This window comes from Macaca mulatta, chromosome 17, assembly GCF_049350105.2.
Source record: "Macaca mulatta isolate MMU2019108-1 chromosome 17, T2T-MMU8v2.0, whole genome shotgun sequence".
Taxonomy (NCBI): domain Eukaryota; kingdom Metazoa; phylum Chordata; class Mammalia; order Primates; family Cercopithecidae; genus Macaca; species Macaca mulatta.
This window is the reverse complement of record NC_133422.1, coordinates 100617727-100689815: the sequence shown is the minus strand read 5'-3', so window position 1 is coordinate 100689815 and position 72089 is coordinate 100617727. Positions and strand designations below refer to the sequence as shown.

The window sequence follows — 72089 nt, the reverse complement described above, 5'->3', positions numbered from 1 at the left end:
GCCACAGAATGTTTGTGGGATGAATACCATCAACCACACCCTGGAACAGGCTACATGAGCAATTATCACTGACAAAGAACCTGGAACTTGACATTGACAGGGCTTGGATTTCCCAAGCAGACGGTCTCCCTGCACCTCTGTACCAAATACCTTTTATCCATAGAGGAATGACTCATAAGAAATACTTTTCAGAAGAGAAAGAAGGAGTATAGAAATTACTATCCTCTCACTTTCCATGATTATTTATTTATTTGCCACATGTCGAGAGCTTGATGGGATACACAATTACAAAAGAATTTTCCTGCTGATAAAGAACTCAGAGCCTGGTTGGGAGGAAAGATAGTACAACATATTTAAAATACTGAAACAAATCTTTTTAGAGAGCTGTTTTAAAGAGGCTATGACAACACTATGCTTGGGCATGGAAGGCTCCCAAGACTGCCTTAAAGAGCAGGTTGGAGATAAATAAAGTAAGACTGCAGGACTGAAGCAGAGTGGCAAAGTGTGGCCTGTGGGCCCAACCAGACCCACTGCCACTGCCTGTTTTTGTGTGACATGGAATCTAAATATGGTCTTATATATTTAAATGGTGGCGAGAGGGAGAGAAATATTTCATGACATATGAAAATCATATGAAATTTGAAGTTCGGCATCCATAAATAAAGTTTTATTGGAACACAGCCATGTGTATTCGTTTATGTCCAACAACAGGGTAGTGTAACAGAACCTTTATCGTTCAATTGCCAAAAATATTTGCTATTTGTCCCTTTACGTAGAAGTTTTCTGACCCCTGAGCTAGAGAAAACAGCATGTGCAAAGGCCCAACTGCAAGCTGTTTTGTTTGATTGGAGTGAGATGTGTGTGAGCCTGTGTGTGTGTGTGTGTGCCGTGCATGTGCAAAGCAGGGTGGGATATGTAAGGATATAAATTTTCTTTTAAAAGGCATGATGCAATCTTGAATAGATTTTTGTTATTTGTTTGTTTGTTTGTTTTGAGACAGAGACTATTGCCGAGGCTGGAGTGCAATGGCACGATCTTGGCTCATTGCAACCTCTGCCTCTCATGTTCAAGCGATTCTCCTGCCTCAATCTCCCAAGTAGCTGGGATTACAGGCATGAGCCACCACATCTGGCTAATTAATTTTGTATTTAATAGAGATGGGGTTTCACCGTGTTGGTCAGGCTGGTCTTCAACTCCTGACCTTAGGTGATTTGCCTGCCTCCCCCTCCCAAAATGCTGGGATTACAGGTGTGAGCCACTGTGCCTGGCCTCATAGATTTTGGATGCCATGCCAAATGCCTCTACCTCTGTTCTGTAGGCTGTGGGGAGCTAACTTACAGATTTAAGCAGAGGAGTAACCCTCTTAGACCTAGGTGTTACCCACTAGCCTTTTGGTAATTTGTGTATGTGTGGCCTGGTGGGAAGAAATTGTGAGACTTCAGCCAACTTGATCATTAATCCTGTTACTGCCATTAAATTATTCCACTGTTTATAACTCCACCCAGACTGCACCCAACTATGGCACTTACTCTTTCCTCTGTTTTTCTCCAGAAATACTTTGAAAACTGATACCTTATTCATGAGGATTAACTTGCTCTTGTTAAGACAATATACCTACGTATGTGTATATATACATGTTTTCTTTCTACATGTATATATCTATCATCTATATCTATCTGTAGAGAGTCTTTTAGGGTTTTCATGGGGAAAATGCTTCATTTAAGTTATAATACAGTTGTGATTCACCATCTTTTGTTTGTGTTTGTTTATTTTTAGAGCAATTTTCCAAGAGTACCTCCAACCTATTATTCTGGAACAATTTCCCTCAGAGCTTTTTTTGACTTCAAAGAAGTCTACTTGTAGATGGATGGCAGGAGAAATAAGCCCCAGATGTGGATGTTATCAGCACCCACATGTTCCCATTTCTGGAAATGTTCACATTTTAAAATTGCAGAGTTAGCAGGCTCTGGTCACCTTTTTGGGGCACTCTTTGAGGGGTATCATTCAACTATTAATTTTATACTTCAAAGAGATTTCAGTTTATGAATGCAGCTGCAGAACGCTGAAAATATTATCCCCACCACTGTGGTCTCCTCCAGTTTTGTCTTTAAAATAACAAAGTCAACCTGTGGTTAGAAATAGTAAAGGCAGTAGCATTTCTAGATACAGAAGGCCATCTATATACCATGTTTCTTCTAAGAACAGGCTTCCCCTTGCTTTTAAGTTGTATTTTTAAGACTTGACTTTGCTCTCGTTCAGTGAACTGTTCATGTCGATGAGGAAAAATAGGTATCAGCGTCTTTGACAGATATAAAATATGGAGGAAAACATATTACCGTTTTCCCTTCATATTCGTTATGAGTTACACTGGTTTGGAGGAAATAGAAGGTCAAGCTTTCAAATATTCTTTTTGTTGCTTTTGCTAATAATTTTTTCTCTACGTCCTTTATCTTTTGCTTACTTCAAAATGACAGTTATTAATGAAATAGCTATAATTTAAGAGGCATTGAATACCATTTTTAAAAAAGTTATATGTATTATTAAAGTTGTATGAAAACATTAAATGCTATATAAATGATGATATTCTATTTTGTTCATTAGCATCAAATAATGAATTGTAGTCACTGTTCACATTAATTAATGGATATTTTCTAGAATAGGTCTCTGAGGGGCTCAAGGACCTTAGACATTTTGTTACCATTGCCTCCAAAATGTCAGGCTTCCAATATGTGCCCTCGTGTTGTAGTTATGTTAGTTTCCTTTCCCCTGGGTCTGAAAAAGCAGTGTGGTCACCTGACCTTGAATAATAACAAAACATTGGGAACATATAGATGGGATAATGGTAAAAATACATGGCTTTTTTTTTTTTTTTTTTTTTTTTTTGAGACATGGTCTCCTTTTGTCACCCAGGCTGGAGTGCAGGGACATGATCATAATCAATCCACCTGCCTCAGCCTCTTGAGTAGCTGGATCTACAGGTGTGTGCCACCATGCCTGACTAACTTTTGTATTTTTTTTTTCTTTTGTGGAGACATAGTTTCTCCATGTCACCTAGGCTCATGGTATTTTAATAATTTTAAAGTTCATATTTATAGTAATTATCAATTAGGAATAAAACAGAAATGATGAAATACAAAAGGGTAGTATTGATAAATTTAATAGTTAAGATCCTTTCTGTAAATTAAACAAAATCTAATTCAGATTGGCTTAAGCAAAAAGGGGATCCACTGGCTCATTTGACTGTGAGCTGCGTGGTCTGGGTGCAGGGGCTCAGAAGACATCATCAGCTTTCAGCCTTTGTTTCTACTTCCCAGGCCTTGATTTCACTTCTGTGGTCACAACATGGCAGCATCTAGATTCTAAAGCAGGTCACATATTTTATCTTTCTCACTGGAAAGAGAACAAGGGTCTCCTTCCTGGTACTCCCTCTCAAAACTCCCACAGCATGCAGTGCTCCTGTCATGGAAGGTGGCATGCTGGAGCTGGGGCTTGGGGCTGGGCTGCATGCTCCATAGTGAGCCAGGCAGACAGCCACTGGGGGGAAGTGGCCTGGGGGTGGTGCACTGGGGGAGTCCTAGAGAGGAATCTGGGTGCAGCTGCTAGAAGACAGCTCTGGATATACAGACTAGGCACGTACTTAGAAGATTTTTGACAACCTCTGATTCAAGGCTCACCTTGAAGGGAGTGACAAGGTTTAGGACATTCTATTCCCAAACAGGGCACCTTGTCCATATGAGGAAACAGCACAAACAGGAAGCCCACCTTCTCCTTGCCCTTTGTTACTGAAGCATTGCCCATAAGACCCTTATTCCGTAGGAGTCCTCTCCCGTCTACACCTGGAGGAAAGGAGATGGAGATGCCAAGGAGACTGATATGGTTTGGGTCTGTGTCCTCACCAAAATCTCACGTTGAATTGTAATCCCCAGTGCTGGAGGTGGGGGCTGGTGGGAGGTGATTACATCATGGGGGTCATTTCTAATGGTTCAGCACCATCCCCCTTGGTTGCAATATTGAGTTCTAATGAGATCTAGTCATTTAAAAGCATGTAGCACCTGCCTCTTCTCTCTCTTCCTCGTGCCCTGGCCATGTAAGATGTACATGCTTCCCCTTCACCTGCCGCCATGATTTTAAGTTTCCTGAGGCCTCTGCAGTAACAGAAGCCAGTATGCTTCCTGTATGGCCCGGAGAACAGTGAGCCAATTAAACCTCTTTTCTTTACACATTTACCAGTCTCAGGTTTCTTTGTTTGTTATTTTTTAATAACAGTGCCAGAATGGACTGATACAAAGACTCTAAACAAATAGTTTATTACAGTTAGCTCATATCCCCCTCTGTCTAATTCTACTTCTGCATGACTCTGTCGTCTTATTCCAACCTAAGCAAAAACATACACAGGTTGCCCTGTTTCTTTCGAGTCTTCATTTCTAAAGGCTGCCACATCTGTAAAATTTAGATTAAATCAATGTGTTATGCTTTTCCCTATTAATCTGTATTTTATTATAAAGGCCTCAGCCATGAACCTTGAGATGGGTGAGAAAAATACTATTTCTCTCCTACAGTAGCAAAGAGTGATGTTGGTGCGCTCAAATCATTCTTCTTAAGGAAAGTTAGTACTTACCATTTGCCTCCTCAATCCAAAGAGAGGGCATGGGGGATTCCCCCAGCTCTCTGCTTACTGAGCAGGACTCCAAAGGAGCCACTTACGTCTTAGGAGACATTGTGGAGTGGTGTTGAAGCCCTGCCAGTCACAGAGTGAAGAGCTGGGCCTGAGACTGTGCAGTCACACACTGCTCCACACCCAGACGGCCACACCTCGTTTAATAGTGTGTTGTCACCACCTAGAAATTCTTAATAGTGTTTGAACAAGAGGCCCTGTATTTTTATTTTGCAGTGGGCCTTACAAGTCATGCAGCCTGTCCCATTGAAGGCCATAGCTACATTGGGAGCTAGAAGAACAGAGGTGAGCCCTGGGGAAGGCACCAGCTGGAGGGTCACTGTCACAGTGACCCCATCTGGAAGCACACACTTACTGATAGCAGAAAGAGCTTGGAGGGGTGTCAGTGATACAGAACCTGAGTGGTATGTTAAGTGGCAGCCAGAGAAAGAATTTTGACATCATTAAAGGAACATAATGGGACACCTGCATTGAGGTAGTATCTCCAGATAACTCATAAATGCATCCCAAGACAAAAAGAGTTATCCTGGAAGAACCCCAAAGTTCAGAGAGTAAAGTCCAGAGAGCATAGAAGTTTTCTATCCACTCCCCTCTCCTTCTTCCCCAAGCCCACTCCAACCTGGGAAGAGCCAGAAGGCCGCCCAGTGGGGATAGGGTAAAGTGAGAAAAGGAGAAGTCTTTGAAAGGAAGAAGCTTTCGCTTACAAGAGGCAAATGGAAAGTTTCCCTTTCACCCTGAGGAGGTTTGCTAGAAAATCAACTCACCAAGGGCAGATTAATGGGAGAAGAACCACAGAAATTTATTTGATCATAGTTTTGGGTGACAGGAGCATTCAGAATGAAGAAGCTACCTCCCATTGGGGTGCAGAAGCTTATAAACCATCTTGAAGTTACAGAATGAATGGGGGCTTGGATCTTGGCCAAACAGATTGTAGGAGAGGGGAGAAGAGGAATTCTGTTGAGGGGCAATATGTAATCCCTTGGGAGAATTTGATGGGTTTGAAGAACCTACGATGGTCTGAATCAAAGTCTGTTGGGCCCACAGAGTGAACAATGGTTTGTGACACAAGTCTGTTCAAGTTCAAGAGACTTCAGTCTTCTTACCTGTGAAATTAGTTCAGTTAATGAAAACTTACGGAGAGGACCAGGGGTAATTTTTTCTTCTTTGGCAGGTCTGGACTTTAGGCAGATAAGGGAGCTTCAGAGAATGACTACATCCTATGCTTTGGGAGAGATGGTTGGGGATGAGGGAAGGTCAGAGAGACCTTGAGGCTTCTTTGTCAGTTCAGCATGTATGAAGCACCATACTTTGGCAGTATTGGTTTCCCAGCCCCAATACACTGTAGGTCTCCACAAAGCAGGCCCAAGGGATGGGAGGGAGAGGGAGGGAAACAAGAACTCCAAGCGAAATTCAGGATTTCGACAGTTGCGTTGGTTGGACAATAAAATTGCTGAACCTGGGCTACTAAAAATGACGGGAGGACTTCGCTTATCTAAGCAGAAACGCCATGTGACCTGTTGGAGCAGCCACCTAAGGATCAAAGTCTGCAGAGACAGGTTTCAAATGGACAGTTACAAGAGAGGGGAGCCTCATTGTTTCCTCCTTGTCACCAATGGAATCTCACCCTCTCAACTTAACACACAAGACTGCAGAAGATCTTTTCTTGTAAATCATAGCAGTAATTTTACACAGAAGGTATCTTTCTTGAACTTGTTTTTGAAACAATAAGGATATTGAAAACTTTCTGAAAGTTTTGTTAACTTTATGAAATAAATTGCATGTTAGTTAATATCAGGAAAAATATTTTATGAAGATGTCACTTCTGAAAAACCCCATGCATGGTGATCAGTGGTGTTGGATAGTGAAGGGAAAACCCACCAGGCTTGGGACTAAAACTAGAGCAATATCTCCATTTGGCCATAATTGAATCTCAGTTGTGGTAGCTTAGCCTATATCAAGGTCATACTGATGTTGTTAAAGAGAGGAAGTTAAATGCACTAACCAGAAAGTCTCAGAGTACACTCAAAGTAGGTTAAGGTTGTGTCAGAAACTAATAATAAGGAAATTCACAGTTTAAGCTGATCTCCCATCCATGGACTCAAAGGACCATATAAAGGAAGTGGTTTAAAAGACATCCTGTGGTGTCTAGGTATTGGAAGTCAGCCTTAACTATAAATTTCCTTGTTTTCATTAGCTTGGGTTACAACAAGCTGAGCATTTTCTGAATGACCTCTTAGGTAAGGGAACTGCCTTTTTTTTTTCGTGTAAGTTCCATAGTAAAAGAACTTCTGTAATCAGTAATCACACATTTTATTCCTATTTTATATACTTTCACAGTGAAAGACAAACTTATTCATGATCTCATAATTACCTATCTTGTCCTGTATAACAATCCGTTCTTTGTATCACAAAACATTCTTCTAGGGATTTAGTCAAACCGGGTAAGCAGGTTTTCCTGTAGAAAAACCCAATTCAAACAGTAGCTCACAAATGGAATCTCAAGTATTTATTTTCACATATGAGTAGGTAAACATCAAATACATAACCAGCAACATTTTTTTTGAACATTCAAAGGTAGCATTAAATTCGTGTCAGAGAATAAGACAAAATACCTCAGGTATTTAGTGATCAGTCAAAACAGGGAAACACAGTGATGTAAATCTCATGACAGAACCCAATGACCGGAGACTGCAGTCCATTTTGACGGCAACCTTGTGGTTTACCTGTGGTCAATAGGGCTGGAGGCTTTGGCTCCATCATATTAAAAAGCAATCCAACTGACTCTTTCAAAGATTAGTGTGTGAATATTATTGAATTCATTTATTGACTAAATTACATGCTTCCTTTAATGACTTCAGTCAGTATGACATTTCTTTCCATTTTGCCTTCATTGGCGTTAATGAAACTGAGAAAGAAATGCACCCTGTATTATAATACTATAATTTATTTATTTTTATTTTTATTTTTTTTACTATTAAAGTGGGAAAAAAAAGGACATTTTATTAGTTAGATAAAAGGTAAAAGTTTAAGGTAATTCTGCAGCTCCTTTAACCATAAAATAACATTAGATCAACGTCATTAAATGCTAGTATAACTCTTATCGCAAAGCCTCTTCCAAGTAAACAATCCCTCCAGGATATCGGTTTTCTGTAGCAATGTGCTTAGAAAAAAACCCTTAGTTTCTATGCCAAGAATAAAATTCTAGCTCTCAAATATTTGCATAGGTAAACATTTCCAAATTCATATTCTATACACATGCTAAACCTCTTGGTGTTTATACATGCTTTTGTGATTAGTCTTCAAACTTTTTGTTGGCCAGATATGTAAAACCCAGAACTAGAAGTTGGATATTAGAAGAAAGAATGAAAATAGCAATAAGGAAAATTTTGTTCATTATTAGCACTTAAAATTATGCTTAGCTCTAAGAAGGAGTTATAAAATACTGAAGACCCCAGGTAGAAGTATTTGTAATTTAAATTTTACCTGTTTTTAGGTTTGTACCTCAAATTTGTCAGGATATCTTAATTTGGGAATAGGGGAGTCACTGGCTAAGACATAAGGTAAAAGGTGCACCATCTTTTCCTTTTCTCTCCAGTTGAGGCAAACTCAACTAGAATTTTTGATGTGACATGAAGTCTAAGACATCACAGGCCAATCAGTGGATGTGCCTGTGATGGGTTAAAAATGAAGGCACGTAGACATACTTAATTATATATATTTCACCCTAAGATGTTCAAATTCTAAATATTGGGGAAATATAAGAACTTTCTAAAAAGGTGCAATTTAGCTGTAGCAAATAAAAGGATTGTTTCTAAGGTCCATATTACTTCGGTGCCCGTGAATTTCACTACACAAATAATTTATAGGAAACTTACCTTAATAATTACCTTGAAAAGAAGTCATGAATATCAGTTGTTTCAAAGATTGAATCAATTGCTTTCCATGATCCTAGAGAGTTGCAATTATCATACATTTTCTACTTCTTTCTCAAATGTTAGTTTTTGGTTCTCTGTACTTATAGCCCATTAACTTAGTCACCCAAGATACAAACTAGCTTTAGTACTTCTCTCTGACCCTTGGGGGATCTTCAGAGGAATCGGACAAGTATGAGAGAGAAGCCAGGCAGCTTTGTGTTGATGCTGTCACTGATTTTTCCACTGTGCATTCTTCAAAAATCTCCCTTTTGATAGAAAAAACAGTTATTTCATTCTCTGTCATTCTTTAACATATAGTGGGAGACATGGCTGATTCATTTTTTTTTAATCAAATATTGATTGAACACTTACTCTGTGCCAGGTATTTTGTTAATTCCACGAACCCAAATAAAGAGAATACGCTCACCCTGAAAGAGCTTATAGTATATTTATATCTTAGTCTGTTTGGGATGCTGTAACAAAACACCATAAATTGGGTGGCTTATAAACAATAGGAATTTATTTGTTATAGTTCTTGAGGCTGGGAACTCCAAAATCAAGGTGCCAGCAGATTTAGTGTCTGGCGAGGGCCTGCTTCCTGGTTTATAGAAAGTGCATTCTAGGCGAGTCCTTAGGGCCTGGTGTAAGGGACAAGGAGCTTTCTGAGGACTCTGTCCTCATGACCTAATCACCGCTTAATACCATCACCTTTAGGGTTAGAATTCCAACCTATAAATTTCGGGGAGACACAGGTATTCAGAGAGTAGAAATTTATAAATGTTAATATGTGTCACATTCATGCGTTATTATGCATACTTTTAGATATGACCTTCACCAGGTAACTTACTATCTTTATAAAGAAGACTCTTAATATTTTGATTTGCTTTCACACTTAACATAATAGATATTGCCAGATAAGTAAGTTAACTCATGGTATGTTGTTTAGTTCCAAGATCTGGGCTTCGGTGCAGAAGATAAAGATATAACTCTTATCAATTGGGGAAGTAATGATGTTCTAGAGAAAAAGAATAGTAGAAAAAGAGAGAAGTACAGAAACCCTGAACAATCAAAGAGGTGTGTGAAAGGGGATGCAACTGTATTTTAAGGGAATTGAAACTTATTTGTCACTGGCAAGAAAATAAATTGGCACCCCCATTTTTTAATATATCTCTTAAAAGTCAATCAGCACCTATTGACACCTGTCAACCCTTTTAAGTTTTCTTCTAATAGGAGTTAGCTCAGTCACAAACTCAGTGGGCATCTATTGATTTAGTGTCTTTGAAAATGAAAGTTTAAATTGGTGTGTTGGGGAATCGGTGTTGAGAGACATGTGAGATGGTTGCTTCTATATCTAAAATAAAGCCCTGCACTTCAGGAGATTCATGTTGGCCTCCTTTAAAGGAAAGAGCATTCTTTGGCACAACTCCATGTAAAGTTGGTTCACTATTCCAATGACTTTACTTATTTATTTATTTTAATTGTGGGTTTGGTGTAGATTTAGGTCATTGATGTTTTGTTTTATTTTATTATTTTATTTTTAGACAGAGTCTTACTCTATTGCCCAGGCTGGAGTGAAATGGTACTATCTCAGCGCACTGAAACCTCTACCTCCCGAGTTCAAGTGATTCTCATGCCTCAGCCTCCGAAGCAGCTGGAAGTATAGACTCGTGCCATCATACCAGACTAATTTTTTTATTTTTAGTAGAAATGAAGTTTCGCCTTGTTGACCAGGCCAGTCTTGAACTCCTGGCCTCAACTCACCCACCTCAGCCTCCCAAAGTGCTGGGATTATAGGTGTGAGCCACAACGCCCGGCCAATATTCCAGTGACTTCAATAGGAGCCTGTTAGGATCTATAAGGTATAAGTCCGCTGTTTTAGGAGAACAGCAGTTGTCTCAGGAATCAAACACCAGCCCCAATTTTCTAATTTAGCTATTCAGAAAATGTTGTGGTTTAAATGTATGTGTCCCTCCAAAATTCAAAACTTGGAACTTAACCCCTAAGGTGATGATACTGAGAGGTGAGACGCTTGAAAGGTGGTTAAGCAATGAAAGTCCTACTCTGATGAGTGGGATTATAAAAGCCTTATGAAAGAGTTTGAGGGAGTGAGTTTTTCCCTTTTAGGTCTTTCCACCAACTGAGGACACAGCATTCATCTCAATTGAATGATACAACAACCAGGCATCGCATCCAGAGATGCCAGAGAGCCAGCCCTGAACAGAAATGGAATTGCTGGAGCCTTGATCCTGGACTTCCTAGGCTCCAGGACTGTTAGAAATAAATTTGTATTATTTATACATTACCTAGCCTAAAGTAATTTGCTATAGCAAAAGAGATGGACTAAGACGGAAAATAATGACAATAATAGGCTCTGTGTGGTGGCTTGCACCTGTAATCCCAGCACTTTGGGAGGTTAAGGCGGGTGGATCACCTGAGGTCGGAGGAGTTCAAGACTGGCCTGACCAACATGGCAAAACCCTGTCTCTACTAAAAATACAAAAATTAGCTAGGCATGGTGGTGGGTGTCTGTAATTCCAGCTACTTGGGAGGCTGAGGCAGGAGAATCACTTGAACCTGGGAGGCAGAGTGAGCCAAGATCGTGCTATTGCACTCCAGTCTAGGAGACAGAGTGAGACTCCATCCTAAATAATAATAATAATAATAATAGAAATAATATATCTCATTATTATTGAGATCTTATAATATGTTGGGTATTAGAAGAGAGCCTTTACAAACATTATTTGAATATTCAAACAGTCATGAATGGTGGGTAAAATCATTCTTATTTTAAAAATTAGGAGCCTGCATTTTGGAAAGATCAAGGAATCTGGGACTCTACAGATTGAAAGTGCCAAAATTGGTGTTACAATCAAAATGTGTCTCTAAAACCTATGTCTTCACCATCATTCCATGTTGCCAATGAGGAGACGGACTTTATACTATAAACTACGTAGCTGTACATTTTTAGACATCGAGTTTGTTCCCCTATTTCTGATATTTTCTTATGTATTGAGTAAACTTCAATAGCAATAATGAACTATTTAATAGCTTTAGATGGGCTTCTCTGTATTGATAGCAGAAAGACCCGCAGTATCTTGAGTCACAGGGTGATCATGCTTTATTGCAATGTTATTCATGGTAGTACTTAGAGATTTTGCTAGTTGACTCATATCTAGGAAATGTGGGGGCAAGCTAAGGGTAGATCAATTTGTTTCTCATGGAATTGTCAAGACAAAAGGTCATCTGAGGGAGCAGAGGTGAAACTCCTGAGCAAAGGCTTAGGTCTGTTTATTTGCTGCTCTAATACGTTTGCCAAATACTTTGTCCTGAGTGTATGATTTCTTGATGATAACTTGTGAACTGCTGTAAAATGCTTTCAGAGCCACAGATAAAAAGAATTGTGTCAGGACTGAACTGATAATGCAGTTTCTATGTTTGAAGTTATAAACACTTTTATTTTTTATATTATTGTCCTTCCCTGATATTTTAGGGACTAAATTTTGTCACAGTTGCCTTTGAATGATGTTTACTATGAATTGATGTATTAGTTATCAAGTTTTTATAGCCACATAAAAATTCCCATTTACTCAAGAGAGGGACTGTATATAAATCAGAAGTGAATACAATAATGGTCTTAGTGGCTATAATTTATTAGTATTATGACTTTAATTAACTTGTTCATAATAATGAATATGTGACTTACTCATGGTTCTGCCTGACAGATATATTAGTCAGTGCTTGCTCACCTTGAGCATGTTCGATAAACATCAACAATCCCAATTCAGTGAACTCCAGTATTCCCATATTCATGAAAAAATAAACTTACATGCAAAACAACTTTCAGTTAAGTTTTTCCATGATGTGTAAGACAATCATATTAGAGATTGCTATATGGTTTGTAGTGTGACTTCCTCCTCCCAACTTTTATTGTGCTGATTTAAAATACAATAAAATTGATTCATTTTAAGCATGCATATACATGCAGAGTTTGATACATTTTGGCGATTGATACAGTCAGTTAATCATCACCACAACAAACACATGGAACATTTCCATTATCCTAAAAAGTTTCTCCTGCCCTCGCCTCAGGGAACCACTGATATGCTTTCTGTCACCACTAATCTCTGTTTTTTAGAATTTCATGTAAATGAAATTAGATGATATATAGCCTGTATTATTCAGGGTTCTTAGAGAATTAAGACAAAATGAGAGTGAAGACATGTATGTGTGTGTGTATACATATATATACACACATATGTGCATATGTATATATATGTGCATATGTATATTTTAAGGAATGGAGTTATTTGATGGTGCCTGGCAAGTCCAAAATCCTCAGGGTAGATCAACAGGCTGGACATTCTGGCAGGAGTTCATGGTACAGTGTACTTTTGAAACCAAAGGCACGTGGAAGCAGAATTCCTGCTTTTTTGGAGGACCTCATTCTTTTCTCTTAAGGCCTTCAAATGGTTGGCTGACCCTTCCCACATTATGGGTGGTAATCTTCTTCATTCTAAGTCTACTGATTTAAATGTGAATCATATCTAAAAAGAATTTTTCACAGAAACATTTAGATGGGTGTTTGACCAAACAACCATGCACCGTAGCCTAGTCAAGTTGACACATGAAATTACCTAGCACACAACCTTTCTGTGTTCAATTTCATTCACTTTAGTGTAATGTTTAGGATCTTCATTTATGCTATTGCATGTATTATTAGCCCTTTATCCCTTTATATTGTTGAGTTGCATTCCATAGTGTGACTATCCCACGCTGATCTATCCACTTAACCAGTTGATGAGTGTTCGGGTTTGTCTAGTTTTTGTCTCATATGGGAAATGCTTCTATGAACTATGACACTCAGATGACTTCTAATATGACTTTTTGACTCACATTAAAGTATTATCAATTTTACTCTATATACTGCTACATACAAATGGCTAATGTTTATATGGGGCGACTTCAAAAAGTTTGTGGAAAATGTGTATTATGAAAAAACTGCATGGATTTCAATTTTTTTGCACCAAAATAAACTTGTTCTAAGTTAATTAACAGCAGAAACAATAGCCAACATCACAGACATCTCAATTGTTTTCGCTTACGCAATTCTGAATGAAAATTAAAGTTGAACAAACTTTCCATTTGACGGGTGCCAAAACCATTATGCCTAGATCAACTGCAGACAAGAGCAGAGCTTTCAGTGGAAATTTTAAACAAGCGGGATCAAGGTCCTGATGCATTTCTTTAAAGAACTGTAACAGAAGATGAAACATGGCTTTACCAGTACAATCCTGAAGACAAAGAGCAATAAAAGGAATGGCTACTGAGAGGTGGTGGAAGTGGGCCCATCAAAGCAAGATCAAACTGGTCAAGAGCAAAGGTCATGGCAACATTTTTTTGGGACGCTCAAAGCATTTTGCTTGTCGACTTTCTGGAAGGCCAAAGAAAGATGACAACTTCTTATTATGAGAGTGTTTTGAGAAGGTCAGCCAAAGCTTTAGCAGAAAAATGCCTGAGAAAGCCTCACCAAAGAGTCTTTTTCCATCGAGACAATGCTCCTGCTCATTCCTCTCACCCACCAAGGGCCATTTTGCAGGAGTTTCCATGGGAAATCATTAGGCATTCATTTTACAGTCCTGATTTGGCTCCTTCTGACTTCTTTTTGTTTCTTAATCTTAAAAAAAATCTGTGAAGGACAACCAGTTTTCTTCAGGTAATAATGTAACTAAAACTGCATTGACATGGTTAAATTCCCAAAATCCTCAGTTCTTTAGGGATGGACTAAATGGCTGGTGTCAGCACTTACACAAGTGTCTTGAACTTGATGGAGCATATGTTGAGTTTATATTTTATATTTTAATCTTTTAATTTCATTTTTCATGAACTTTTTGAAGCCCCTTTGAGTGGCCCTTCAGAGTTTACAGAGTGTATTTGATTTTTCCCTCATTAAATTTCCACCATTAAATTATTCTGATAATAGATATGCAAAACAGTGCTTTACCAAAGTTTTAATATATACTACCTCATTTCTTATTACAACAATTCCAAAATTTAAGTATTTTAGTTCCATTTTGCAGATGAAAAAGTTGAAATTTAAGAATATGTAGGGACTTGCCAAAGGCAACTACAGTAGAAAGTTAAGGAATGAAATTCAGACCGGGATGTTCTGACTCCAAGCCCAAGTGACCCTGTTCACCAGTGACAATCAAGGGCACACCCAGAAAATGGTAAGATTGGAATAAAACGTTGGAAAGAGTCATGGTTAATGCCCAATCAATCTAAAAATATTTTCTAATTGAGAAAAAACAGTCTTTACCAATCAGGCCACATTTTAGTATTAAAAAAATTCAATAAGTGATTTCTTGGAAAGGAATTAAAATGAAACGGTTGCCTTCCCCATATAATGTTGGAATAATTAGCCTTCTCCCTCAAGAACACTCTGTGTTTTCTTAAAATGATACACAGATTGTCCCCGACTTAACATGGTTTGACTTACGATGGTTCGACTTAATGATTTTCCGACTTTATGATGGGGCCAAAGCGATACGCATTTAGTATGTCTTCAATTGCAATGGGGTCGTGTTCTGACAAACCCATTATATACTGAATATATTGTACGTTGAAACCAATATACAATGTTTTAGCTTACAATGTATTTATCAGATATGACCCTATTGTAAGTTGAGGGGCATCTATAAATAAATCATGAAGAAATTGCTGGTGTATAGTGTTACTTCATGTAGGGCAGTTAATGCCTTCAGTTATCCCTGCAGTTCTGTCAGATGATCTGCCTAAGAAAGTTCCTGACCCTTGACATTACTGCAGTCTGTTCATTATAAACAGTTTCTTGCTGGTACTGGAGGAGTTTCTGAATGTTGCTATTGCTTGGTGATATTGCTGAATGTTGACACTCACTGATATGTTGTTATTTGCTGATACTGGAGGAGTTCCTGAATGTTGATATTGCTGGGTGAAGATCTGGGGCAGATGACTTTTAATGTCTCAACATAATTTAATATTTGCATGATTTCATTTCATGGCTTGAAAATTCAGACTATTCAATCAAGAAATGCTTATTGAGCATCTACTGCATAGTATGTTATCATCAGAAACACTCATCTCTTATGTACCTATATGTTTTGTAAACTAATTTTTGATGGCATTTAATATTTAACAGAATTGCAAGATAATATGTGAGAAGATATAAATGATGAAATATTTGTTCTATTTTGACAGATGTTGCATGTACTATGTTCTAGGCATCAATCTTCTTTAAGGTAGGTGCTCATATCTCCATTTTACAAATAGGGAAAAGTGAGGCTCACTACAATGAAAAACTTTGTGCCAGATGACACAGCTCATACATGGCTGAGTTGTTATTAGATTTTATGTCTGACTCCAAAATTAGTCCTATAATGTAGGATTCAGGCAACTTTTTCTGTAAAGTGCCTGATAGTAAATATTCTGGGCTTTATTGTCTGTAAGTCAAAATAAAGGCTATTGTATAGGTACTGATGTATCATAGTGTCTCTGTCACAGTTACTCAGCTTTGTGCTTGTAGCATGAAAGCAGTCATAGACGGCATGGAAAGGAGTGGGGCAGCCATGCTTCAGTAAAATTTCGTTTATAAAAACAGGGAGATGTGGCCTGTGGACTACAGTTTGCCTCCCCCTACTCTAAACTATACTGCTCCCTTTAATGGGGAAGGGAGGTGTCTTTTAGCATTTTAAAGTTATTGGATAAGTGGAAGATTTTAACATGGTCCATTTGGAAAGTTTAATGCAACTTTAATAAAATGACATTGAATAAAATTTTGTGTTAGTGCCTCCTGTTTGTGGAGTGTGAGAAGATGGGCAAATCGTCATCTTAGATAATGTGGGCAGGCCTAAGATCACAGAATGCTGAGTTAGCTGAACACAAGGAAGAAAAATTAAAACATGGAAATAAAAGTTAGGTCATGTAATAACTTTTAATTTTCTGAAAAAGACACTATTCCGGTCTCTGTCCATATGAATGTCCAGTTTGTGTTTTTATTCTGTGAGCACTTCATCATACCAATTGTATTACCTTCCTATTGCTGCTGTTGTACATTATCACACACTTAGTGGCTTAAAAAATGCAAACTTATTGTATTACAGTTCTTGTATTAGTCTGTTCTCATGTTGCTAATAAAGACATATCTGAGACTGGGTAATTTATAAAGGAAAGAAGTTTAATTGATTCACAGTTCTACATGGCTGAGGAGGCCTCACAATCATGGTGGAAGGTGAATGAGGAGCAAAGTCACATCTTACACGGCAGCAGGCAAGCCAAAGACCATGTGCAGGGGAACTCCCCTTTATAAAACCATCAGATCTCCTGAGACTTACTCACTATCATGAGAACAGCATGGAAAAGACCCACCCTCACGATTCAGTTACCTCCCACTGGGTCCCTCCCATGACACGTGGGAATTATGGGAGCTACAATTCAAGATGTGGCTGGGGACACAGCCAAACCATATCAGTTCCGGAAGTCAGAAGTCTCCGTGGACTAAGAACAAGGTGTCAGCAGGGCTGTGCTTTCTCTGGAGGCTCCAGGAAGACACTGTTTCCTTGCCTTTTCTGGCATCACAGGCCGCCCGCATCCCTTAGCTCATGGCCCCTTCCTCTCATCACCCCAACCGCTGCTTCCATTGTCACAGCTCCCCTGACTTTGATCTCTTGCCTTCTTTTTAAAGAACCTTTGTGATGACATTGGGTTCACCTGGGTAATAGAGGCTATTCTTCCTTTCTCAAAATTCTTCCCTTAATTCCATCTGCAAAGTCTCTTCTGCCTGTAAGAACATATCCAAGGGTTCTGTGGCTTAGGCTGCCTTTGGGGGAGCATTATTCTGTCTACGCCAACCATGATGAGTGGTAGGGTGGGGAGAGACCATCTGAACGGGCCTGTTCCTGCAGAGGAATATTGGACTGTCTGGTTTGGGGAGCCTTCTCAATAAGCAATCCTGTCAACTTTGACCTGTAATTTACCCCAGAAATAAGTGTTAGCATCCCCCTGCTGAGCATATATGAAGTGACAGTCACACTGTCTTCATTTGAGTTTGTAAGTTTACCAGTATGCTGCCTGGCTTGCTCCTTGTGTCTTTTAGCCAAGTAATTTGTAGCATTCAAAACGTACTATTGTTAAGGAAATGATTTAAAGATGATTCACATGTTGATGGTATTTAGCACCTACTGAAAGGGTTTGTGAAATTTTCTTGCTTGCAGAGTTGCATGGAAATATGCAAAGGCTCCCTTATAAATAGATTTATATAAAAATGCCCAATGTTATTACGGCTGTAGAACCAAACATTGCAAGTGGTATTTATTTGCCAATTGGATGGTTGATGAACACTGCAGTGCTGGTTTATAGATTAGTTCTTTCAGAATTTTGTGAAGAACACCAGTGAAGGATATTCTTGCTGTGAAAACAACCAGCTGATGATGCTACCCTGGTTTACACCAGAGGACTTTGAAGCAAACAGAATAATATTCTTTGCACAGGCCCATTTAGATGAACTGAAAACAAATAGTGAGCTGGACTCTAATTCCAAAGGCTTCCCAGGAGAAATTCCAGGGACTCTGTGCGAAATAACTATCCACACAGTGCTCTGTTGAGCTTCAAAAAGAGTTGGCATGTGTAAGCATCTCACCACCACACTGAGGGATTCACAAAGTAATGAACACTGTATTCTATATGATAACGTAGAGATTGCTTCTCTGAAACGCGTTGGCTGGACTGAGATTAGTATGGAGTTGAAGTTAGATCTCATGGTTGGATCTGAGAGCCAGATTGGTCTCCTCAATACATTGCAATAATATCTTGTGGCTATGTCTTTGGCTGTAGAAGATGTGAGTAGTGGAATCATATTTTTGAAAGCATCAAACTTTGGCTATTTCCGTGTGTCGTTAATCACTGGCAGTATACCTGGGTTGATGAGTAACACTCTTAACTGTAAAATTGCTTCATAGAAGGGTATTCCCCAACGTAAACACCAGGAAGCAGGATTGAAGTTAGACTGAAAAGTTGGCTGATGGTAAGACTATGAAATGCTGAAACTAGTTATTGAAGAAGATGGTGAAGTCTTCTCTGCAGGTCTTCAATCATGGCTTAGGTGTTGTCTTGCCTGAAGACAAATTATATTTTTAATGTGTTGAATTTGCATATTATAATTTTGGTACCATCTTTAAGAAAGTTCTTAAGATACTCTTTGGGGCAAAATAGATCTATGCGGACCTAGTGATAGTAATACAACTGTATTCCTTCTCTCTGAATAGCCAGTCATAATTCAGAGGTGAGATGCTTCACCTCTGTCCTTGGTTTGAGGGGCCGTAAGAAAAAAATCAAGTCTGTTCTAGACCTTTTCAAGGGCTCTGGTTAACAGGTATTACATTTATAGCTGAGGAGCAAGGAAATTCAGAAATTCCTCCAGGTTTGGACTCTGTTCTGGGATCCATTCTTACCTGACATTAAACTGAGGAGTCCTTGGGCGCTCAAGACAGAAGCATTATTGGTCCTGCTGAGATCCGAGCTCTGGCTTATAGAAAAGTTGTAGTCTACCAAAGAACAACGGAATCCCAAGCTTTTCAACCCATATTGGAAAGTATATGCAAGATAATCTAGGAATGTCAGTCCTGCAGCAAGGAACTTGTTATTGAGCCTTAAACATACTGACTTACGGAATGTTATCCCAGAAGGAGGGAACAGTTTCTCCTGAGGGAAGGGGTCCTAAATGGGTGATTGTCTCTCAGAAAAGAAAAGAGTGCCTGTGTTTGTGGGTGCATTGACCTCTTTCTTCAGTGATTGCTGCCTCTTTGGGCCTTCCTTTTGCTCGTTTCAGCAGAATAGGCAGCTGTTTGTTTCTGAGGGCTTCACTGTCAGTGGAGACCATAATGTGTTTCTCATAGCCACGTGCTGTTTCATGTTCTCATTGATGTTTGAACAGAGCCAAAGAAGGCATGCTTACATTTGTGGGTTGCACAAAGCAGGGAGGTGCTAATCCAGTGGATGGCTAAATCTGAAGGTGGAAAAGATGTATAAATAGGTACAGTGATAGATCAAAATCAGAAATACAAAATTTAATGCCATTAAGTGTAATGTCTTATAATTTAGCTTCTACAAATCAATTACATAATATGAGGCTCTCATTATCGTGTTCCCTGTGAGGTCAACACTATAAGCATGGAATAAGAAGAGGGGTTGCCTTGTCAAAGGATGACTACAATTAGTAGATACTCAATAAATATTTACATAAAAATTAAATACAACACTGATACGGTTTGGTTGTGTCCCCACCCAAAATTTCATCTTTAATTGTAATGTCTATAATCCCCATCATCTCCACATGCCAAGGGAGAGACCAGGTGGAGGTAACTGAATCGTGGGGGTGATTCCTCATGCTCTTCTCATGATAGTGAGTGAGTTCTCATGAAATCTGATGGTCTTCTAAGTGTTTGGTAGTTCCTCCTGCGTTCCTTCTCCTCCTGCTGCCTTGTGAAGAAGATGCATTGTTTCTCTTTGCCTTTCACCATGATTGCAAGTTTCCCGAGGCCTACCCAGCCATGTTGAACCGTGAGTCAATTAAACCTTTTTCCTTTATAAATTACCGAGTGTTGGGCAGTTCTTTATAGAACGATGAAAACGGACTAATACAAACATCTAAATAATAGGTTTCTTAACACTTCTTTAACAGTATTTCTTTATGCTCCTCAATAATATGCATTTGCATTTCATAAGAGAGTTTCTCAGAGTCCCTCTCTGTACCTATTGTGCTTTTGTGTATTTTCCGACTTTACAGACATGTGATTCATGCGTGGAGTTAGCTCCTTTTCTTTTTTTTATTTCTGTGGTCATTAAATAATATAATACCCGGCTCAACCCCACAGCTCTACTCCACAACTGTATCTCCTGAGGAAATTTTGTTCCTTGAGAAAAAATTTCTGGATGTAATTCCATTCTAATATGATTATTCCCAATTTTCTTCAGCATACACAAAATTATATGTTCATTTTAAACATGGCTGACATTAATCATTGCATTTAGTTTCTGGATTGTTCTACAATGTTTTACATTTGTTGATCTGTAGCTTTATAATCTGTTTATACTCTTGCTTGATTTTGTGAGGAATAAAATACAGAATAGTGGTATTTTGAGGAATATAACATGTTATTAATGTTATTTATTTATATTCCTCAGATTTTATTAATTCATATGTTATTAATAAATTGAGTTCAGTGAAATATTACAATATTGGGAGGAGGAGGGAAAAGAAAAGAATGATTCCAAACTGAATCATATGTTTAACAAGATATTCTGAAACTTGATAACATGACCTTGTTTCTAGACCATTAGACTTAAGTGCTAGCCACTTTGGCAAATATCACATTTGCCACAAATGTGATAATAATAAAGGCATGTGTTGGCCTGTACAAATAATGTATTGTGATCATTGTAGCTCTTTGTAGACTGTCACTGGTGCACTAATAGGTAAACAAAGTACGTTATCCAAGAGCTCTGCCCTGAAGGCTTAGAATCTGTATCATTTAGTCAACAAAATTTAGACATAAATAAATATTGACACTCTGAAGGGATTGCCTAGCTGCTTTCTAGGTTATTGCTGGGAATCCACAGAGAATATGTGAAGTTAACCTTTAAAGATAAATCACTTAAAGTATGAGGCAAAAAAAAATCATTACTGTATACACATATGCTTACCGAAAAGGCAAACAAGGAAGTGGAGGAAAAATGAGAAGTGGTTTAGAAAAACAGAAAAGAAAAAGAACCTTTAGGTTGATTATGGAGGTCACGGGAGTGTAGTTTAACCCAGGAGTTAAATACTGCAGCCTGGAATGGATCTGAATGACTAGGTCTGTGTTGAGGACATACTAGATGGGAGGAATTGGGCTAGTCACTCTGGATATAGAGTTAAATGGAACAATGTTTCCCCAGGAGAGCACAATAAGCAATGACTTACTACGCATCCCTTACAGGTAAGCATGGAGGACTCATTGGAATGCAGAATGGAACTACCCATCCCAACCTCACAGCCTCATAGGAGGCTTGCCAGAGAAGGAGGGATGTGGTAGCTGGATCCTGAAAGGTCATAGGAAGTAGTCAAACAATGGGAGTGGGTTGGGCTTATGTAAGGGAGAAGGTGCTTTCCAGGCAAGGGACCAGTGTGTGAAATAGCCCATGGATAGATGTGGAACTACAAGTTAGGTGTGAATTGTGTGTTTGGCAGAATCACGGTCACAAAAAATCTTGCGGCTATATTAAGTTACATATTAGGCAAAAGCAGATTTATGTCGCAGATGGAATGGTTGCTAAGCAGTTGACTTGAAAATTGTGAGATTTTCCTGGATTATTCAGGTGAGCTCAATAAGATCACAGGAGACCTTAAGAGTGGAATAGGGAGGCAGAAGAGGAGGTCAGGGGGATGTGATGTGAGGACTCAACCTGTTGATTCTGGCTTTGGAGATGGAGGAAGGGGCCAGGAACCAAGGAATGCAGGCAGTGTCTAGTAGCTGGAAAAGGCAAAGAAACATTAGATTGGTGCAAAAGTAATTGCAGTTTTTGCAATTACTTTAAATGGCAAAAACTGCAATTACTTTTGCACCAACCTAAGCGATTCGCCCCTGGAGCCTCCAGAGTGGCACATGTCCCTGCCAACACCTGGATTTTAACCTAGGGAGACTGTGTTGGGCATGTGACCTTCAAAACCCGAAGACAAATGTATGATGTTTTAAACCACTCTGTTTGTGGTAATTTGTCACAGCAACAACAGATAATTAATACACATGAAGAACTTATTGAAAGTGCAGGGGGAGAGTAGCAGTGAGACTGGAGAGGCAGGTGAGGAGAACACTTTATCCCCCACCCTGTGGTGTGCGTTTTATCCTGATGGTCATGGGGAACTCTGCATGGGTTTAGGTAGGGGAGTGATAAGCTTTTGTGTTTCAGAAGTGTCACTCAGGAAATAGGAAGGATTCGAGGCTACATGGAGTTCGGAGAGTGTCAGGAGGGAATGCACTGACTTGGGAATTTTAATTAATCTGAATCAGCGCAATTCTCTGAGTGTTTATGTGTTGAGGAGGAAGAAAGGGCAGCATCAAGAATGTGAGCTAGGTTCTTGACTGGAGAGTTGGCACATGGTGGAAAATTCACTGATATAAGACACACAGTAGTAGGTAGAAATGAGTTTTGCAAAATGCTGGTAGAAAGTTGATGTTTTTTTTTTTTTTTCTGACGGCCACTTAATTCTCTGAGAAGTAGGAGGTAAAGTCATCTATTGAAAAATAGTGGGTTAGAGGTGTGAAGTGGAAATTCTAAGGAAGAAAATTAAGTTTTCATCATCTTCCGTGAGTAGGAGTTAGAATTTCTGCTCACTGTGAAAACAGAGGAATTAACAGGCAGCTGTGAAGGCTGCAATGAATGTTGGGCCTCTTGAGCACTTTATTTCTTATGACTGGAATAGCTCCCTTATTCTTAAACTCTTTGTCTTTGTCTTAGCTTTGAGATGATCCATTAAAAAATTTTCTCTGAGGATATATCAGCTGGTAATAAAGTGCCTAAATCTGGGCTCTTTGAAGCCCTGTATCATGACCCCAAAGACCTTTTGAGACAATGGCTAGCATGTTGGGTCATCACTTACACTTTTGAATGCGTTTCTTCCTCTCCATAGCTTTTTGGAGAATCATATAATCTCAGTTGGAAAATAACACTTGTTACCTGGGCAAAGACCTTGACCTCATGCCCACGTCCTTCCAGGCTCTTCCTGGTTGCCCAGGTCAAGTTGTCCATTTCATTTTGAAAATTTCTGGTGTTGGAAAATACGTCTTCTGATGACAGGTCATTCTGTTTTCAGATGTCTCCAATCCCTAGATATTTCTTTCTTATATTGAACTAAAACCTACCTCCCTATAATTTTACAAGGTTATTCGATTTCTAGAGAATTCATAGAGAATTTAATCCCTCTTAAATCTGACAACCTTTTCAGTATTTGAAGGCAGCTTGTATGTACCTCTCTAAGTCTCTTCTAGGCTAAGCAGTCTCAATTTTTTACCATCACCAGTTTTTCAACTGTTCTTCGCATGTCAAGTCTCCTTCCTTTCACTATCTTGGCTGGATTTCTCTAAAACATCATATGCTGCCATATTTTTTTGTTTGTTTGTTTAAGTATGGGGACTCGGGTTGGAAAAAAGCCCTCCAGGTATTGTTTGAGCAGCAAAAAGTAGAACAGAATATCATCTCCATTTTCTGTAATCAGTGAGAATTGCTAGCAATTACCCTCCTAGGATACCCTTTTTCCTATAAGCTCCTCTCACCAACCTCAGCTTAGCCTTCCCATCTCTTACCTTGGTCTTGTTATCTTGATAGATTCCTTCATTCAATACAAATGCATTGGGTAGGTTCTATCTGTTAGGTCATCTGATGCGTATTGGACCTAAAGAAGGGAATAAGTTTGCCTCTGCCATCAAGGAGAGCAAAGTCTGGTTAGAATAAAATATAAGCAAACAATATTGAGGGGATAGATTGATCAGAAGGAGTATCTGTTGTATTGGAGGAAGGAAATATATGAAGGTTAATAGAAATAAAATGTATTACATTGATGAATTCATTCATTCAACCAATGAATATTGAATTCATGGCCAATTGCTCTTGCGAGCACTGAAGTTACAATAGTGAACAAAAATATGGGCATTGTCTAGTGGAGCTTTGATTCCATAATGAGAGATCGGAAAAAACCAACAAAACCAAACCCAGATAGCAAGTCAACATGGAATAGCCTTTATTTGGAACAGGGGTCTGCAAACTATGGCTTATTGGCAAAATCTGGTCTGTCACCTTTTCATGTAAATAGATTTGTGGGAACACAGCCACACTTATTTGTTTATATATCGCCTATGGCCGTTTACACGCTACAGTGACAGCCTTGAATAATTACATGCAGAAGCCATGTGGCCTGCAAAGGTGAAAACATTTGCTTTCTGGCCCTTTAAGGAAAAGTTTGCTAGCCCCGATCTAGAAGAGTAAAGCAGGCAAGGGAGGGGTGATGAGCCCTGCGGAGGGGCAGGAGGACGGATTCCTCTTTATAGAGGTTGGTCAGAAAAAGTTGTGATGATGGGGTAACATTTGAGTAGAGACCTGAGGAATTGCAGAAGCAGCCCTGTGGACACCTTGGGGAAGAGCACTCTAGGCAGGAAGAGAAAAGCAAAGGCAAAGCGCCCAGGGAGGGATTCGGCTTGGTGTGCTCCAGAAGGTGCCTGGAGAGTGGGTGCCCAGGCAATGAGTGCCCTGGAGTGAGTCATAGCAGAGGAGGCCCATCACACAGGGCATTGCCAGGCCCAGAGGAGAGCCCTGGCCTTGGCAGGGTGAGGTGAGGAGCCACAGGCAGGCTTTCAGCAGGGACACCATCCCAATCACTGCTGGAGGGGAAGGAGGAAGAAGGGCAGATGAGAATCTGTTGCAAAAGTGGGGCTCTGGCTAGGATGTCATCATGGAGAACACAACGAGAAGTGGCAACACCCTGGGTTCCACCTGAAAACAGAGTCAACATGATTTCCTGATGACCTGGGTGAGATGAGAGAGGGAAGTCAGGTGTAATTCCCCTTTAAAATGGTTTTTATGAGAAAATAATTTCAAACTTAAATAGCTGCCAAAATAGTTCAACGAACGTCAGTTATACCCTTTCCTAGATTCACCTGAGGACACTTTACCCCAGTTGCTTCATCATTTCTCTCTCTCTAGAGCTCTACATACACATACACACACACACAGAGAGAGCTATACATATATATGTGTGTTTATGCAGTATACACACACCAAGATGAACATACATGCATATAATTCTGAATCATTAAAGGATAAATTACATTTATTATGGCTTTTTACTCCTAAATATATCATATTTCCGAAGAATAGGGATATTCTCATAAATAATCAAAGAACAAATAACTGATTTCTCTCTCTCTATTTATGTATATATGTATGCTTTTTTTTTTTTTTTTTTTTTTTTTTTTTTTTTGGTTTGAGCAACTGGTAGGATGTACTTGCTAATCACTTGAGACGGGGGACATATTAAGAGAAAGAGTTACTTTGGGGTGTGAGGGGAAATTGGGAGTTTCATTTTTGACTTACGAAATTTGAGTTGCTTGTTAAGAGACTCCAGGAGATGTGTAAATAGGCACTTGGACAAGAGGTTTGGAATTGTGGAAAGAAAGCTGGTCTTCTGCACTCCAGCCTGGGCGACAGAGCAAGACTCCGTCTCAAAAAAAAAATAAATAAATAAATAAATAAAGCTGGTCTTATAGATGTATTTAAGGCACTGAGCCTCCTCAGGGGAGTGAATGTAGGCGAAGAGGAGACCTGAGGACTGGGGCCTGGTTCTCCTGACCATTTAGATATCAGGGAGATATGGATGAAAAGCAAGGAATGCTAAAAAGACGTTTGCTGTGAAAACGATCATGGAAATAACCCAGTAGCTGAAGGGAGTGTGAGAACACTGGAGTTTTTATTTGTTTTCGGGTTGATACCTTACCTGTGCATTCTTCTCCTGATAGAAAATGTCTAGTATGGAAATGATGATGCAGTAAGGAAAAGGCCTCCTAGGGTGATGTTTTTGAGTAAGTGAGAGGTATGGGATCTGGGACCCACATGGAAGACTTGGCCTTACATTGCTAGCAATGCTCATCCTTTGTTACAAAAATGAAGGCAAGTATGTGGGCACAGATGAAGTGGGTTGTAAATTTGGTTGAGAGTGAGTGGAAGTTCTTTTCTGCTTGCTTTATTTTCTCATTGAAATAGAAATCAAGGATGCACTGAAAGGATGGAGGAGTTGCAGTACTAGGCATTTGAGGACAGAGAGGGTGAGAATTGTCATTTAGGAGTTGGAATAAGAGATGGACCCAGGAAATGTTGAGGATACTGACAGCACTTGATCTTAGTGGTCGTTAATGAACACTCAGACCAGCCACCTTCCTTGTGTGTTTTCTCCACTTGCCTTCACTATCCTGGCAAAGAATGGCAATTTGGATTGACCTGGGGTTGAGATTTGGCCAAGTCAGAAGAAGGAGGACAGCGAGGGAAGGGTGTATGCAAAGAAGTGCCTGTCATGGAGGATCTGGAACCTGAGCTGAAGAAGGAGACAAGTGAGGGCTGCAGGGACTGACTGAGCAGTGGTGAGACTGGGGCACTGTGGTTCCAGGTGGGGGTAAAGGAATTTTGAAGACGGGCTGTCAGAGACAGGTGGAGAGGTAAAAGTGCTGCTTAAAGGTGGGTTCCTCAAATTGACCTGCCTGCGGAGGATCACATTCAGGTCACAAGCACAGTTTCAGTGTTCCAAATGCTGTAGTGTGATGAGTGGTATTCGAGACATGCAGATGGCATGGACATGCATGGGAACAGAATATAACCCCGGCACAATGGGGCAAGGGAAAAGTGTTGGAGAAAGCTTCTCAATGTGGGCCACATCCCAGTGAAGGCTTGATGATAACCTTATAAGATGTGTTTGAACTTGAGGGTTTCATGGATCTTGCTATTGCCTCTGAAATACACAGAGATGAAATTATATGCTTTTTTCATTTTATCAAGTGCAAGTACTTTCATTATTTTTAAATTTTATTAAATAGCTCATTTATGTTTTGGATTTCTTCAGATCTTTTCTTCAGTTTTCTACTTGTCCTAAATTTCAAATTTTACATTTTATAATACATCTATCTTTATCCCCAAGTCTATTGGTATTTCAATGTTGTTTGTTTATTGCAGAAGAATTATCACAATGTGAGGGGTCTTTCGATCTTCTTCTATAAGATTCCTACATATTTGAATAAAATTAAACATAGCATTTAAGTTACTCTTTAGGGTGATATTACGATCACAAATGCTAGAAAGAAATTTTTTTTTTTTTTTTTGGTTGTTGAGACAGGGTCTCACTCTGTTGCCCAGGCTGGGGTTCAGTGGCATAATCATGGCACACTGCGAAGCCCCCATCTCCCAGGCTCAAGTGATCCTCCTGCCTCAGCCTTCTGAGTAGCTGGGACTTCAGGGGTGCACCAACATGCCTAGCTCATTCTTTATTTTTAGTAGTGATAGGGTCTCCCCATGGTGCCCAGACTGGGAGTTTGGTCTCAGACTCCTGAGTTCAAGTGATTCTTCTTCTTCAGCCTCCCAAAGTGCTGGGATTACAGGTGTGAGCCACCATGCCCGGTAATAAATTATTCTTTACCAAAGGAATAAATGTATGATTTTAAAAGTTTGAAAGTTTATATGCCTCAAATTTGAAACTATTAATGATGTTTGAAAACTACACACACTCTCAAAGTGTCGGAGCCTCATAGTGACTACTTTGATCTTCTCTGAGTAGTGGTTAACCAATGTCAAAATTAGACAGCTTTATATTACTGTGTTCCACTAGATCATAGAGAACTTTATTTCAAAAAACGTTCAGTTGAGTAACTGAAAAGAAAGTTGGGCGGGGGGTGGTGGGGACTTGGTTTAATTGGTTAATCCATTCTAAAGAACATAAACGAATGTTATCATTGATCATAGAGAATAAAAACCAGGGATAAGATTCAATAAATACACATTTACTACCAATTACCTGTGGGTTTTAATTTAATTTGGGTCTTTGCTTGAAGCCAAACTTTGTCCCAAACTAAATGTGGATACTTTATTCATGAAACTTTTAATTACGTGGCAGTTCTCTCAGAAGAGAATCAAACTCATGTTTCTTTGCCTCTCATCATAATTTTTGGATAAAGGAAGGCAGGATTCTTTTGAGAGATGAGGCTTTTGAAGGAAAGTGTATATGTAATTGGTTGTGTGGTTTGGATGAAGAGGAAAGAGATTTAAAATTGGTGGGCTTCATTTAAGATTTAAAATGAAGATTTAATCAAGCACAGATCTTGTAAAACGTAAGGGTCATGGCCAATGATTGGTTATAACGTAGTTCAGAGAATGTATGTCAAGTGTGACACATTATCTTTGGAGTTCTTTGCTGTAGCCAGATTTAATGTTAATGCTGGAAAAAATATCAATTGAAACATAATACATTCAGCTAAGGTGTTCTTTCCTTTGCATAAAGATGGAAATGACATACTGAAATATCCTAATTCTAATTGCCCATTTTTCCCACAAAATAAATAACATGCTCCCATAAAGCAATGTCCTTTATTATTATTAGTTTATATAATGAGTTATTGTCCTCTTTAGAGCAGAAACTCTGAGTCATCTTTTGCAGATCAACTAAGATACCATCATCATTTTATTTCCTTTCATGAGTCTATAATACATACATAAAGAATGACCTATTCATAGTTATTTCAAAGTGCCACTTTGAGATTTATGTTTTCAAGTAGCTGATTCTTAAGGCATAGAGCATTACCTCTTTATGTATTCAATAAACATTATTCAATAAACATGCGCTGAGCATTTGCATTTCCACATCCTGTGCTTGATATTAAGGATGATAAGGTAAGAGAAACAAGCCTACAGTTTGCAGTAGAGTTTCTCAACTGGGGGTGATTATCCTAGGGGGCATTGGGCAATGTCCCAAGATATTTGTGATGGTCATGACTTGGGTTGGGGGAAGTTTTTACTGGCATCCTACAAGGCACAAGAGAGGTCCATACAACAAATAATTATCCAGTCCTATTGTCAATAATTCCAATGTCAAGAAACCCTGGTCTAGAGGGAGAATGTCGCTCACAGTTATAATTCTATAAAATAAGTCCAAAAATAAAGCTCTGGCACACAGTGCTCTCTCACAGCTCACAGAAGGCAGCACCTAGGCTTGACGGTGGTGGATGGACGTGGGTTGTGTGTGGGAACCTCCCTGAATAAAGCGTCCTCTCCTTTGAGGCTTGAAGGCTGGGGAGGAATTAATCTGGTAGATGAAGAGAGGTGAGTTTTCTAGTGGAAGGAACCTCATATGCAAATTCACAGAAGCAAGCATCATCTTGGAATGATTGGCGTACAGCATAGTTAGGATAGCTGGGGTTTAGATCCATGCAAGAGTCATGAGAAAGAAGGCTTTGAATCAAGTTGAAGGATACGAGGGTGAAAAGCCTGGAGTAGGTGGAAAAGATATTGAACCATCTCCAGTACCAGGGGAGAGCCATTGAGGGGTGATAAATAGGACGGCAACGTGGGTGCATTGCGTGCTACGCCCTTCACACAGTTGTGTGGAGCATGGCTTGGAACTAGGACTGTCAGGACCAGTTAATTGACTGGAGCAAGTTAGACATGATGAGATGGTTGGGGATGTTTGAAGATACGTTGAAGGTAGAAATGACAGGTCTTTAACAAATTCACTGTGATGAGTGAGGAAGAAACAATGCTGATGTTTTTGGCTTAAGATGCTGAGTGGATACTGGTGCCTTCATGTGAAATAAGAAATTCATGCTGAGAAAGATGGTGAATTTAGGTTTGGGCTTGGCAGTACTACCTGTGGGTCATCTGGTCAGGAAGAAAAGACATTCTGGGGAAGGGAAGGACACTGGTTGACCTTGAGAATGCTCAGGGTAGTTGAATGTATGTAAAAGGAATGAGATTCCATGTCAGGAATCTTAGGAACACCAAAACTCAAGGAACAGACAGGCCAGGTGGGGCTATGCAGGAAACTGAGGACTTAAAGAAAAAAAAGGCAATAGAAAAAGTAGCTGGCCAGGTACAGTGGCACACACTTGTCATCCCTACACTTTGAGAGGCTAAGGTGGGAGGATCGCTTGAGCCCTGGAGTTTGAGACCAGCCTAGGAAACATAGTGAGAACCTGACTTTACAAAAAATAAAAATAATTGTCTGGGAGTGGTGTCACGTCCCTTGTCGTCCCAGGTACCTGGGAGGCTGATGTGGGAGGATTGCTTCAGCCCAGGAGGTTGAGTCTACAGTAAGCTGTGATCGCTCCACTGCACTCCGGCCCAAGTGACAGAGCAAGACCCTGTTTCAAAAAAGAAAAAGAAGAAAGAAAAAAGAGTCAGGGGTTCCGGTTAAGGCAGTTTCAGGAATGGTATTCTCATCAGTGTCAAAGAAAGATAGAAGGTAACTTGCTTAGAGCCCATTGGGTTGGGCTACATAGAGGTCACTCGGAATCCCTAAAAAAATGGGTGGTAGCAGGCCCTGTCAGAAGGCAGTGGGATAAGGAGACTCTTGGGAGGGTGAGGATGGGAGGCAGGGAGTGCAGTGAGCTCTTTAAGAAGCCTTCCCCGAAAATGGAGAGCGCTAGAGGGAAAAGGGTGATGCTTAAAGCTGGGATTAAAGTTGGCATGCTTATCTGTTGAGCACGCAAGGCCAGCAGTGTTTTATGACTTCCTCTGAGCATTTATGGTTGCTGATGTTGTTATTTTTGATATATTATAATTGTTACCAAGACTGTATGGAACCATCAACCTTTGATAGACATAATATCAAAAGCATGAAAGGATGTAGACTTGATTGAAAACATTCAACATTTCAGTTTCTTTAAAACAAAAGGGACATTCCTCTCTCGGGTGGGAAAGTGGTTCATGGTCGGAGACAAGCAGCTGAGCAATGTGTGGGTGCAGTTTGTTTTGCGTGGGGGAACACAGAGGGACAAAGAGGTCAGCTCTGAATTGCACTGCAGGCGGCAAAATGGAAAGGACGTCGTTTTAAAACCGGCAAATGAACAGAATGAAAAGCAGGAGCGCAGCCCAGAGAGCAACTTCCTGCCTTGGCATGCTGAAAACTTTTAATTATAAACGTTTGCTCGGCTGTGGGAATGCTGTCAGATAGGAGGTTCAGCGGAAGCATCTTCACCTTAAGTGAAAGAGAAGTGGTTGCATGGTGGGCTTTGCAATCGTGGGCTCAATGTGCACACGTTAAAGAGAATGTTGCGTGGTCCTCTGCAGTGTATTTTCTTGCCAACCATTCTATAAGGCTATGCTGTTCATTATGTTCATTAGATCCATTAATATTCTTCTACTGATTTTCCAGATTCTAGTTAATAATGCAGTGTTCTTCCTAACCCAGTAACTTTTCAGACTTAACAGCAGCCATTGAGAAGTTTGACACATAAAATGCAGCAGAAATGTTGAATGAAACTTAATACATTCATAAGAATATGGAATAAAAAAGAGGAGAAGCAATCAGACATGGTAACATGAATCCCCACATCATTTTTATTTGTATTTTTACTTGCATTATTTAATTAAAAGCCTTTAAAGGAAGCATCTATGGACTATTCAGACCTATAGTTATTAAAAGTGTCCAGAGAATCAGCATTCATTTGCTGAGTGAGATTTAAATACTCCAAAGAAGAGCGTTAAGTCCAGGTCCTGGGGATGGATTTGGAAGCAGACTCAAAGGATAATTCTTGCCCTGTTACTTATATTCTCTCTCTTAATTAGTTTATGGCTAAAATGGGCAAACCACTACCTGCTTTACAAGGATGACACAAAATGTAAATCAAAATGAATATTTGTGTATTTCTTCTGAAGCGAGGGATGAAGGTTGCTGATTTTGTAAAGTTTCACTGCAGAGACACACTGCACAGACTGTTTCTGCATATCCATAGGGTTCAGGAATGTTGTTGGTGATTCATCATCCTACTAAGTTGGACAATAATTATCTTTAAAAGTCTATGGTTACAGACTTAACAAATGACTATTTAGACATATTGAATGTAATTATTTGATTACATACAGTATCTTCTTAAAATTAGATTGAGCCATCTGAAATTGTCATTTGTATAGGTCCAAAAAGTCAAATATTGGCAATTTCAGATGGTTCAACCTAATACAAAAGCTACATTCATCTAAGAAACAAACTACATTTCAAATCATAACATGCAAACAGAAGTAGTGGGTTTATATGCATTCTCCTGCAAGCCATTGGTTTGAATAGCATGCTCTCAACATGGAGTTAGGTTTTTCCTGTTGCTTTAAAATGCTTGACAGAATTTGTTTTAAATTATTGTGCAATCCCTTCATAAACTGGGAAGTGATGGGGAATTTTTTCAGGTGGAGCTATAGGTAGATCTGGTGAACATATTTCAGAATATACCAGTTAGTTGAAACCCATGGTGATATTTATTTTTAAGTTGAAAATGGCTCTTAGAGTGATGCCGGTTTCAAAAAAAAAAAAAAAAAAAAACAGAAAAAAAACCCCACAAACAAACAAACAAAAAAACCCAGTGTTTGAAAAGCCTTATCTAAATAGACACTGTCTCTTTTGAGAAATACTATTATCGTTTATTCATTAAATAGAACAAATCAAGTTCCAAATGCCATATTGAAATTGCTGTGCATTTGTTGTTTTTTATTACAAGAATAAAAGAGTCTAGCTTTTCTTTCTCTTTTCCTTTGAGTGTTGTTTTATAAAGGAAGTCAGGCATTATTTTGTTTATAATTAAAGACTGTGTACTAAAGCACAATTTGAATAAGCAACTTTAATTAATCAAGGAAAAAAACCCAGCAACCTTCTACACCCATATTTCGGTTTCTAAGAGTGAGTAAAAAGGGTTTTCTTTTTTTCCCCTTTGAGGTTAGAAGCAGGTCAGGTCAGTAATTGGAGCTGGCTAGTCATCAGCTGGTTTGACCTGCTAGGCTAAAATTTTCTTTACTACAGGAAAGTGTAATCAGAAAACCAGATGTATCCTCATCCTGAGACTGGAGCATAATGAAAAGCAGGCAGTCCATTTATTTTCTCCAAGCCTTTCAGATTTTCGTTCAGCCATTTGGGGTTTGACTTTGCACTGGGCTGAGGAACTGCAGTGGGAGGCATTATTTAACTGGATCACAATCCAGAGATGTCCGAATTGAGACTCAAATGCTTGTATTGTCTTGGATCTCCTATTTCCTTCAAAAGTTGATTGCTATTATGTGTTTTTGCCTGAAAACAAAGAATGAACTACAGATTTCAAGTAAATAGCTAGGAGACCATTCATTACAGGCTTATCCTGATTATAAGAACATTCTCCTGAGTTCCTATATATCGTGTATCTGGGATTGAATGAGGAGTAGGAGAGCATATCCTTCTGAAGGTGGAGGAAGGGTTACATACAGTTTGAACAGGCATATTCCATATAACTCTTATTTTCGTAACACAAACTACCTTATTCTGTATTCAACCCTGTACATTTATTTGTCCTACTTTCATCCTAAAGCTTCTCAGATGCTTCCTAGCCCAGTTCCATTATTGAAATTCACACACATGTGCTAGTTTTCATTAAAAAAGAAGTCACCTATGAACATATGTGTGCATGTACCTTTGTAATAGAATTATTGATATTCCTTTGGGTATATACCCAGTAATGAGATTGCTGAATCAAATGGTATTTCTGGTTCTAGATCTTGGAGGAATCACCACGCCATCTTCCACAATGGTGGAACTAATTTGCATTCCCACCAACAGTATAAAAATGTTTCTATTTCTCCACAACCTTGTCTGCATCTGTTGTTTCTTGAGTTTTTAATAATTGCCATTCTGACTGGTGTGAGATGGTATCTCATTGTGGTTTTGATTTGCATTTCTCTAATGATCAGTGGTGTTGAGCTTTTTTTCATGTGTTTGTTGTTCGTGTGAATGTCTTCTTTTGAGAAGTGTCTGTTCATGTCCTTTGCCTACTTTTTAATGGGGGTGTTTGTGGTATATATACACGGTGGAATACTATGCAGCCATAAAAAGGGATGAGATCATGTCCTTTGCAGGGACATGGATGGAGCCAGAAGCCATTATCCTTAGCAAATTAATGTAGAAACATAAAACCAAACACTGTATGTTCTCACTTATAAGTGGTAGCTGAACAATGAGAACACATGGTCACAGGTAGGGGAGCAACGCACACTGGGGCCTGTCAGGGGTAGGGTAGGGGGAAGGAGAGCTTTAGGAAAAATAGCTAATGCATGCTGGGCTTAATACCCAGGTGATGTGTTGATAGGTGCAGCAAACCACCATAGCACACGTTTACCTATGTAACAAACCTCCACATCCTGCACATGTACAGGGACTTAAAATGCAAATAAAAATTTAAAAAAAGAAGTCAACTAAAATGTAGTGATTTTTAAACCCAACTTTTGTAGACATAATTGTGTAGATCATGATACTGCTGGAACACTTTTAAGACAAGCTTGAACTGGTTTTTGAACATTAGGTGGTCAAAAGCTCTCTCTAACAGTGACAAAGATATTTATTGGAAACATAGATGAATAAAGAAAAAAATTCAATTTACACGACTCTTAGTCTTCTGATAGATGTTTTTAAGGACCACAATGAAGAAGGAATCTTCCCCACAAACTGCAGAAAAGACTGTTTAGACTTCTGAAAGGCCATACCATGTAGAATAAAAGGGTCAATACTGTTCTTTTACCTCTTCTAAGTAGTTTTCAAGGAAGTTAGGTCAGGAAATGATTTGGAAGAATCAAAGTGCTTAAGTACTTTATATACATATGAGTCAAAACTGGAATTATGCCTAGGGTACAGAAAAGAAACATTGCATTCTTTAGCTTCTGATTTTAATTCAGTGAAGGTGTTGAAGGAAATAAGGAATGTCTGGTAGAATCTATTCTTTTATGTGGCTTGGATATAGTTTAAAAGAATCAGGAGAGGGAGATGAGATATAACAATCCATATTAGGGATCCTTAAAAATAGTTGTGGAAGACATGTATTTTCTGAATCATCTCAGTGACACATTGCAAACCCTTAGTTATTGGAATGCTTTAAATACAACAGATGAGTTTATTATTTGTACATACAGTAGATATGTGATCCTCAAAAGGTTGGTATAATTTATCTCACCTTTTCAAACGTCTTGTCCCAGGAATTGTTCCAGGACATACAAAAGAGAAAAAACTGAGGAGAGTTTAAAAACCTCCATTCTTATCTCCTATCTTGAGCCAAGATGGTAGGTGCTTTTCCCAGATGCAAGATTGTAGAGGGAGTTCTCTTCTCTGGCTGAAGTTATCTTCTTGGGATCATTTCAGATGTTAGTCACAAAATAAAATAATTTGTGCTGGATTTCATATAACAGTGTAGCACTTTATTCTATGAAGTTATTCTACTGTGAGAAAAAAATGGAAGTGCTTTGGATCCGTGTTCCCCGTGTGACGTTTGGAATGAACGAAAGGAGAGAAGAAATGAAAGAGCCTTGCTGATAGATTTTTGGTGATGTCCATTCTTCTTCCTTCCTCCTGAGTGAGTGAGTGCAGCGTCTCTCACAGATACCCACTCATCCAATCTGAGAGTGAGCGAGTGCAGCGTCTCTCACAGATACCCACTCTTCCAATCTGACGTTTCTCTTCTCAGCTTCACTTCCTCTTTTGTTCTCTTTGATTTTTCTGCTTTCTCTTTTGAAATTCTTGCACCCCCGCCCCAATTTTTCCAAGATTTAAAACCACTGACAGGTGGGAAGGAATGGGTAAGATTTCAGTAGCTGTGGTTGGGAATCCCTTATGAACTTAAGAACTGCACAAGTAAATAGGGCGTGTCCCAGAGAGACACTGAAGTTAGTATGCTTGGGCCTATCCTAAGGAATTAAAAAAGGAAGTCAACTCTTTGCTAGAATAAAGTTCTCTATAGTTTCTTTTTTAAAAATGTTTATAATATATTTTACTGAAACGGATATATCTAAAACATTGTTATCATTCTATACTTTCTTGCTTGAAACACTGATTTGACTGCTGGTCATTTTGGTTTTTTGTCTTGTCAAAAGTATGTTAAGAAAAGGAAAGAAATGAAAGGATAGGAAAATAGCAAAAATGGCTGTGAAAAAGGCAGAGACACTAGAATGAGCATGTTGAGTAGAATTCTCATTTCTTGTCAGTCTTTTCCAGCCTTACTCTCTGTGCTGAATCATATCTTTTTTTGACTTGGCTTTGGGAAAAATGGTCATCTGATGAAACTTTTCTTTAATGCACTGATCAGTTATGTTTCTCCTCACATAGGCATTCTTCCTCTCTCCCCTCTGGACGTAAACTCCACATATTTCCGATTTCTTTGTTTCTTTTTCACCCCCATCAACAAGGTGCCTGTTCTAGATTCCATTCTCTCAAGATTCTGCTTCCTGTGGTGACCACTAAAACCTGATGCAATGAATTCAGGGTAACATGGGCACAGAAAGTTAGATCCCTGATTCAAATCTAACCTACAGAAAACTGACAATGGAGTGCTTCTTATGTCTTTGTCAAATAGTAGTGAAGACTATCCTGTAACTTGTATGACTGTGATCGTCTTCATTTTTTTTTCCACCCCAAGACAAGAGTCTTGCTCTGTCACCCAGGCTAGAGAGCAGTGACAAAATCTCAGCTGACTGCAACCTCCACCTCCTGGGTTCAAGCAATTCTCTTGCCTCAGCCTCCTGAGTAACTGGCATTAAAGGCACACACCACCATGCCTGGCTAATTTTTGTACTTTTAGTGGAGATGGGGTTTCACCATATTGGTCAGGCTGGTCTCAAACTCCTGACCTCGGCCTCCCAAAATGCTGGCATTAGAGGCGTGAGTCCCCATGCCTGGCCTTGTCTTCAAATTTTACCCTGTAGACTACGAACTTGTGCTACCATGATTTTAATTCACCTTGTCCTTTTAACATTTTTATTTCTTCCTTTCTTAAATTTTTTTTTAACTACTTTCATCCCACTGACTAAAGCCCACTTTGTTGAAAGGACATAAAAAAAATGAGACTAAGTCATTTAAAAGGTTTTCTATTTTTTAATCTAAAACTGCATATTCTACTTAATGTAGAATTTAGATCTCTAAAATAAAACAAAATATGGCAGACATATATTCATGCATTTTAAGTGGAAGCTAAACTCTATTTCTTAGAGAAAAAAATATATAAATTATGCTGAGAGCAAATCTAGGCATGTCTTTCAAGATTTGCCTGTTTGAAAATGTTACAATGATCTTAAAACTGAATGTTTTATGTTAACTGCAAATACATTTTAAATCCAGTCACTCTGAGTCAGACTAAATGTTCTTCTCCTTAAGGATGTAAATTTCATTCTTGGGATTTTGTTAAGTAATTAATTTTGATATCAGTGTATATGCTTAGAATCAAACAATATCTTGGAAAAAAGCGTATTACAAATTTAAAGAATGACCAAGTAGAAATAAAAATGAGAAAAAAAAGAAGATTCAGTATTATAATGGTGTGTGACTGCATCCTTGTTAATTTCATGGAGGAGTAATTTTTATCAGTTTATGAAAAATAGACATTTTAATATCTCATACAGAAAAAAACAAATCTACAAAGCAAAGTTCTTTGCTTTAAGATGCATGTTTAGAAATTAAAATCATAAAATATTGAGCTAAGAGAATATTTAATCTGAGTGTAAAACGCTCCTTTAAAGCCAGTGCACAGAAGGGTGAAGACGAGGCACAGACTAGAACGTATTTGTATGACTTTTTTGGAGTGGAGGTGGTAGTTGCGTTTTCTAATTGGATACGTAGTCATTTTTACTTTATCTTACTTATTCTCCTTCCAGAATAGTACCAGGAAATTATGTTTTGGCTTCACTTCTGAATCAACAATGATGGTCGCCATCTGCAGAGGATGAGGGAGAAGGAACAGTTTAGCATGAGTATCAGCATTTCTGAGAGTAATTATGTGTTTTTAATTGACACAGTTTATATATATGTATATATATAATTTTGTTATATCGACCTATATAAAATTATATGTAATTAGTGTATATAATTTTAATTGATAAAGGTACAAATATATAGAGAGAGGTATTATATTACTGTGAAAAGAGAAGGTGTAAAAGCACCACAAACTAAATGATAAATGCTTTTGATATATACAAAATAAACATGGAAATGTTTACAAAGAGAATTAAATGTAAAAATGATATGAAAGAAATTAGAAAAAAAAAAGAAAGAATGAGGAAGGCATCATTGCATATTGATAGGTTAGGGAGTTTGAAGGTACTAGAACTTAAATTCTATTAAGCTTTCTCTATTTCTCTATGCTTTATTTCCCTGAGAAAGGGGATCTTAATATTTACCATATTTCCTTAGTTGATGTCTGATATTTAGCCACTTGTATTAATACCACTTTTGATTCAGATGACTTATTATTATTATTAACCATACTGCAATCCACGTGTGCAATATGTGGTGTCTTGCCTGTGTCTTCTCATTCTTGCTATCAATTCCTCCAGGTTCAGTTTCTTTGAAAACCACAGAAGGGAAAATGCAGTGGAGAACTTGTGAACAACTGGGTCAGGAAAAACTGCGGCTGCTTTTCAGGGCTCTGATCTAGGAACCCCAGATGCAAAGACATGCTGGCGTCCTCTTGCTCAGCCATTCACCAGGAAACAGGTGAGCCAGCTCACTTCATCAACCTCCGTGTGCAATGTAGCTCAACAAATAACTGATTGACAATCCTTTATAAATATTAACATGGTGCAAAAGTAATGGCAAAAACCACAATTACTTTTGTATTTGTGTACTAATACTATTGGCTGTGTTGTCACATGCGTGCATTTGGATTTACTGAGGCACTGTTTCAGAGGGTATTATCTGGACTTGTTATACATTTTGACTCACTAAGAGTAATATTCCTAATGTACTTGTTTTTTTTTTTTTGGCATAGAAACACTATGTTGAGTCTTATTTTAATGTTTCAAGGTTTCAAAATTTTTCAGTTTGCTAAGCAGGTATGTGTATAGAACTTCTCCTAGGGGGAAGAGGAAGACACGATTGAATGAGTTGAAGACAAGAGTTGAGCTATTACGTGTGTCGTGCCTTTGCAATATGGATAGAATCTATTACTTTTTTTTTTTTTAAACAAAACCCCAAAACTAATTCAGACAGATAAGTATGGTTCTTCAAATACCTTCCTTAATATTTAGAATTTCTTTAATGATTGATGTTACTCAAATATGCTACAACTCTTCTCTCGGAATTACTCTTGGAGTCATTTTAGGAACTAAAAACATAATCCATCTATTTCTTTTGGGCACAGCAATTATTTTGACCAAATAATATTATGCAGCTGGATTATTCACCCTTAGTCACCAAACTTGGCTCTGAATAGCCATTGCCTTTTCCCCCCCCCGCATCCAGAAATAAAGGCCACATACAAAGTCTGAAGATTGTTTACCAATGACACAATTCCAAAGAAAAGCTTAGAAAATGATTCACAAAAAGAATTTCAAACATGGAAGTGTTTGAGTGATGGCGGTGTCACAGGAATGATGTTGTCACGAAGCCACAGTGTGAAGGTGCATACAGTAGCCACATGCTGGGCATGCTGGATTATGTGTGTATGTGCAGGTGAATTCTTCAAACAGGGAGTGGAAAAGCAGAATTCAGGGACTTGTTGCACACTACTCTGTAGGCCGGTGCCCGGATACCTAGTGTGGCCAGATGTTAGACTCCAACCCTGAGATTCTGCAGCAGGGACCCCAGCACTGGTGGGCGTCACTTGAGCTGCTCCAGTCTCTCTACTGGGGTGATCAGGGTACTGGGGCCAAGGACTTGTGGTGGCAGAAACTGGTTTCAGCTGCAAGCTCACACCTTGACCCATACTTGAATGCCTAAGCACTAGTCCATAATGACTTCCGTGGGCTTCTTGAAGAGGCCAGTCTGAAAGGAGTTGGCCTTCAACAGTTTACTTCCCTATGAGCTGTATCCTAAATATTTCTTGGAACGAAACAGCATGGACCCATCTCTATCAGATCTACCACCCACTAAGAATGGGTACTAGATAGAGTGACAAAGTCCTGAATCCAACTATACGTGGTTTTGTGACTTTGAATAAATCACTAGACCTGCCTGAGTTACAGTTCCTTAATTTTTAATGTGCAAACTAATTCTAGACTTGTTTTACCTTTGCAGTGTTATTATATTCTCTCTATATGACTAAGTGCCTGGAGAGTCTTCATACTGTGGCCCATTATTTTGGAAATTTATGTGAGATTAAAAACAGAGACTTTTAACTTAAATGCAGCATCTAACACATCATTTACCTACACAATAACTGCCCAGAATGTGTAAAATCAACCTACATAAAAATTAGGACACTGTTGTTCATCGTGGTAGCAATTTAAATGTTATGAGGCTTTTTTGGTTTGGTTTTTATATAAATTCCTATCTCATAATCCCTTTAGATTATCAAATAGTTGAAGAAATATTTCATTCATAAAAGCTCATAGTAGGCTTAAATGAGTTACAGGCACATCTTATATATGTGTACTCTGGCCAGATAAGCTTTGTTTTTTCAAAGATTCAATTTTAATAAGCCTTTTATAGAACTTGCTATTTCTGCAGTGACTTTCTCCACACGTCATGTAGATTGGTATTTTTTTCTTCAAGTATGCCTGGATCGTACACCCTGACATACTCATAAACTAAATGCAGAAATGGCACTGTAGAAATAATTATTTCATGCACAACATCCTCAAGTTCTTTCCACTGTTTAACCTCAGACACATTGTTCTCATTTCCACTCTTCACAAGACATTTGTTCTTTTCACTGTTCTCTACTTTAAGTGGATGAGGTTCATCTGGTTTGTTGATGTTATGAAATATGGAATTCTCATATCAATGGTTCCAAAATTATATGGGAATACTTTACATCGTGTCTTTGCCATGATGCAGCGTTACCTGGCATCATATAGAATGAGTTAACATGATATTAAATTACTCCTTTTTATGTCATTCACATTTTTTATTTTCTGAGGACCTTTGTCTTACTTGCTCTCTACGAAGTGTGCAACTATGACACTGAGACAAGAAATCTCATTGTGTTTATTTGGAGTTTGATCTTTATATAAAATTATGTATATTGGTGTATTTACTTCAGGGTTTGAGAGAAGGGATGCTAGACAGTGGCATCGGAGGAAGTTCAATTATTTCGTGTTTGTTTGGCCCATCTAGTGAGATAAAACAGGTCAACAGATATAAAATAAACCTTCTGAAAATGATCTGAGCCTTTGCAAATAATGTCAGTTGACTTTTCCAGAATATTAATTTTGCTGCCCGAGATCATGAGGGTCAGGAATTCTTGAGCTAAGTGAAAACAAGCAGATGATTTCAGTTAAATTCTAATTTTAACCAACTATGACCTAGTATACATAGAGATGGCCACGCCTTCACCTTAGAGCCAAAGATTTATTGTAACTGCTCTCGTTTGGTTGTAACTGCTCTCGTTTGATTTTTCCTTATTCTTTTAAAGTCCTGATATTTACTAAAGTATTCAAAACTGGAATGGTGGTTCTCAGACTGATTGTACATTGAAGTCACACATCGAATCAGCGTAGAGAGAGGCTCTGTATGATTAAAACAAGACTACTGGGTCCCGCCCCAACCTTTCCGATTTTGTGTGCATGGGGTGGGGCCAAGGCTTTGCATTTCTAAGCAGTTCCCAGTTGATGCTGAGGCTGGTGGTCTAAGGAACACCCTCCAAGAAGCACTGGGGTGGACTACAGCAAGGAGAAAGAGGGAAAGTCATGGGCAGCATCATCACCCCCCAGTGCACGTGCCGTTGCCAATTTTCATGAAATTTAAAATAAGATTCACACCAGGAGCTAGATTTAAATCTAAATCAGAATTGAAGGATGCAGATCTTAAAAACTATAGGCTCTTGAGAATACTTCCTCTTCTTTTCATCTCTTCCTCATAATCCTTCATACTTAGGGCTGCTGCTCAGTGAATACTGCAGAACTATAGACCAGAGACTCAGAGCCGGAAAGGAGAAGTAAGCAAAACATTTGCGCGAGCCTGCTCCGGAGAGGATGAGGGACTCGAGTTTTGGAAAGAATCGGGGGCTAGGATCCGGCACACCAGGCTTTCAGCGTGGACTCCTACACTTAACAATTTTGAAACGTTAAGAGACACAGCAAGACACCCCCACTTCCTCTTAGGAAGGAAATAAGCTTGCCTATTGCAGGTTCAGCTGCAACATCAGCACCTAAAGCAGCAAGTGCAGATGTACAAAATGAGCCTCTGAAGGACCCACAGGACTTGTGAGACTGCAGTGCAGCTTACATTCATTTCCATATCTGGAGAGAAAAAAGGTTTCCATTAGGCACCCAGTGTCTACAATGGACATGAAGAAGAGTCTCACAGGCATGCATTGCTACCATCCCTCTAGAGAAGAGACGCACATTGGCCGAGGGACTCCTGAGCACCTGACTTCCTTGGTAAGAGCCTCTCAAGTGCAATGGCAATGGGCGGAGCTTAGCCAAATAATCTCCTAGTAGCAGAAGTTTTCCCTTCTGTGAGATGCACATCTCAGCACACCTTTGCCTGATGTCATTTAAATGCTCAGTACTCTCACTCCTTGGTGATTAGTCTGTGCTCACAAGAAGATTCTGATTGTAGGTTGGCTTCCCCTGGAAAGGTCTGCCAATTTAATGTGTTTTGGTTCCTGCGACAGTAAATTCTCATAGTTAATGAATAAGTTGGCTTAGTATATGGGGAGAAAGAGCTGCACACACTACTTTGAATATCAGGTCCTTATGCAGTCAATCTTTCGGGTATCTCAACAAAGAGGCTCCTGATGGTGATTTGATTTGTCCTATGGCTTAACCTTCGGGACAGAATGTCTTGGTCCTGCTAACTGAGGCTGTGTGACAGCTTTATTTCTCTGAAATTATTACACTGGCATTCTCGCTCTACACTTTAGTCTAATGAGTTTGGAAAATGCGCCTGGAAAATGTGCCTCTGTCCCTGAGCAGCAGCTTGTAAAGTGGGGCCAGCTCTGGGACCCTGGCAAATCCTTCAGCTCCGTAATGCTGCTGCACGGGGCCTTGGGGAGCTGGGCTGCCAGCCTGGGTCTTCCGTGGCAATAACCACGTGTCGCTGTGAGGTGGTGCCCAGCATTTAGTTTTCACCTATACTATTGTTATAGTACAAATTGCTCATCCTCCCTGGGAGGCTCAGATAATGGGTCTGATGTCCGTTCTGACATGAGGAATTTAATAAACTTCCTAATCTAATGCAAGTTTTTGTTAAAAATAATCTCAAGGGAGAAAATGCCCATATTTAATAGACTAAAGTTTTCTGCCAGCATGTGACTTACAGACTCTTGTTTGCCTGTGAGTTCACTGCAGTCATTTCTTCAGCATCCACCAAAGCACTGCCTTTGCCCTTCGTGGTCCCCAGATCTCCATTTCTTTGTCTCCCTCGCTTCTCCCCATCAGAGCAGGCTTTGTGAGAAGGTGACTCCTCCAGGCACGCAGGGCCTCTGCTCCCAGAATGACCTGGTCCTTACCTACCCCTCTACTGTCACTGTCTAGGGCTTAACTGAAGCCCCTAAATGGCCAATTTATTAGCTGATGACTCCAAAATCTATATCCTGATTCCAAAAGTCACTCCTAAACTCCAGGTGGAGTTGAGACAATTGTCTCCAAGCCATCGCTACCTTGATGGTAGCATTTCTCAGCTGAAAGATATTTTGCAACTCAGTTAAAGGAGACCTCACTTATTCAGCATTCAAACCAGAAACCTTGGGTTTCTCTCTCTCGTCCTTCCTTTCCGGTCAGGCATTTAGTCCCTTATTCAGACCATTCAGCCTCCTAAGGCACCATTTCTTCTGTGAATGTGTAACACTTCCACCTGGCCTATTCTTCTCTGTGGTCACTTACTCCTGCTGTTTCTGTCCATTCGTGTTCCCAACCTCACTCTGCTACATCCTTTCCTGTTTAAAATGCACCAGAAAGAAATCCATGCTTTCTATGGCAGACAGATGTCCACGTGGGTCCCTCGCTTGGAATTCTGGCCTAATCCCTTCACATGGGTCTTCCAGCTCAAGCATTACGAAACTAATGGTAAATATTCTGAAAGGTTCATGCTACCAGGACCCTGAGCCTTTTCAAATGCTGCTCCTAAAGTCTGGGATCTCTAGCTTCCTATCAAGTGCATGGCCCTGTTCTATATGTTACTCTAGACCAGGGTGCCCAATCTTTTGGCTCCCCTGGGCCACACTGCAAGAAGAAAAATTGTCGGCCGGGCGTGGTGGCTCAAGCCTGTAATCCTAGCACTGTGGGAGACCGAGACGGGCAGATCATGAGGTCAGGAGATCGAGACCATCCTGGCTAACATGGTGAAACCCCGTCTCTACTACAAAAATACAAAAAAAAAAAACTAGCCGGATGAGGTGGCGGGCACCTGTAGTCCCAGCTACTCAGGAGGCTGAGGCAGGAGAATGGCCTAAACCCATGAGCCGAGATCCGGCCCCTGCACTCCAGCCTGGGCGACAGAGCGAGACTCCATCTCAAAAAAAAAAAAAAAAGAAGAAGAAAAAGTGTCTTGGGCCACACATAAAATCCACTGACACTAACAATAGCCGGTGAACTAAAAAAAAAAAAAAAAAAAAAAAATTGCAAAAAATTCTCATAATGTTTTAAGAAAGTTTACGAATTTGTGTTGGACTGCATTCAAAGCCATCCTGGGCTGCATGTGACCTGCAGCCATGGGTTGGGCACACTTGCTCTAGACAGAGGCTAAATACGGCTCCCTGCAAAGCCTTCTCTGACCTTTGCAGGTGGTGTGCTTCCACCTCTGCGCTCATAGCTATGAACACAGGTTCGTAATTTTATTGGAGAACTTCTCTCATGGTACTGCTCTTGTGTCTTCTCCCCTAGGAAGAGATACCTTTGAAGGTGGAGAGTTAGCTGGATTTATTCCTCTTCTCAAGTGCCAACCCGTTGAAGGTGCTTGAGGAATGCTTATGGGCTGAAGGGAGAACCAGTGTTATGAACTGAATGTTTGTGCTCACCCCCCACAAAAGAATGTATATACTGAAGCCCTAATCACCAATGTGACTGGATTTGAGGTTAGGACCTCAGGAGGTGATTAAGGTTAGATGAAGTCATAGGGTGGGGAGCTAATGTGTTAGGATTAGTGCTCTTATAAAGAGAAACAACAGAGTGCTCTCTCACTCTCTCTTTCTCTCTTTCTGTCTCTTTGCCAAGTGGCTATATACCAGCTAGGAAGAGGACCCTCATCAGGATATGATTAAGGTTGCCGAAGACCTTGATCTTGGACTTCTTATCCTCCAGAACTATGAGAAATATATTTCTGTTTTCTAAGCCCACCATACATGATATTTTGTTATGATACACCAAGGTGATTAAGACAAGGTGGTTATGAATACACATGCCATTATACTGGGAACAGCTTGTACTGTGGATGAGCAAATTGCAATTTAATCTTAGACTAGGTGCATTGCCCTCTGTGCCTCAGTGTTCTCTTCTGTACAATGGGTATAATAACAAAACTCACATCAAAGGATTGTAGTGAGGATGAAGTAAAATAGTATGGGTAAATTTGCTTAGATTGCTTAGAACAATGGCTGGTACTTAGTTAGCATGCCATAACTATCAGTTATCATTGTTATGACCTATAGATATTCCTACAGAAAGCTAGAATACAATCATTTAATGCAAGAAAAGCCATTTAAGAATGGCAATGCTTTTATTTTTTCTTCCCTGACTGTTCAACAGATCTCTATTGACACACACTACATGCTGTGCACTGTTTTAACTGCTGGATACGGAGCAGAGAAAAGCCCAACAAAGCCATGTCCCATGGGCAGAGGCTTATACTTTAGTGGAGCAACAAGCAATATGAAAACCTAAGTACAATGAGAAAAAAGGGGTAAAAAGTGTCAGCTGGAGGGTCCCATTCTTTCTGGTCCCGGAAGGACAGGTCTGGTGAGCCGGGAGCCCCTGGGAAAGGCAGCTGCTCCACAGGGGAGGCCGGCACACTGCTCCAAGGATACTGATGAATTCTAAAGTATTAAAAGTGAGTCAGAAAGAAAGGGGAACAAGACAAACAAAAGCCCCAAACAGTCATGGACTTGGTATGTGTTTCTGTCCCAGTGAGGGCCTGACTGAGTAGATAAAGCTCCATAAAACGGGGAAGGACCTTTGTTCTTTTCCTCTCTGAATCCCCACTACCTAAAAGTGTATGTGCAACACAGTGGCTGCTCAATTAAAATTTGTTGCCTGAATGAATGGAAGATGGAGCTTTGAAAGTTTCTAAAGAATTTGGAATTTTTCCTTAGAGCAATTAGTGCCACTACAATCTTTTGAATAGTAGAGGGACAGAACATACAGGGTTTTAATTAGACTAACCCCAAGAGGTGTGAAGAATGGATTTACCAGGGGCAGAGAGACCAAGGGTATGGAAGCTGTTACTGTTACTCTTTTGCAGGAAGATAGGACTAGGATTGGGGTGGAGGCAGGAGAAATACGGGGAACGGGTAGGCAGAAGGCACGTTGTGAAAGGGTACATACCTGTGGTCTGGTTGCACCAGGCTGACCAGGAAAGCCAAGTTTAAAGTGGCAGCAAAGCTGAAGACAGGCCAAGTCAACACATAGGCTGAGGGAGAGGCCATGGAGGTGTTCTGGTGTAAGGCGGGAGGCAGATCCCTACCACTGATAACACCGCATCTCTTGGTTGTTCTGTTGGAGGTGATGAGTTGGGTTGATGACGGGTACCTGGCAGGTGCTCAGCTGGTGCACACCAGTGAGGCTGTGCTGATGGCTTAAGGGGAGCTCGTGCCTTTTGCTGTGGTCACTGCCCTGGCTGGGGATGCTCCTGCCCTTGCAAGGAGTACAAAGTTTTGATGCTATCCCTGACTGTGCTGACGTCTTCACTTTCCGTCAACCACTTGCTCAAGGTACACATATCACTGTCTCCAATCTGACAGGTGTTAATTATGATTTGTGCTGAGAAGAAAGCAACAGAATATGCCTCTACTGATATGTACCAAATATATCTGTCTTTCTGGGTACTGACATGCGCTGGATAAGAAAAAGGCTCTCAGGTTGGGGGTGGTTGGAAAGTAAAAGGATAAAGAATAGGCATCTTGAAGATACACTACCTTGAAGTGTATCACTACTTGAAGATACACTAAAGCCATTTGGAGACAGAATGGCTGGAAAGAACCTAAAGAAGAAAACAACACACAAAAGGGAGAGAGTTAATATTTGTTTTATTGGGAGAAGTTTCAGAGTCTGGCTACAAGAGAGAATGCAAACAAATGTGAGAGGGTGTTTAATCTGCCCATATCATCAGACCCACAGGATCATTAGTAGTTACAAATGCTAATGATACAAATCCACCTAAGAAAACCATGTTTTTAAAAATAGACAGTAGTGTAGTGCCTGGTGTGTACATATATTTTGCATCATCTTGAGAACATCTGAAAATTTTCTACTGAATAATCCCAAGTGGGCAGACAAGGTCATGCATTAATTTATTATTTCAACAAATATTTGGTACCTCCTCTGAGTGAGGTGATATGCCAGGCCCTGGGAAGACATTACAGGCAAAACACAGTTTCTGCCTCATCGAACCTATAGTTGAGTGGGGCAGAAGTCACAGCCCAAGAGGATGATGTTTCTTTGAAGTATGAATTTGCTCTTATAAATTCACATAAATACAAAGTATATCTGTGTTTGCTCTAAAATGCATTGCTTTAAATTAATGTATACTCGGTGCAACTCTCCATTCAAAAACTCATGTTATACCAGAAGAAACGGCAGTATATTTTCTATGAGCTAATTTAAATGGTATTTGGAGCCCCTTCCTGCATAGCTGACTGATATAGTCTGACTCTGTGTCCCCACCCAAATCTCATCTTGAATTGTAATCCAAATTGTAATCCCCATGTGTTGGGGGAGGGACCTTGTGAGAGGTGATTAGACGGTGGGGGCAGTCCCCCCATGCTGTTCTTGTGATAGTGAGTGTGTTCTCATGAGATCTGATGGTTTTATAAGAGGGTTTCCCTTTTTCGCTCGGCCCTTCTCATTCCTGCCACCATGTGAAGAAGAACGTGTTTGCTTCCCTTTCTGCCATGATTGTAAGTTTCTTGAGGTCTCCCTAGCCATGCTGAACTACGAATCAATTAAACCTCTTTCTTTTGTAAATTACCTAGTCTCAGTAAATTCTTTACAGCAGTATTAGAACAAACTAATACCCTCGCAGGACAATTTGACCTCAGTATATCTTGACTTTCCCCTTCCCTCTTCCAAGACCTGTATTCAGCGGGCCTAAGGAAGGTCAAGACCTTGGAAGTGGGAAGCCCTGTTTAACTGTTTCTTCCAAGACAGTTCTCTCCAGCTCACTGTGCCCACAGGATAGGCACTGCTGACTCTGGGGCTCCCCTACTGTACTTGGTGCATGAGGGTCTTCTCCAGGCTGCTCATGGTTCCTCCAACTGTTACTATCCCCAATCTGGGCTCTTGCCAGCCCCAAAGATCTGCCTCTTGACAAGTATCCATTGCTCCAAGATCCGGAGAACTCCATTCTTACCAGCCTGCCTCCAGCCATCCTTGACCATCTCTTTCTCGTCTTGAGAAAATCTTTCGCTCTTCATGATTTTTGCAAGGATATTTTGCCTGCAACGAATGCTGTGAGGTAATTTTAGAAACACAATACTAAGCTTTTTGCTGGGACAGGACTTTATGGAGCCCTTGAGGAAATAGGCTCAGCCCATGCTACTGGCTTCAACAGAGAGAAGAAAAGGGATCTAATATGCAGGGAAAGAAAATACAAGTGAATATCTTATCTAAAAAAAATTCCCAGCATAAATGTTTTATTTTCCTCAAATCATCTAGGATACTATTATGTTTAACTTTTGGCCTTAATCCCTCAGATGTCACAATAATTAAATTTCTCTTACTTAACAAATATTTTCTGAGCACCTCTTATGTGCCAGGGACATTGTGAATACAGTGGGCAAAAATTCCTGGTGCTCAGGGGTTGCGTCCTAGAGCTGAGCTAAGGGACTGAAGGCAAGAAGGCTCTCAAGGCATCCCCACTTCTAATGTCATTATCCAGTTGCTCATGGGACTTCAAAGGTTTTATGAGGTTGAGCAGAAACCAAACATGGTCCACTTTACTGGCTGATTTTTCAGTCCGTTAAATGAGATTTTCAAGTAGTATAATAATTGCTTGGTCACCCGACATTAGTCATAAAAGTACATTTGAAGAGGGGTCAGACCACAGACCACTTTTTAAAAGACCCTCCTTTACAAAATTTTTTTTATTAGAAGACTTTTACTGCGAAATCATAGGGAAATATTTCTTCGGTCCAAGAGAATTGTCTTTCTGCTCTTTCTTCCCCCCAGCCTAGAGGCCACCTACTTCAGATTCCCTTCGCAGTGTTTGTTAAATGGTTATTCTTTTTTTTTTTTTTTTTTTTTTTTTTTGAGACGGAGTCTCGCTCTGCCGCCCAGGCTGGAGTGCAGTGGCCGGATCTCAGCTCACTGCAAGCTCCGCCTCCCGGGTTCACGCCATTCTCCTGCCTCAGCCTCCCGAGTAGTTGGGACTACAGGCGCCCGCCACCGCGCCCGGCTAGTTTTTTGTATTTTTTAGTAGAGACGGGGTTTCACCGTGTTAGCCAGGATGGTCTCGATCTTCTGACCTCGTGATCCGCCCGTCTCGGCCTCCCAAAGTGCTGGGATTACAGGCTTGAGCCACCGCGCCCGGCCTAAGTGGTTATTCTTATGCACTGCTAATGCCCCAAACACAGCTTTACAGAAGACAGAAAATTTGAAAAGGCACTGAATACAAAAATAAAATATTCTCAGGGTACCCTTCATGTAGATTTGCTCAGTGGAGGGAAATGGACTTTAAAATTAGACCATTTGCGTTAGAAACCCTAAGAAGCAAAGTTCCTCCATTCTGAAATGCAGAAGTTAAAATCCAGGCCATTTGAAGACAGCTGGGGTGGCAGGGAGGAGAGGGCAGGACATGTAACTTTGTGTGACAGGCCGTCATGGCAACCGCAAAGGAATCCCCACCCCAGGGTGTATGCCATTCACAAACAAAGGTGCTACCCTGCAGTCTTCAGGGGGAAACGTCTGGCCTTTTATCTTCTGCGAATTCCCCAGGCTCTAGGGAGGCCACACAAAGCAGGGGCTTTTTTTTTCTGTGCTTACTCAGTCTCACTAGAAGGGGCCCTCTCTTCTAAACTCCGTTTCCTTTCCTGCCTCCCCATCCCCCACCCAGCTAGCTTCTGCCCCTCCTGCCTGCTCCCCCTTACCCAGGTGTGTCAATGCAGTACTTCCCATTCCTCATATCTCTGGGGACGCCCTCAGCTTCTGGATCACAGTCACCCCGCCCTCTTTCCTAAGTCAGGCTGCTAAGCGTTAGGGAGGCATTTACTCTTAGTAAATTCTAAATTCTTAGTGGGGCTCCTCCCTCCTTGCACGCCCTGCCCTAGGGTGTGTGGCCTTTACTTTGTGAGAGGTTCCCGGTTTTGCTTTTTCGATGAGAGGAAACAAGTCATTTAAAAAGATAAGCACTGAGCCAGGTTTAAGCGAGAGCACAAAAATAAGATCATTAAAAACTACAATTGAAGCCATGGCTGACTTCTTGTCTAAAGATCAGGATTCTTGGCCTTTGTCACCACTGCTGAGTTCTCCTTCTCAAGGGCCCAGTTTGCCTTTTATAAGCTTCAAGTGAATTGTCTTATTTGAAAGATATCCTCTGCTTAGACAAAAGGAAATCTAACTTATTCCTTCATCATCACACGTCCTCAGCCCCTGATTTGATCTCGGAACAGGGCTCCAGGCAAACAATGTCCCCTGAACTCTCGCCTCGGCTTTCCCAGCCTCCTCTCCTCGTTGCAGTCGGGGCTGCCTGACGCACACAGAGCATGCTTACTTGTCACAGACTGCTGGAATGCAAAACGATGAGAATTAATGCTGTTATTAAAGGATTTTTAAATTAAATGTGCAGTTTAGAGCCACATGCTGCCTTCTTAAAGGAAGAGAAGTTTAAGTAAAAAAATCTGACAGATATTCGTTCCATCTAGCGTGGCAGAATTTGTGGTAGATTACCGTCTTTGATTTCTGTGGGCTTGGGTTGTCGGGTCCACTTGCACATGGGCTGTGGGAAAGAGTTGCACTTTTGTAATTTGAAAACATATGGGACATATGGTAAATATTACACCCATAACTGTTACGAAGTTCTGTTTCCTTGAAGGCCCTTTCTTTTTTGCCTGTACCCTCCAGGGGATTACTTGCAAGAACCCCATTATCTTTCTACCTCTATTTTCCCCTAAAGTCGATTTGCTTTATTCTGAGGCTTTAGAATCCCAGTGAAAAAATCTAGAAATCGAGTGTTTATTTTTCGCCATGCATGACAATACAATATTCTACAGCTTCTGGTCTCCTCTTGAGCTAATGTTTATTCTGCTTTTCATCTATGTGTTCAAAGATATAGGCTTTTAAAAAATGTGTTTGTATGTTTTCTCTTTGAGGCCATCCTCCCCCTATTATATCTGTAAGTGAATCAATTAAATAGGTATTGACAAGTTATTACCCTAGGCAAATCCAAAAACCAACCAAGTCTCAGGATTTAAGAAACGATATTATAATGTGCAAAATGATAAAGGTTATTATACAGTGCAAAGTCCTATGGGAATGCAAAGGAATGAGACATCATGTCTGATTAGAATGATCAAGAACAACTTTATTGCAGAAGACACATTTGGAATAAGCCTATTAAGGATGTTGTAAGAGGCAATATGGATAACTCAGGGTTCCTGCTGGGCAAGGCTGCGAGGGGAATGTGTTTGTAGGCTGCTATGTGGCCTCTCCCATTGTGAGACAGCCTACTGGATGCCAAAGTTGGAATGGTCCAGAGCTGACAATGATGGGCTGGTGGTCCCCTCAAAGGTATACTCACCGGTACATAAGTCACCTGTGAATGGTGCAAGGGCATAGCATGGTGTGTGGCCATTTCTTCAGCTTCTCTGAATTAGGTTAGCCAGAGGGATGGCCCAGGAATGTGCATTTATAAAAGTTCACTGGTTGACTCTAGTGATCAGGTTTGAGAACCACTGGGACTAAAGTACAGCATAATTAGGAGAACTATCTATGTCTCTAACTGTAAGTTCAGGGCTATACCCCAACAAGGTAGTTCAACCCAACAGTGAGCTAACACATTTGCCTGTTTTATCCAATCCCCTTTTTACATTGAGTCATGGTAATTTTTCTAAAATGTCAAACAGACTCATAAAATACTTCAGAGGCTCCCCACTGCCCCTAGGAAAATGCCTAATTGTTAACATGAACCACATGATGCTCTTTGATCAGATTCTTGCCCACTTTCTCGTCTCATCTCTTCCCATTCCTCTTTTCACATTTCCTGCTTCAAACGTCCTTTTCCTCTCATCTCTAAGCCTTCTCCCTTGGCTGAGCGTTCAGGGGGCCCATTCATTCCTATCTGCTACCCAGCAGTACTCTTCCCCCAGCTCTCCCTAGAAACCACTTCCTGTACAAGGATTTCCCTAATACCTCCATCTACCCGGAAGCCTGCCTTTTATGATCTCAGAGCCATTTCTCTACTTTGAAATAATTGCTTATTTGTCTGTTACCTTCCAGAGAATAAACTTTGTGAAAACAGGAGTCAACTCACCTTCCTCAATCTTGCCCTTCTAGGAGCAAGAACAGTCTTGGTATTCACGAAGGATTGGTTCACCTTCTCTCAGATACCGAAATTCAAGAACACCCAAGTTCCTGGGCAAAAACTGTTTAGCAAAAAAACTGCCTAGAATGATATCATGTTACTCTTTGTACGGTAACATAATACAAACCTTTATAGCATGGCAATTATGGCCCAAGTTCCTGATATAAAGTCTCACAGGATTTGCATATAACCTGTGCACATCCACCCATCTACTTTAAATTGCCTCTAGGTTACTTAGAATGCCAACTACAACGTAAATGCTGTATAAATGGCTTTTATACTCTATTTCTTAGGGAAAAATGACAAGAAAAACAAAAACTGTACATGTTCAGTGCAGACACATTTTTTCCCCAAATATTTTAGATGTGAAGTTGGTTGAATCCACAGATGTGGAACCCACAGATACTGAAGGCCAACAGAGTGTGCTCACCATAAGCATTGTTGAAAGGATGATTAAATGAAAAAAAAATGCATAAGGAAATTGAAAACATATTTCTCTCAGGGTCCTACAAAAACAAAAACTGAGGAACAAATTTATAAACAAACAACAAAAAAGAGACCGACAGAATTCTTATGTTTTTGCTGAAATATAATCTAATTTCTAAGTAGAATTTTACTTTACAATTTGCTAGTGATAACTAAATTATATCACAGTACATTATCTTCAAATGGTTTTTATTGCTATTGCTATAACTTCTTTTAAGTGTATCCCTCTGATTCAAAAGGCTAGCTCTGAAAAAGGCAAAATGCTCCAAGGACAATTCTAATTCTCATTTTTCAGATCTAGTATACTTTTTAATCTGCATTTGGAAATTGTTTAGTTAACATACTAACAAATAATTGAGAAAATGTGTTAAAAGATGAAATAGCACACTAGTTCAAAAATGTTATATGCCTTGTAACAAAAATATTTAAGATAAATTTGCTTCCTGAATTTTCTAAAATTCTAATGTAAGAGTGAGACATGTTCTCCCTGATATTTTAGGAACTTTCTAAGTGGTGCTAACTTCTTAAATTTTTATAGTCATTCTACCAGTGTTAAGTGATGTTAGAAATTTTGCTTGCATTTACATTTCTAGTAACTTTAAAAATCCTCCCAGTTCCACGACTTTTAACCTAGGATCCAATAACCACACCCCCCACCCCCGCCACCATCAGTGGATTTTCAGGGAGGAGAGAGTGTCTACAAACCTTCTGCAGTTGCGTGTAAACCTATGTGGATTTACTTATGTACCTCTGACTTGGGTGAGAGGTAAGTTTTATGAGATTTTCAAGGGGCTTTGTCTGAAAGTGTCCCGAGATGTTTCAGGAACCTGGATAGCTGAGTCCCAATTTGCACCTAATTTATCGTAAAGCATCTGACCACAAAGTAAATATATGTCACCAGGAAATAGGTACCGTAAAAGTGACTAAGCCTGCAAAGAAAAGTACAGAGTACAGGTTTTATTGCTCCAAATGGCTTGGGGTCTGATAAGGACAAGTCAAGCACAGTAGACACAGGCATTTAACAAGGTTCTCCACCAAACTCTTAAGTACTGCATCTTGAGAAAAACCCTTTGGTGGTGCTGTAAGTGATAAAAAACAAACTTAAGACACAGATTTCTGCTCTCAAGGAGTGTAAGTGTGTGTGTGTGTGTGTGTGTGATGTATACATATACATATATGTGTGTGAATATGTATACATATATGTATACATCACACACATACACACATAAGCATGTGTGCCCTCTCGCACACACATATCGTTTTTAAAAAGATTGGTAGAGATTCACTTCAAATGGTCATGGGAGCATTCGAGAGAAAAGAAGAGAAGATTGATTACAACTGCAAGATTTGGAAGGGTTTCTGGAAAAGCTGGGATTTAAGCTTATTCTTCAATAGACAAACTGAGAAAGAATGAAAAAGGGAGAGGTACTGCAGACAAAAGAGATCTGTTGTAAGTGGAAGGAGAAGAGCACAGTCTTTGGGGCAGGGAGTGGAGGAATACAGAGGACCTAGGTGTTTCTTTCCAGGGAGTGGAGTCTCATGGAGAACAATCCTGGAATGATAGGGAGGAACCAGATAAATATTTGAGAACTGGGCTGGGCATTTGTACTTTACTCCATATGTGATCAGAAGTCATTGAAACTGAGTCTAACATAATATGATCAGAGTCCTGTTTGGAAACATGGTTTTGACAGCAGTATGTCAGATGTGTCGGAGGAGGAGAAGACTGGAAAAGTCTATAACACAGAAGACTACGTTGAAGTCTTTGAGTGGGGCAAGATGACGAGCTTTATGAGAGTATATCCACGGAGCAGAAAGAGAGGGCGTAGATTTCCTTAGAGGGGCTTGTCAGGTTTCCATGTATGATTGGATGTGCATGTAAAATAAAATGGTAAATTAAAGATCATTGTCAATTTTTAACTTTAATTTCCTGGTCAGTTCATGATGCCATTAATTAAAGTGTAGAATAGAGTTAACGTTTAATTTTTTTCTTTTTTTCTTTGAGAGGAGGCACTGTGGTCTATTTTGAGCATGTTTTTAGGATTCCTGTGGAAAGGTGTCATCCACGGCTGGAAATGTGAGTGTGGGAAGATGAGGGCTTGCAACATGGGCAGGGAAGTCATTTGCAAACTGGTGATAGTGGAGTCATAGAATGTACAAAATTTTAAAAGATGACAAAGAAAAGAAGGAGACTAGGCCAGAGGGTTTCAAATACTGCAGAGGTTCACCTGGGTGAGAATGGAAGGCTGGCCAGTGTGTTAGATGATTGGGAAGGCATTGGTTTATTTTACTGGAGAAGTTCCAGTAGAATTGAAAGCCAAAATGCAGACTTCATGGAATTTAGGGATGATGAAGAAGTCAGCAAATGAAGAGAGTGAACAAGTCTTCTAAAATTTTAGCTGTAAAGGGAAGAACAGTAACACAGAGACCAGTGAGACTAGGTGTGTGTCATGCAGGGCTAGGATAAAGGAGATTTTGAACTTGTCTTCGGTTGACAGGAAAAAGTCAGCAAGCCCGGGCACAGTGGCTCATGCCTGTAATCCCAGCACTTTGAGAGTCTGAGGCGGGCAGATCTTTTGAGGTCAGGAGTTCAAGACCAGCCTGGCCAACATGGTGAAATCCTGTTTCTACTGAAAATACAAAAAAATTAGCCAGGTGTGGTGGTGTGCACCTGTAATCCCAACTACTTGGGAGGCTGAGGCAGGAGAATTGCTTGAACACAGGAGGCAGAGGTTGCAGTGGGCCGAGATTGTGCCACTGAACTCCAGCCCGGGTGACAGAGTGAGAACCTTTCTCAAAAAAAAAAAAAAGATAGCAGAAGAGAAACTGGAGATAGGAGAAAAGAGAGAGGATAATTGATGAAGAAAGGTTGTAGGGAAATATGTAAGCACTCTGAAAAAAATGGATACAAATAGATGAAGAACAAGAAAGAACTATGAGCTTTTCCAAGTTGTGGAGACTTACTTCAAAAAGTCAAGGGCCAAAAGGGCCAAGACTCATTGTATATCTCTGTGCCTCTAGGAAAAGCAAATTGTGGCTGAACTTAACAATAAGCAACTTCGTGGCAAGACAATAGCTTGTTTAAATTGGACATATGTTACCGCATCCAATTTTGTTGAGTGCAAAGAGAAATCATATCAGGCTGGTTTTCATTGACACAGGGCATCTACTTAGTACAGGTTTTCATGTTTGTGTTTGATGACTAGGCCACAAAGCATCCTACAGATTTAAAAAAGTATTTTGAATATAAAGTATTTATTCAGTCTCAAAATAAAACTCTTATCATGGCATTGAGCCAACATCGTGTTAGTTCCATAAACAAATGTCAGTGAATTTAACACAGTAGTCGCACAGATTAGGTTTGTGTGCTCCACTGTGGGCACTGATGGTTTTTTAAAAAAGGCAACAGGCTGGGCGCAGTGGCTCACGCCTGTAATCCCAGTACTTTGGGAGGCCAAGGCTGGCGGATCATGAGGTCAGGAGTTTGAGACCAGCCTGGCCAACATGATGAAACCCTGTCTCTACTAAAAATATAAAAATTAGCCAGGCTGGGTGGAGGGTTCCTGGAATCCCGGCTACTCGGGAGGCTGAGGCAGGAGAATTGCTTGAACCCAGGAGGCACAGGTTCCAGTGAGCTGATATCGCAGCACTGCACTCCAGCCTGGGCGACACGGCAAGACTGTGTGTCAAAAAATAAAATAAAATAAAATAAGATAAAAATAAATAAAAAAGAAGTCACTCTTCATGCCTAGTGACAATTATTTTCATGCTATTATCATCCCTTAGGTATACAGGAAGAGATGTCCAGAAATGAAATAAAATTTGTAATTTGCGCAACTTAATATACCCCACAAATATATATTCAATGCTTGTTGTAAACAAAATACAGGCTAAGGACTGGGGGATCTACAAAAAGGAGCTACTACTACAATGAGAATGACCATTTTTTTACATTCAACCATATCCAAGGAATTTTCTTAAATATTTTATCTTTTCAAAAACTTAACAATGTATAACTATATTCCAGATGAGAAAACTAAAACTTCAGCAGTAAAGTCACTCCTTCAAGATCACACAAAAGCTGCTCGGGGTAGAAAAGGGGTCTCTGCAACTGGAGCTGCTCAGTACTAGCTCGTAAGAACAGATTTTTAAATTTCCAAGAAGTTTTTTAGCTGGTTAATAAACACAGCTATTTTTATAATATAAATTATATATATTTGTATAAACTATATTTTAAAAAGATTTTAGCCTGGCTGCAGTTGCTCCTGACTGTAGTCCCAGCACTTTGAGAGGCCAAGAAGAGTGAATAACTTGAGCCCAGGAGTTTGAGAGAAGCCTGCAGAACAAAGAGAAATCCCTGTGTCTACAAAAAAATAAAACCATAAATTAAAAAAAAAATTTTTAAACTTCCTCAAAATTCATTACTTTCTAATTATTATACTACATTTTATGATTGTTTGCTTTTGCAGTTATTTACTGTTATTTTATCTGTATGATGAAAATGCTGCATAGTGGTGTGTTCTTACTTGCATTTTCTCATTCAGTGACATCAAGCTGGCTGCTTGGAATTGGCTATGACAGCAGTATTTACACTATAGAAATTGACAGACGTTACCTATCAGGCTGTTTTCTTCCCTGAAGTACTGGTTGTTAAGCATTTACCAGCACACCACCAAATTTCCACATAGGTCTGCTAGCCACAAATCCCGGTCTGCTGGTGGAGGGCAGGTGAGAATACCTCCACTGGTGATCTCACTCTCCTGGCCTCAGACATTTGTACACATAACCTGCTATATAAAGTTTTATGTAACTTCGCAGCAGGCTAAGATCTGGGCAGCAAAGACAGGTTCAGAGGCAGTTTGATGGAGAAGACAGAATTTGCTTTTGGTTTTGAAAGAAAAGTTGAATTCAGACGTGTGACAACGTCTGTGAAAGAATAAGGTAGAGGGAAGAACGGAAATGAAAGAAGGAGGAGGATAAAACATGGGGTGTGGGCCGGGCGTGGTGGCTCACGCCTGTAATCCCAGTACTTTAGGAGATGGAGGTGGGCGGATCACCTGAAGTCATGAGTTCAAGACCAGTCTAGCTAACATGGTGAATCTCTGCCTCCAGTAAAAATACAAAAATTAGCCCGTGTGGTGGCGGGTGCCTGTAATCCCAGCTACTCAGTAGGCTGAAGCAGGCGAATCACTTGAACCTGAGAGGCAGAGGTTGCAGTGAGCTGAGATGGCACCATTGCACTCCAGCCTGGGTGACAAGAGTGAAACTCCATCTCAAAAAAACCCACCACAAAACAAAACGAAAAGCATGTAGGTTGCAAAAGAGACAGTACAAGTTTGGCAGGGGGATGCATGAAGCCTGGGGGAAAGGTAGGATCAAGCAGCATAGTGAAAGGCCCTGTGATGGGTTAAGGAAGGTCCTTCCTTAAGCCTTTGAAGGAATTTGATTAGAGAATGACAAACTCAGAGCTTTGTGTGATGGCAGAGCAGAGGTGACTGAAAGTAGGGATATCCTGTTGGAGACTATTCTGGTATTAGGGAGTCAGTATAAGGAGGGTACAACGTTTTTGGTTGTTGTGATTGGGAGACTGTAAGAGACTCCCTGAAGTGGATGTGGTGATTGCTGAGATGTGGAGAGTCAGAGAATACCGCTGAAGATGACTCTGAAATTAGCCTCTGGGAAACTTAAACCAGATCCTGCCAACCTCCTGTTGAACCTTCAAACAACTTAATGCCTGATTTTAGGAGTCCAGAGTTGTCCTTCGCAGCAGCCCCAGGCAAGGAGGCCATCTTAGAGAACAGCTGCTCATCATTACACAAAAGAAAAGACGATTTATTAGATGCCCTAGGAATGTTTGACTCTGAATTGGTGGTTTTCAATCAGGGTAACTAATCAGGAACTGGCTACTGACATTCTTCCAGTTTGTTGTTTTTGTTTGGTTGGTTGGTTTTCTTTGGCTTCTTTTTCTTATTGGGGCATCATAACCATTTTTCACTCTCTCATCTCACACTTACTTCTTTGTTTTTTTAGTATTTGCATAAATGTACTAAAAAGCAACATTCTGATCAGGGAAGTTTCCATTCCAATTTAGTGACATGGTAGAAAAATAGGCCATGACATACTGATTTTCATATACTACACATCAGATCATGTACCGGAAGTACAGTATAACTGCTTTAGATTTAGTATAATTTGATATAATGTGTTAATTTATTCCTCCTCTTGAACTTAGATTTGGAATCACAGAATCTGGATTTGTTATAACTCTGCACATTTATTGTTTTGATATCTTGGAAAAATAATAGTTTCAGTACTCTGAAACTCAGTGAACTCATGTAAAAAATGAGAATAGACCAAAATTCGTATTTCCCAGTGTGTTTTTAAGTATGAAAAGAAATTTTATATAGAAAGTCTTCTGTCTGTTTTAATGTGCTATATAAGAGTGTTGGATGCTATAAATAATTTCATAGTAAGAAAGTAATATTGTTGAAATGCAGTTTTGAACTTTGATAACATTTGAAGGAATGTGAGCCATCCATGCAGGTAGCTTTTCAACATATTAACATTTTTTGAGACAGAGTCTTGCTCTGTCACCCAGGCTGGAGTGCAGTGGCCCGATCTCGGCTCACTGCCAGCTCCGCCTCCCGGGTTCACGCCATTCTCCTGCCTCAGCCTCCCGAGTAGCTGGGACTACAGGCGCCCGCCACCACGCCTGGCTAATTTTTTTGTATTTTTAGTAGAGACGGGGTTTCACCGTGTTAGCCAGGATGGTCGCGTTCTCCTGATCCGCCCGCCTCGGCCTCCCAAACTACTGGGGTTACAGGCGTGAGCCACTGTGCCCAACTCAACATACTAATATTTTTGAACTTGCATTTTGGAGTGTTCTTTTTAGGTTTCTCTGAGGTGGATTGACACTTGCTGTATCACGGGCAATGGTACGGAAAGTTTGTTGATTTTCCTTTACTGTTTTCATTTTAAATCTGACCTGGAGAAGGTCACGCTGCCACTTCGACCTTGACGACTGCAGCACCGTTCTGCACACACTGGGAGGAGGAAGGCGCCCACTTCTAAAGTGATGGACATTCACTGTCCATCCAACCGGGTGCAGTTCCCGGAAGCGCATGCGCAGCTCGCCCTCCGCCCAGCCACGCCCCTCCCAGGAAGCTGGAGGAGCACATGGTATTTTGACACAAGCTGGGATTAATTTAGGATCAAAGTTGTCCCTCCATCTGTCTCTTCCCAGTGATTCAGTACGGTTTAGTAGCACTTTGTTGGTTCATTGTTTTAAGTTTGGTTCAAAATTTCCCCCTATTTGGGAACATTTTGGTTCTACTGAAAGTGCCACTGTTCCTGATGGTAACATCACTCAAGAGAGGGATCCTGGTTGTCCTTCTGCCCTGTAAAGTCAGGGAGGGCTTCACTCACTCATCTCTTCCTAACAGAGATGCATTTGCTGAGACGCTCTGCGGATCTGACAGTAGCATCTGCTCCACAGACTTTAATGGATGCTGCTTCTGCCTGCCAGAGTAATATATGTTACTTTACTTGCTATGGCTAAATTATTTTTCAAAATCGAGTGATGCAGCTACTCGAAGATTTGAAATCCTTTTACATGATGGATTTTCCCTTTTCTTTCTGAAATTTCCTTTTTGAAATATGGCTGATGTCTTTGCTATTTCTCTTATTGTTAAGCTGCATTTTAACTGCTAATATGTTTTCTTGAGGCAAGCAATTGCCAAGCAACTGAAAGCATAAAGGGAAATTTGTACTATGTAAATGAGGGACTTAATGCATTAATTAGATGGATTGGAACATTGTATTTCCATGTGTTTCATGCCTTAATTCTCAAGCTGAAGGTTGGAACATCCAGGAGGGGGAGGCTGTGATGGGTTCCAAGTGGATTTTGGAAACCAGAATCCTGGAGTTTTGAAATGCTGTGTGGTCATGGTAGGAGCCAAATGAAGTAGGAAAGAGCGGTGGATTCTCTTTAAACCATGTTGTTATGTTGTAATGAGACCGTATTACAGAGTTTCTGACGTGCTGTTTGGTAGATGTGGTCTCTAATAAATGAAAACTGTATTTATTTTCACGTTCCACAGTGGTAGGATGAACCAGCAAACCCCTTCCCTCCTTTCTCTATCTGAGGGAAGCCCAGAATCAAAAGAATTTAATCAGAGCTGGCATCCTGAAGCTGGCATGATTCCTCCTGGATAGCAAAGACAGCAACCAGTGACAGCTCCCCAGTGTCTCTTGTAACACAGCCAAGCCTCAGTCAGAGCAAGAGGAGCCGATGCTCCTTCATCCATAAAGGCGAAGGGAAATTCAGCAATGGCAGAGCTTTTCCTAATGGCAAGGCCAAAATCCTGTTCAAAGGAGACATGTCTTCTATGATATTTGTTTTTTTCAGTAATTGACTCACTACGCAAAAGGTTGATTAAACACCTACTCTATGCTATGTGCTAGAGATAAATTGAAAAACTAAACAGATATATCCCTAGACTCACAAGGTTGAGAGTCTAATGGCAAATAATATCACTGTTGAATGTATAGTTAGTTACAAACTGCAAAAGTTGCTTTCAAGGAGAGAAATGCAGTTTCATGAAAATATATCACAGAGGAAACTGGGAATGGGGTTGAGAAAGAATTATCTGAGAAAATTATGAGAACAGGAGCTACAGGATGAGTTAATATACACAGGTAACAAGGTTAAATGTTTTGGTAGGTGGTTTCTTATTCAATCTATTCTCTACTTAATAAGCAAAGTTTATTTTTTATATGTATTTTTACATATTACATTTTAATTTGATACAGTCATCTTGACACTGATAATATGATGGAAAGATTCATTGGATACAGTTACTTTGATATGGAGAAGGTTAAGGTTATTTGACAAGGTTAAAAATCAAAACCAACCCTCCTTCCTTCCTTCCTTCCTTCCTTCCTTCCTTCCTTCCTTCCTTCCTTCCTTCCTAGTGCTTTTAACAGACACCCTGATGTCAACCTGAGCTCTACCTGTCCTTGGTGCTTATGACACCCCGACCATCCCATCTCTTACCCATCTTTATCCTCATTCTAACTCTCAGACCAACTCCTGCTTTATCTCAGGAAGCAGATCATATTCTCTTCATTTCCTGTGTAAAATTCATTGCTGTCCCTTCAACAATGGCTTCCTATAGCCTATGGTATAAATTCAAACTTCTAAATGCAGCTTTATGGATCTTTATTGCCTGTGTCCACCAGTGGTTTCTCAGATCCCTCTCCTCATCACTTAGATTCTTCCATCCTAACTCAGCCGATTGCCCCATGTTGCTGGACCTCTATGCCTTGTCTCATCTTGTTTTCTTTGATTCCAAAGCCTTCATGCATCATCACCTGGAAAAATTGTTCTTTCCTTTCTGTGACCCATTCAAAGGCAGTGGTCCCTGCTGCTGTAAGGCAGAATTAACTGTTTCCAGAAATACTATCTCTGCTTCTCTGCAAGTCCCTTCCACTGTCTGCCTGAGTCATCGTCTCTGTCTTCCCCAGACAGCGAGCACCTAGGGAAGGGGTGCAGATACTCCATCTTTGTATCTCCGCAGTGTGCTATACTTGTAGAGTTTTATATTTAATGTTTGAATTTTTATTCTTAAAACAAATGATAGCCACCTATAAAATTTTTAGCAAAATAATAAATGGTTTATGTCTAGAGAGAAAGATCTCCTGTGTTATGGTCAAGTTAATTTTGTGCAGATTGTTATCATAATATGCCTCAGAGAAAATGCTGTTCCCTCCCCGACATGCAGAAAATACCAAATGGGACTTTTGCACTCTTCTAGGAAAACACTTTGCTATTTTACTGTTCATATGAAGCATGGCAGGCTACCTCCCTCTTAATTTGTTAATTTTCTTTCACTTTTTCACTGTGTGTACAATTTTTTCCAGGCTGTATGATATGATAATGAGGGACGATACTATATGAAGTTATCAAATTTTAAAACCTCTTTTTATGATGTACCATTTATATTCATTACAAAGGATTTTTGTAAAAACAGATCTTTCATGTTGGCATACAATTTGTACCTGTATGCGTCATCCTTTTGTAAACTAATTTCGTTCATTCCCGACACATGAATTAAAGGCATCAACTGCAAGTGCTTAATTTAGCTTTATTTTTTGTTTAGCAAAAAAACTGCCTAGAATGATATCATGTGACTCTTTGTACAGGAACATAATATAAACCTTTATAGCATGGCAATTATGGCATTAAAGTAATATCACAGATGTTAAGTCAGTGATATCAATGGCCCAGCGCTAGCTGTTTTCAGAGCCAAGGTCTGAAGACATCCACAGCACCTTGTGGCTGGCCATTACAGGGGCAATCGGTCGCACACCATGTTGGTTAGACAACACAGCTTTATTTCTCTTTCTTCCACAGACCTACATACCCCAAAGTCATACCTTTCTGTGACTGTCCATATCATGTTAACATATCATGTATGATTTGTACTTTTAACTTCCAGTTATAACCTCAGAAAATTTTTAGTTTATTTAAATGAATGAGTTTATTTGAACAATTTAAAACTGTTCAGGAAGTTAATAATAATCATAAGAAAATGAACAGATTAATTATTATTTTCAGTATAAGCATTTAGAATGTCAGGCATCCCTTGTGTATTTTTATTTTTTATTTTTAGGCAGTCACAAAGTATGATTCTAGTGGAACTGTGAAATGCAGTTTTGGCTATAGGATGAAAGGTAGTACAATATGAATATTGAAATTATAGCCATGATTGACATAAAATGTCACTTAATTCATATCCTTTGTAATCATTATGATGACCTGGTAACCTACTGACATTTCAGTGGGGGCCTGGCACACTGCTCTTTGAAGCTGTTCTACCATGCATCACACACTGTTCCTTTCATCTGATTGCCCATTTGATCAAGGACATGGCTCATCCATACACTATAAATAAATGAAAAATTCACTTGCGTCAAATAAATGAAGTTGAAAAAAATTTTAAAATAATCATGGTATGCTCTTTCTGGAAGAACACAATTTGGAAACCTTAGGAAAAACTAGGTTTGGAAAATTAAAAAGCAGAATTGAAACTCAAGACTTCAGAAATGTGATACTGGGAATTTTTGTGATGCTTTCTTTTGGTGTGAGACTGTAGCAGGACGAGCCACAGACAAAACTCCTCAGACACCGAGTTAAAGAAGGAAGTGGTTTATTCGGTTGGGAGCATTGGCAAGACTCCTGTCTCGAGCTGAGCTCCCTGAGTGAGCAATTCCTGTCCCTTTTAAGGGTTCACAACTCTAAGGGGTCCACTTGAGAGGGTTGTGATCAACCGAGCAAGCAGGGGGTACGTGACTGGGGGCTTCATGCACCAATAATCAGAACGAAACAGAACAAGACAGGGATTTTTACAATGCCTTTCCATACAGTGTCTGGAATCTACAGATAACATAACTGGTTATGTCAGGAGTTGATCTTTAACTACCAGGCTTAGGTCAGGCAGGTCAAGGCCTGGTTTTGGGTCTGGTTCCTTGGTTTAGGGTCTGGTTTCTAGGCGCCGGGCTACCTGCTTTTAGTTTCGTTTCTCTTTCCTTTTCTGAGTATAAAACAATATATAACAATATGAGAGGGTCTGTCTCTCTTCTCTCAAGACCAATAAACTTTCATATGATATTAGTGCATTATGTTTTGTATCGCAAGTTCAGTAATGAACACGATGCTTTGTTACTCCAAATCTGCTCTTATTGTTTGGAAACAATGCCAGAACTGATCTATTCAGTAAGTGAGTGAATGAATGACTAGATAAATAAACTATTGTTTTGCTCTAGGTTTAAAAGAAATAAAACATTGTTTGACGTTTTTCATTGGATTATGTTGCTGTCATGTAGACAGAATTTGAAGGTCAGATCTGCGGGTTTTTGGTGAAGAGAAAGGAATGCAGAGTGGGAATATAGGCTTACATTATCTTTCTCAGATTTCATTCTATCTGAATTCATATGCCCTTCAAAATAGTGAAGGATTTAGCTCATTATATTCATTATTAGCTAATCTGGTTGTAATGAATTTGTTGGTTTACTGATTACAAATGGAAATCATTTGTAATATGTTGTTGATTAGATGTGTGCTTATTCTTCCTGCTATGGTGTGACATTTCTCTTTGCAATGTTTTTAAAAAGAAACATGTATTTTTAATTTTTTTGGGTACATAGTCGGAATATATATTTATGGGGTACATGAGATATTTTGATACAGGCATGCAGTGTGTAATAATCACATCATGGAGAATGGGATCTCCATCCCATCAAGCATTTATCCTTTGCATCTCGAACAATCTAATTATATTCTTTTAGTTATTTTAAATGTACAGTTAAATTATTATTGACTATAGTCACCCTGTTGTGCTATCAAAGAGTAGATTTTATTCATTCTTTCTGATTTTTTTTTGTGCCTATTAACCATCTTTACCTCCTCCTCACCCCGCCCCTCATCCCCACCCACCTTCCCCTACACACACACTCCCACTACCCTTCCTAGCCTCTGGTAACCATCCTTCTGCTCTGCATGTCTGTGAGTTCAGTTGTTCTGACTTTAGATCCCACAAATAAGTGAGAGCGTGCAATGTTTGTCTTTCTATGCTTGGCTTATTTCACTTAATATCATGATCTCCAGTTCTATCCACATTGTTGCAAATCCAGCCTTTTTTAAGGCTGAATAGTTCTGCAAACTTCTAAGTCCTTAAAATCTGATTTAATCAATCTTGAAGAATATTCTTTAAGAAGATTCTTAAGAACTATTTGAGAAGAGTAACTGTAAAGTATATAAATTCCATAATTTTTTTTTCAGAATTACTGTATGAACCTGATTAGATCATGTGAAGGTAAACTTTTTTTTTTTTTTTTTTTTTTTTTTTTTAAGTCAGTGGAAGCAACTGTTTTTGCTGAGGAATAAAAACAAGGAATTACCAAGTTATATTTCAAGCTGTCTGCATTAAAGGAGTGGTTGTTAAAAATACAGCTTCTCAGATCCTCCCAGCCCTGAGCATGATGAACTCGGGGTGAGGGCTTGGGACTCTGAATTTTAATTAAATTCCTCAGCAGACAGTAATGTATGTTAAAGTTTGGGAACCCCTAGTTTAACAGTAACTTATCAAGTCAGAACTAGATATCAAAATAGTTCCAATAAGGGATATTTGAAGTTGAAAGCTAACCCAAACGTCTGATGAATTCACAGACACCCTCAAGCTTTGCTTTTTCTTCAAGTAAGTCTGGACTGTTTCTGGAAGCCCCCAAAGTACTTTCTGGCAGACACCTACCAACAGCCTGCAGATTGGGTCCTTCTGAGATGGCCATTTGCCCACTGCCTCTCCTGCTTGCTCTCTCCCCTGCTCCTGTAATGTCTGCTCCACCCAATCATGGATATTCCAATGTTCCAGGTAAGGGGACAGAGGCATGCAGGCTTCCCATTCTCAGGGTGCTGGTTTGGATAAAGGCCCAAGAAGAGTTTCCTTCAGCTCCCTGAACCAAACTCACAACCTGGGTCGTTTGTGCTCTGTCTGGTTGACAGAATGTGGCCCTTGTAACCAAGGGGTGATTCAACCCTGGTCACAGGGCTAAATATGGAGAAAGCCTTCCAGCCTCTCCATTTTATTTCCACTAACCCTGGCCACAGGGCTGAACATGGAGAAGGACTTCCAGCCTCTCCGTTTTATTTCTACTCTTTTTTTTTTTTTTTTCCTGAAGTTCTACCTTCTCTAAAATTCCTCCTCGTCACCACTCACAGATTAAACAAAAAGAAAAGCTTTTTTTTAAAAAAAAAAATTCTGTTTTTTGGCAAATGATGGAGCCCAATGTGTGTGTGTGTGTTTGTGTTTGTGTTAGAGTGTTAGTGCCTTAAAAAGAAAGTGAGCCACAGGCAATTTTAGTATCTTGCAATTAAGAGTAAGTTTTCCAATCATGGTGTTCCCATAGGTGTCTGTTGCCTTCTGACATTGAAAAAGTAAGGTGACATGCGCAGGAGTAAATCACTCTGCTACAAAAAAAAGGCAACTTGAAAATGGAAAACTGAGACTAAGAGGAAGTGGCCAAAGGTCCTTCCCGTTGATGGACCTAATTAAAACCAGGCTGTGCTATTAAATATTCATCAGCTGGCTCCTCCCCCTACAAATCAAGCCCTGATTTGTAGCATTTGCCAATTTCTGTTGTATACGTATTCCCACCATGGTCTATTTACACTGCCAATATAACTTCAATTAGCTTGCAGAATTTCTAAATATTTAATAATAGGCTCTTGGTCGCTGGTAGGACCACACCATTGTGTTTGGAAAAAAGGAAACACGGAAGTCATGGAGGTAAATGTCCACTTACAAAATTCTAGACAGAGACAATTGACTGTTTTCCTAAGGCTGTGTGGGGTCAAAGTTGGGGACTTCCCCACAAAGCCTGTTTAGAGCAGCAGTCTCCATGGGGCAGTGCTGCCTCCTAGAGGATTTCTATTCTAGGGAAGTTCCTGGGGGCAACTTTTGTTGTCACAATGGACGGGGGGTTGTAATGATCACTGGACAGGGGCCAAGGATATTAGACATCTTCCAAATACCAGGTTTGTACTGAAAAACAGAATGTTATCCTGAGTTCTGCACAAAATTCTAATGTCTCAACAGATAACCTTCCAGGTTAAAAAAAAAAAAATTAAATAACTCTGCTTTATGTATAGTATTTTTTTGGCGTGAGTTTAATATATGTAATGGATTTTATAGGAATACAACTACTGTAAAAGTTGAGGTATATTTGCATTTTTTGGTTCAAAATCATACCAAGAACTGTTTACCATCCGAGTCCAGGATAGCAACAGGACTCACTGAATTTGAGTCTAATATAACACACCTATCTCAGACAGCATTTGCAATTTGCAAATGTTGTGCAGTGTTTCCATGCAGAGCATGAACACCTGAATATTTTAAGTCTTCTACTGTAGTTATGTCTGAGCATTTAAAATTGAAATACACATTATTTTGTTGCAATTTATCACTTAGTTTTTCTTCCATATGTAGACATTGTATACTTTCTTTTTTTTTTTTTTGAGACAGAGGTTCGCTCTTGTTTCCCAGGCTGGAGTGCAATGGTGAGATCTCGGCTCACTGCAACCTCCACCTCCTGGGTTTAAGCAATTCTCCTGCTTCAGCCTCCCAAGTAGCTGGGCTTACAGGTGCCTACCACCATACCTGGCTAATTTTTGTATATTTTAGTACAGACAGGGTTTCACCACGTTGGCCGGGCTGGTCTTTAACTGTTGATCTCAGGTGATCCGCCTGCTTTGGCCTCCCAAAGTGCTGGGATTACAGGCATGAGCCACTGCGCCTGCCCACATTTTTAAGCATAGTATATATGTAAGATATATTAGGAATTTTATTTTGGGATGGTAAAATAAGTAATGTATAGCACAGTAAAATTTATACTAGGGCTATTACTGACCCCTTTCAAACTTTGTCTGAATTAGTACTTGAGCTGGTCATTCTAAAATCAACTCAAAGATCAGTTGGGTCTGGGGCAGCCCAGGAGATTTAGCTGAAAATTGTGCTCTCTGTTCCAAGCTTAAGGACAAAAGGTAACCAGAGCTCAGGTTATTGTCTGGGTTCTTAAATTTCATGAATGTAATGTGTGATGTGGCCCAGAAACTTGGTAAAAAGGAAGTGAAACGGTGATATCACTAGAAGGAACCATGATCACTACCCATGATAGAGATGCGTTAAGACAGAAGATGAGAATAAAATGGGTGTGTGCATGTAATTATGTAAACATTGTGTAACATTACCATAACATTGGGAAAAGTATGAATGAAAAAAATTCGCTTTGGTCATGTGTGTTACTTACCTTGTGCAAATTGTATGTATATGTTTGTGCATACATATATATGTAAGCACACATGTACTCACAATTTTCCATATATACACATACACAAGTATATTTGTGTGTGTGTGTGTACATATGTGTGTGTATGTTTGCGCATATATATATGCATCTGTGAACTTTTTCAGACTAGGGCCTGAGAGTATTTCATCTGTATCCTTATCACTTACGAAGGTGCCTTGCCTGTACAAGGAACTCACGGAGTGTTTAATGCATTCATGCATGTTTGAGTGAATAATGGTAGAATCTCTGAAAACAATATTTGAATGCAATAAAAGATCTAACTAGCTGATATCGTACTGAATAACAAGTGCAGTGACTCTAGGACAATACTTGTCCAGTTTTAATGTGTGTATAAGTCTTGTTAAAATGTAGATTCTGACCCAGTAGGTCTGGGATGGGGCCAGAGGTTTTGCATTTTTAACAAGCGCCCAGGTGATTCAGTGCTGTTTCTGGGCCTCCACTTTGATGAGCAAAGGCCATGGGTTTCATGCTGAGCCTCTCATCGCTCTGCATCTGCAGGTCAGGGCTGACACTTCCAGGAGGAGAAGAATTATGGTTAATCAAAAAGTCTTTCTTAAAAAACTTTTAAAAAATAATGTAATAGCTCCTATTTCTTGAATATACTACAGGTTATCCGTTTTGCTGTTAATAAACATGAAGGTGATTTCTGCTTTTATTCTTTGCTATCAGAAATAATTACAAATATTGTGTACCTGTCTCCTCATATGTGCAAAGCACTTTTTTAGGTGATAGGAACAAATGTAGGACAACTTGGTGGGTTGTTCCCACCCCACCAAGGCTGGGTTGTTGGGTAAGCAAGAAAATTTTTTTTTTTCTTGAGACAGAGTCTCGCTCTGTCGCCCAGGCTGGAGTGCAATGGCGTGATCTTGGCTCGTTGCAACTGTCGCATCCCAGGTTCAAGTGGTTCTCCTCCTGAGGAGCTGGGACCACAGACACGCACCACCACACCTAGCTAATTTTTGCATTTTTAGCAGAGACAGGGTTTCTCCATGTTGGCCAGGATAAGCAAATGTTAAAAGTCAATGTGACATTGTTTTCCAAAGGTGGTGTACTAAATTTTACTTCTAACAAAACTGTGCTAGTTTGTTTTGATGGGTCCAAACACTCTAAAATTTAATATTGTCGGAATTCATAATTTTTGCAATCTAAGGGATATAAAATATGATTTTGTTTTGGTCTTAATTCACATTTCAGCGATTACTAATGAGGTGGAGAATATTTTCACATGGTTTTGGGCCATTTGTGTGAGTGGTCATTTTGGTGCATTGCCAATATTTCTATAGGATTGTTTTCTTCTTAATGATATCTATGATTCTGCTGGGATCTGAATATGTGCGTTCTCCAAAATTCGTGTGTTGAAATCTAATTACCACTGCATTCGTATTAACGGGAAAGTCATTTAGGAGGTGATAAGGTCAGGAGGATGGAGCCCTGATGAATAGGATTAGCGCCATTACAAAACAGAACCAAGGGATTTTTACTTGTTCCTTGCACCGTGTAAAAATGCATCAAGAAGGCACCATTTCTGAAGCAGAGATGGGGCCTTCACCAGATGCTGAATCTGCTGGTACCTTGATCTTGGACTTTCCAGCCTCCAGAAGTATGAGTAATATGTTTCTGTTGTTTATAAATTACCCAATTTAATAGATTTTGTTATCATAGCCCAAATGGACTGAGACGGATTCTGCTATGTATTCTGGAAACTTTTGTTGTTGTTGTTGTTACATGTGTAGCTAATACCATCTCTCAGTTTATTTCCTGTCTTTCATATTATTTCTGGTATCTTTTGATATCAGAAGTGTTAATTTTACCATAGGGCAAGTTTAAATGGAATATGAGAAATCACATTTGCTCGTTTTGTTTTGTTTTGTTTTGTTTTTTAATAGGTGTATTTACCTTGTTAAGGATCTTGTCTTTTTGTCTTTTAAGATTTTTGTTATGAATGAATGTTATTCTATCACGTATATTTTCTGTAACTAATGAGATGATTCTATGGTTTTTCTCCTGGATCTTTTAATGTGGTGAATTATAAATTTTTCCTATTTAAACTTGCCCTCTCTTTTGCTTTCCTAGGATTAACCCAACTTCTTTATTTATTTATCTATTTTAAGATGGCTTGGGTGAATGGGGTCTGCTAATAATACATTATTTAGGAATTTTTGCTTCTTATTCCTCAGTGAGGTTGTTCCAAACTTCTTTTACACCCTGTGCTGTGTACCTGGGGATCAAAGTTACACAAGCCTCGGCCAGGTGTGGTGGCTCACACTTGTAATCCCAGCCCTTTGGGAAGAAGGAGGTGGGTGGATTGCTTGAGGTCAGGAGTTCAAGACCAGCCTGACCAACATGGTGAAACCCTGTCTCTACTAAAAATACAAAAATTAGCTGAGCATGTTGGTGGGTGCCTGTAATCCTAGCTACTTGGGAGGCTGAGGCAGGAGAATCACTTCTACCCAGGAGGTGGAGGTTGCAGCGGGCCGAGATCGTGCCACTGCACTCCAGCCTGGATGACAGAGCAGGACACCATCTCAGAAAAAGAAAGAAAAAAAAAGTTATACAAGCCTCATGGCGTGAGCTTGGGAGTCATTCTTCTTTCTCTATTTTTTAGGAGTTTATATAAAAGTGGAAAAGTCCTATAAATCCACTTGGGCCAGATGTTTTTCTTGTGGGAAAATTTTAA

At 39.8% G+C, this 72089-nt stretch overlaps 1 long non-coding RNA gene across 1 annotated transcript; it reads left to right on the top strand.

Annotated features, from left to right (window-relative positions):
* Nucleotides 1-21421: 21421 nt before the first annotated feature.
* LOC106994371 (uncharacterized) lies at nucleotides 21422-48450 on the top strand. The gene is made up of 4 exons (XR_013407977.1): nucleotides 21422-21599; nucleotides 38725-38884; nucleotides 42206-42711; nucleotides 45487-48450. It is a non-coding gene; the product is annotated as an uncharacterized LOC106994371 (long non-coding RNA).
* The last annotated feature ends 23639 nt before the right edge of the window (nucleotides 48451-72089 follow it).